The 72,089-nt window shown below is 44.8% G+C and overlaps 1 protein-coding gene across 3 annotated transcripts; it reads right to left on the reverse strand.

The window, feature by feature from the left end:
• Nucleotides 1-6,359: 6,359 nt before the first annotated feature.
• On the reverse strand, nucleotides 6,360-31,218 carry NAP1L1 (nucleosome assembly protein 1 like 1). 3 transcript variants are annotated; one of them, XM_073651818.1, is made up of 16 exons: nucleotides 31,041-31,217; nucleotides 23,980-24,015; nucleotides 20,104-20,189; nucleotides 18,861-18,963; nucleotides 16,231-16,372; nucleotides 16,070-16,150; nucleotides 14,240-14,368; nucleotides 14,077-14,148; nucleotides 13,090-13,229; nucleotides 12,656-12,801; nucleotides 11,858-11,877; nucleotides 10,604-10,726; nucleotides 10,457-10,489; nucleotides 9,822-9,872; nucleotides 9,560-9,589; nucleotides 6,360-7,034 (listed from the first exon to the last, which is right to left on the reverse strand). In XM_073651818.1, the coding sequence occupies exons 2-15, from the start codon at nucleotides 23,994-23,996 to the stop codon at nucleotides 9,584-9,586; spliced, it is 1,149 nt and encodes a 382-aa protein (XP_073507919.1). In that variant the 5' UTR covers nucleotides 23,997-24,015; nucleotides 31,041-31,217; the 3' UTR covers nucleotides 6,360-7,034; nucleotides 9,560-9,583. The 3 variants fall into 3 exon arrangements, with proteins under 3 accessions (XP_073507919.1, XP_073507918.1, XP_073507917.1); XM_073651817.1 differs by lacking the exon at nucleotides 9,560-9,589 and having other exon boundaries at nucleotides 14,240-14,365; nucleotides 31,041-31,218; XM_073651816.1 differs by lacking the exon at nucleotides 9,560-9,589.
• Between the last annotated feature and the right edge of the window lie 40,871 nt (nucleotides 31,219-72,089).

Here is a 72,089-nt window from a genome sequence, read left to right on the forward strand (position 1 = left end):
ACCATGTACAGCGTGTGCTCGAGTGACATGCTCGAGTCCCTGCTCCGCATGTTTCACGGTTATTAGACACCCAAAAAAAAACATGCGGGGATCGCTCGTGCGTGGCAGGCAATCCCCGTAAAGTTTTTTGGCCGCGAAGCATATGGGGCAGAGACTCGAGCATGTCACTCAAATACCCACGATACTCAATGCATACCAGAGCACCCGATGCAAACTCAAGTAGCGAGCACTTGCTCTCAACACTAGTCGCCATATCGTCATCTTTTTTTCTTACTTTTGAAAAAAATCCCAACCCCAGCCCTAACCCTAGCACAACCCTAGCCCCAGCACAACCCTAGCCCCAGCACAACCCTAGCCCCAGCACAACCCTAGCCCCAGCACAACCCTAGCCCAATCCTAACCCAAGAGTTTATTTTTGACGCCGTTCCTTGTGCGGTATAAGTGATTAGACGACTTTATTCTTCGGGTCGGTGTGATTACAGCAATGCCAGAATCATATGGGGTTTTTATGACTGACATCTGTCCTACCTACACTAAAAGACGCATTTTTTGTAAAATCTAGTTTTTGCATCGCCATATTTTGAGAGCTATAATTTTTCCAGATTTTGGCAGACAGTAATGTGACGGCTCATTTTTTGCGGGATGACTTGACGTTGTTATTGGTGGCATTTTCAGGCACGTGACATTTTTTGATCGCTTTCTATTCCGATTTTTGGGAGGCAGAATAAACAAAAACCAACAATTCAGGAATTGTTTTTTTTTTTTTTTTTTTTTTTATTCTGTTCCGTGTGTGGTAAAATTGATGAGGTAGCTTTATTCTTCGGGTCAGTACGTTTACAGCGGTACCACATTTGTATCATTTTTCTATGTTTTGGCGCTTATACACAATAAAAGCTATTTTATAGAAAAAAATATTTTTTAGCATCGCTTTATTCTGAGAGCTATAACTTTTTTATTTTTCGGTTGATGGCGCTGTATGGCGGCTTGTTTTTTGCGGGACGAGATGACGTTTTCAGCGGTATCATTTTTATTTATATGCGTCTTTTTGATCGCGTGTTATTCCACTTTTTGTTTGGCGGTATGGTGATAAAGCAGTTTTTTGCTTCGTTTTTTTATTTTTTTTTTTTTACCGTGTTCACTGAAGGGGTTAACTAGTGGGACAGTTTTATAGGTCAGGCTGTTCTGGACGCGGCGATACCAAATATGTGTACTTTTATTGTTTTTTTTTATAATAATATTTATTGATGGGTACATTATATTTTTATTTTGGTGTATTATTTTTTTTATTTTTTTATAATATTTTTGCACTTTTTTTTTTTTTTTTTTTTCCACTTTCACACAGTTTATACACTTTATTACTTTGTCCCACTCTGGGACTTTCACTTTTTTTTTTCTGATCGCCTGCATGGCACAGGAATGAAGCACCATCCCTATGCCATGAAGGCTGTCAGAAGTGCACAGTGTGAAGATTGCTTGGAGATGCACTGCACATGCCCAAGCAATCTTCCTGCTCTCTGGTGACCAGGATGTTGTCATGACGACATCGGGTCGTCATGGCAACACCCGGGAAGCCTTTGCAGACTGCGCTGGAAGCCGGAAGAGGAGGTGAGTATCGCCGATCACCTCCCCTTGTCCCCGCAATGCCGCGATCGACTTCGATCGCAGCATCGCGGGGGTTAATGTGCTGGGAGCGGTGCAGGACCGCTCCCTGCACATAGTACCGGGTGTCAGCTGTGACAATCAGCTGACACCCGGTGGCGATCGCGCCCGCACAGCCTGTGTGCGCGCGCGATCGCCATGACGTACTAATACGGGTCTGGCTCTTAAGTCCCAGGGCACAGACGCGTATTAGTACGTCAGATGTTATTAAGGGGTTAAACCAGGTTGTTATGGTTATAAAAAAAATATATAATAAAATTAATATATTTTATGATATTATCCTGCAATTTTCACACTGGCCACAATATTGGACTCCTACATAGGTATAGGGTTCAAGCCAATCTTTTGCAGCTTAGATTTATCTGAGCATGCTCCAATCTGGACAAAGGTCATTGTGAGGTGAAGGGTAGGTGACCTCTGACAGCACCTGTAGTCATTTAAACATACAGACCTGGTTTAAACAATAAGCCACATTCCCTTTAAAAGAACCTGTGCAAATCCATTCACTGTGAACTCTACTTTGTGGTAAAGCTAGAATCCTTTACTTTAATAGGGGTTAAAATCAGGACCAACATTTATAAGATCAGTAGTTCATGTAAGAAGGTCAATAGTTTAATAGAACTGAAAATATTTGTCAGTCCTTTTCTTGTATGAACACTCCCCCCCCCCCACCCCACATTTTTCTGCTCAAACTACTTTGCTTTAAAAATTGTAAGAAATCTTTGAAATAAGACAACAGCAAATTTTAAACAGACATGGCTCCCATTGCAGTGCAGTAGTGGTGACTGCTAGTCTGCATGTGCCCATCACAGTCAACCCAGAAGGCTGCAGGAGCTTTTAGGCCAAACTTGCATGTAAGGAACATACTTACTGGTGTAGTTATTTTATAAGCTCTATACTTGTTATAAAAGGTTCTGACCATCATGGTGTATTTCTGCATTCCTTTGTCCCTTTTCTTTCCTCTATCACATGTATACCATGCAGTCTGATTAAAATGTGGCTACCTGGCGGACACTGTTCAATTATTTGGTGATAGGATGTACGATCATGTATTACTCATCTCAAGCGACCAGTAGATCAAGAAGCTGTACAAATTCATAGTACTGGCTAGGTTCTGGTGCAACTGTACTGTAACACGTACTTTGGCCACCTTATTACAGCCAAGCTAGGGAGAGACAAGTTAAAGATAAAACTTAAGCCAGATCTTTCACAATGGTGACCCTGAAATCCTAAAAGTGAGGCACTTCTGCTCTAGTATGCAGGAATCCAAAAGATTAATACCCAAGAGGTCTGAAGCATCTCTGGGTAAGGTACACCTATTAATACTTTGTTGGTAGCTGAGTAATAGAAAGTCGCTCTGCACATTTATTACTCATACTTTCATTAACTCTCAGGCAATGCATCTTGGCAAGGGTGCAAGTGTAAATTATGCAATGCAAAGCTATATATTATTTTAGATTTTTCTCAGGGTGAAGAGTGACAGCATTGCAGTTACCCTCTAAAGATTAATAAAACAGTTCTCAAATATGAAAATCATAAAATGATAGTCGAGTACTGCAGCATCCATGAAAACGCTTAAAGGGAATTTGTCACCGAAGAGCAGCATAATGTAGGGGGCAGAGACCTTGATTGTAGCGATGATCAAGATATTTTTTCCACAAACGCGCAGATACAGCCACACACTTTTTTTTTTGGGGGGGGGGTTGTAAACTTACGGAGAACATACATGAAGTCAATGTATGCACTTTATAAGACCCTTGTGGCGATTGTTCTGTTTGTCCGTTTTTCTCATCTGGTAAATTTTCACCAATCTGACTGACAACCATCAATACCTTCTGAGGGATTTTATCAACTGTAGGTCCACTAACATTGTATACGCATTGACTTGTCCCTGCCCGAAGGTTTATGTTGGTCAAACATCGCAGGAACTCCGCAGACGGGTACAGCAACATGTTTCCAACATTCATCTTGCTGAACAGGACTTGAAGAAGGGCAGGGCCATCTCTTCGGTGGCCCTGCACTTCCTCCAATGCCATTCTGGTAGCCAATAAATTGCGAGTTATGGGCCTCCAGAAAATGAGGCCCAATCCACGCAATTTGGATCACACCAAGGATCTATTGAGATCTGAATCTAGGTGTATCTTTGTTCTTGACCCAGTGGCCCCTAGGGGCATAAATGAGGATTTCTCATTCACTGGTTACTTGGCTTAAACTCCCATGGTGTCCTTGCAATTGGAATCCTGTCTTAGATTGAGGGCTCCCTGGTCTATTTTTCTTCCCCCTCCTTTTCATCTTTTCTCGTGTGGCTGGCTTGTGCATTTCTGGTATCTCATAATAAAATAATTCAAATGTTGGAAATTGACTCAAGTGGCAAGCTTTGTGTTTATATCTGTATTTGCACCCATATACATTGCCATTAGGCTCTATCAGCCACCTTTGTAGTGGCTTTCAAATTGTACATGTTTGTTGATTGTTTTGTTTGTTTGTGGGTGGTTTGTCCAGTAAGTCTTGTTTGTATTGTGTCATTGTTACATTATGCACATTTGGTGACTTTCTGACTCCAATCACATTTTACTCTTAGCCTGGCCAGGTATTTACTTTAATCAATGCTAGCTCTTTCTTTTTCCTTCCATACCTGTAAATTTTTTTGTAGCGGACGCGCTACTTCCAGGGGTATTTTGTGTTCCATCCTCCCCTGGAACGCAAGCTTCTTCTCTATTGTGACCGCGCCAAGGGACTATATCCCTCACGATCTTTGAGGGGGCGGTTCTCAAACCGGATATGACCCTTTATCGAGTTCCAGCTGTGTTCCACCATAGCGTCTGGGTGGAACGCATTAGAGTCAGGAAGTGACCATCTGACTTGCCATGACGCTGGAGAGACTTAGTGAGAGCATGGATCTTCACCTGAAGGGAGCCATACTAAATTGGACAGACTATTTAATGTACACGTGTCCACTGACAACATACCCCTGACGAAGCTGCGGTCCAGCAGCGTAACGCGTAGGGTCTCTGGTGCCAACAGGTAATTATACCATTTTATTTATCCCTTGACCACTTAGGAGTGCCCATTCTGCCACACATGATTGAACTTGTAATTCCACGTCACATACGACGTGGGGTGACACGCTTTTGTAAATACTGACATTGTACGGTCCTCTAGTGCTAGCAGGTTACTACTCCCACTCAGTCCTTGATTTATTATGATTTATGGTCTGACCACTTGGAGTGCCTGGTTCATCACCCATGTTTGGTCTAGTTGTGCTGTGCTACTCTTAACCAGGGTGACATAGCTTGGTCAAAATCAATGTTGTATTATGAGATATTAAAAATGATACATACTATACCTGGGGATTTATTGCTTTGGAACATTATTGTTCTTCCCCCATGAACATGGTAATGCCTTGTCTGTTTTTAAATGTTTTTATTTTTTCTTGTGTTGTCAGTGTGTAATCATGTAATAAAGATTTTTTCATTTTTCTAATATTGGGTGTGCATGGTTGTATATCCTGAGTCTTTTTTCTTCTAAACTATATTATACAATTATATCAGGGTACTGTAGCACCCCATTACATTTACAATTCTATAGCAGTGCCCACCTTCTTGCAAAGGATATTCACTTTATAAGACCACAGACTGTTCAAATCCAGCAATAGGTGACACCATCAGAAAGAATATTAAAAGGATCCCAGCCCTTGTGTACCCAACAGATTGGCGATTTGTGAGCCAGCCAACAATGCATTTGACGACTTCTATAAAGAAACTGAACCACTTTGGTCTGTCTGTAGTAATTAATTTTATTGTACATAGTGTCAGTCAGAACCAGCAAAAATCGAAAGCAAGGTAGCAAAATATCTTTCAAGGGTACCTGTGGCTATAAGTAACTTTTCAACATAAGGTGTCCCATGTGTACATGAGGAACACCACCATTTTTGGCCATGTTGTGACTTGGAGCATGTAGCAGTTAAAACTGCAAATTACAGATCTATCCTGCAGGCTCAGCAATTGACTAGGAGCTGGAGGGCTATGGGGAGAAGAATTGCAGTGATTTCTCCCACAGACAGGTAAGGGGGGGGGGGGGGAATGCTTGATCTTCATTAACAGAAATAAGCTGCATCTACATGGAAGACATTATGCAGCAAAGCTGAGCTGTCTTGATCAGAGTCAAGCTCTGATGCAGGGTAAAACTTATTACACAGTTCTGCATGATGTTTTTCTCTTTGACCCTTCCCTGCTTGCTCACTTATCTTCAATATAGAGTATAATGCTCACAGTGGATAACTTCAGATGGAGGGGGAAGTGAAGGATGTAGTATCTGATAAAGCTACTTTATCTGATAAGATACCAGTGATAAGAAACTTTATAATGTACCAATTCTATTGTAAATGGAAAATAAGCTATTAAAACAAACAATTTATAGCTCCAATGTTACATAAACCCTTTACAAATCACCTTTTAATTCTTCCCACCATTGTGCCTCCTTGGTTATTTTGATCCTGAACAGCAGTACTACCTACCTCAGTAATTTTCCCAGTGCACAGAATGTGTACCCATGTCATTTTCAGGCAGAAACATTTGTGCTGCTGTGTAAAGTGCACAGAAAAGCATCTGCAGACAGTCAAGTCCAGGTTTCCAAGCAACATTAGTCTGTATGGAGCCCATGTGGCAAACACCAATTGTATGTAAAATACACAACACAACTTTCTGAAAATACTAGGTTTTATTCACACCCCATTGGTAAACAATAACCTTGTTATGTTGACCATCAGATTGGTTTATAGATCACAGTCACGTAATACAAAAACCCATAGCATAACAAGCAGATATGATCAATGGACATGGCTTGATTGCAAATTCATATCAAGGATAAGTTATTGAATGTTCCATTTCCAAGGAAAGAACTGTAATTCTAGAACAAGGTCATGAAGGCACAGCTATTGCAAGCTACTTACACCTGTTTGAACTACTGGGCTGAGAAAATACTTTGGTTCCTTAAGAGTTTTATCTAAACAGACTGGTCTGACGGCAGCTGTGATGAATCAGAACTGCAGAGATCTACATGGCAGAGACTTCACAAGAACCAAGACTATGAAGCAGTGAAGAACATGCTTTAAAGGGATTTCAGCATCCTATTACATACTTGGCAGGAAAGTACACTTAATACTAAGTCCAAAGATCTTACCATTTAAACAGATTTTTAGAGGTTTCAATTTTATATATTTTTTTAACAAAAATTGTTGACTTTATTCTACCAAGATACAAAACATAAGGCTGTAAGTAACTAAGAGTTGTTTAACTTATTACAGTGCAGGTAATCCTCAAGGCCACGTATATGCCGCTTCATTGCTGCTTGCACTCAGCTGGGTTTTGATCTTTCTGTAAAGAGAAAGGATACATATGTTCTTATACAAGATCATAATAAAGATGCCACCCAACACATCATACACCCTAAATGTGCACCTCTGAACAAAAAGAATCTGTCATGTATCAAACTTCCAGCATAGTTCACATTCTCATCATTGCCCTGAAAGACTTTCACAGATTAGCACTGGATGAAACTCTAGACATGTTAACATATACTGAGGAGCAACTGTCAGGTTTAATAAATCAAGAAGCAAATCTTCTATGGAAACCAGGTCAAAAGTTGACAATTGAGGTTCAGATACACATTTTTTCCAGGTTATATTGCCCTGTAAATCAACCAAGTAGCTTTAAAGGCTGCGTGTGAACTACGGAAAATGCACCAACGTATATCCCCCCCCCTCCCTCCCAATTAGATCAATCATTTTCCTGTTGATTCATTCAGCAATGCTCCTGTATAGACACTGCATACAGACTCATTATGGCACCCCTGATGTTCAGCGCTAGACAAATGCAGATTCTATTGCGCTAATGCTTGCATATGGCTGCTGCAGTGATTCCTGTTATTGTGCCAGAGTATCTAAGCATGGGTGATCGCTGGTACTGCACATGCACATCCCAAAAGGGGTGGGGGAAAGCCTATATCTAGACTGCAGATTTACTTATTTTTTTAAGGTTTTCCAACTGAGAAAGTTTAGCTTGAGAATGTCACTTAATTATGAGAAAACCACTTTCAAATGGTTGTCTCAAGACTACCACTAAAAGAACATCTTGCTAATGAAAAACAAAGTATTTAGGAATTGGTTTGCTTTGTCGAGGAAGATAAACACTATAGAATTGAAATAGCTGTCATCTTGTCAGGTGGGTTACACATCTGTGAAACACCATTCTCGCATCAGAAGACCCAGCACAAATGTGAAGTTCTCACACCTGAACAAGCCACTTCATATGCAAGTGAGAATGGTCAGCGTGTCACAAATGCATGAAACTGGCCCCACATCAACAGAAAACAGCCCTCCTAGGTTAGGACCAGTGCCTGCGAGCATGTGTAATAGAAGCTTTCTGTCCACCCTCAAGTAGATGTGGATCTTTCAGTGTATGTGCCGATTCGTACCAGCCTGCAGCCCCGACGCTGTGGAATATCAGCCAACTTCCACTCATTATCATTTGTTTTTACATGCAGACTTTCCTCATAGATGGCAAGTCTATGGGGAAAGTCTACATGCGGACCCACAAGAGAAATTGACATGCTGCGGGTCTGAAAGACGCACCGTATGTCAGCTTCCACAGGAGCACAGATGCATAGTGGAAATGGGTTTTCTAGAAATCCATCCACTATGCTGTGACATCTGGCCGCTGCGGGTTTGATGCTGCATAAGCAAATAAGCATCAACCCCGCAGCGGCTCAGGATCGTGGGCACATATCCTAAGAGGTAATCAGCTCGGGATGATTTTTCAAAGTACAGGTGCTTGGTACACAAAGGTCTGGCCAAACAATTCAGTGCACCTTCCCACCTAGTTTTTCATCTATGACTTTTTTTGATGAACTAAAGCCAGAACTGTCAATATATATGAGTGTAGAAGTTTAGGAGTGGAAGGAGGGAGAACATAGCGCACCCATACTTAAATTGAGTAGTTCTGTGCTGACAGATTCCCTTTAAATCTAATACAGGAAATACCAGCAGTGCTGAGGTATAAGGCTGCTCACAACACCTGATCCAATATTGGGGATACCAGAGGTGTTGTGGGAAGAGGCTGCTCACACTCCTGTCCAGGTCTGACAGAACACATGGTATAAGCATTTCCAGGTCACAGCAGTGGAGCCTGCTCCTGCACATGTTCTAAGGCTCCTGTCCTAATGCCATTTCCTTTTTAATTCCCAAAGAATGTACATATTTTACACAGACGAAATGTTATTTAGGGGTCCCAACCCTTTGGTATACCATCACACAGCCTCTGAAAAGTGCTGGTTGAAAGCCAAGTCCTCCAAGGAACAATGAGGCAGTTATACACTGAGAAGTGACAGATTCACTTTGAGCAGGAAAGGATCGGTCTTTTATACAACAGGGCTGGTCAAATGCAGATCACTAAACACATTTAATTAACAATCACCCGTGCCATCAAATATGAGTGAGAAGGTGAAGTCATACTGGTCAGGTGTCCAGCAACCATTGGAGAGACCTAGTAGGCGATGAAACTTTTACAGAAATACACATGCTTCCAGGGTTTATTAAACTAACTGCAGCTAGGTCAATCCTATTTTAAGAGACAATGAAAAAATTGGCCACAGTGAGAAACTCTGCTCTATAATATTGAAACCAATGGCCTTTTTTGTAATGCAACAATTATGTGAGGTAGCCCCTACATACAACACAGATGACCAGCACAAATTGTGGGTTATGGATTTTTATATTTTTTTTTAAATAGTGCATATTTCTAACAGATAGCTATGCAGTTTACCAGTTATTAGTGTATGCACGTGAACCAAAGCCACACACACACCATTAGTGAATTAATACTCAGTGTCAAGAGTTACATACCCAAGGTAAGAATTCTGGCACCATTTAAACCTAGTAAGGAAAAATGTCAAGGGTAGACACAGAAGTGGAAAGTTTTTCACCGAAAACTCAGGCATCTGCATGTTAGTCTAAACAAATGCATGCTATATTGTAGAGTTTATAAAATAGCATTAGAGCAGTTGGGACATCTAGTTCAATCCATACACAAAAATGAAGGTTTGAAGAGGGGATGGAGGGCAGGAGTACCCAAAACCAACCACCCATTAGAACAGCCGCCACTCACCTTGGGTTCATAATCTGGGTCGTTTTCTTCATCTGCTTCCTCTTCGCCTTCCTGCAAGAACAGTAATTGCAATTAACCACCAATTTAAAGATGGAAGGGGACATCTATATGAAGTGTGCTGCCCAAATTTCTTTTAAATTCAGAAAGAACACATCTATTATGTCCTACTCTGAGCAGACCACCACATGCGACATGCTGAGTTTCACAAATCGCAATCTAAACGATCCAGAATTTTAACAGATATCTGAATAGAGCCAATGAAAATCAATAAAACAGTGTGCTGTCCAATAAAAGTAGGTGTGTGAATGCAGCCTAAAACTACTGAGTGAACAGTCTCTGTAAACATCAGATGAATGTCCATCCATCCAAGTAACAGGGTCCATACAAAATAGCTGCTGGCAACAACTGTCCTGCCCTGAGTGCAACAGTCTCTCAATACTGGAGAAGTTTGTGCTATACATGGAATTTATGACATTAGTTAAAGGTTACAGGTCAAGACATGGGCTGTAACTAGATGGAAAGTAACAGATTTGCCTTGAAAAGTGTGAAACAAAAGTACTGTAGTGTGATCAATATGAGGTATTAACTGCTGAAAATATTTAGTCACATCTAAAAAGTGTATTTGGAATAATTACCTCATCATCCGCTTCTTCACCTTCCTCATCATACTGAATAAAAAGAAAAAAAAATGTAATCGATGTTTAAGATCTCAAGCTGGCATTGCAATCACTTTGTAGAAAAAGTCTCTGCTTAACCTTTCCATCAAAACACACTGAACTTACATCATCGTCATCATCTTCAATAGCTTCACCAGTAAAGTAAAGAACGGATCGAGGAATTATACGCTCACGCAGAAAGTGTCCTATTTCAAAGTCTGCCGTAAGAATGGCTTCAGCGTCATCATCCTAGCAAAACATGGCACAAAAAAAAAAAAAAAAAAAAAGAAAAAAGTTAAATACACATTTACATATGAATATCTTTCAGCAGTGCAAGTGGAAGCCATTAAAAAGGGGCTGTCAGCACAATCATTGGTCAAAACCAAGCACAGGCACTCTGTACATCATGGCCCGGCTAAACATTTAACTACGCCTTCCCACCTGGTGGTTTCCTATCTCCTCTACACAACCCCTTATTTCTCTATACAATGCAAAGAGTCAAAACTACAAATAAAATTTACATATGCATAATATGTTGACTTCATTATATAGCATGCATAAAACAGAATTGGCCAATCAATAAACAAATATTGATATATTCCAGCAATAGTTTTGTTGACCAGCCAATTCTTTATTATTCACGTCAGTTACATCTCATCCATATTGTAAATCATGTAATCGGGGCAGATGCATATCTGCAGTGTATCTGTCTGCGTCTCTATGATGAGGAACATACTTGTGCTTCGGGGTGGCCTGTGGTCAGGTCTTTTCTTGCTGATCTCACTGAGAGCACCAGGATAAGACCCTGCCTATAGTCACGCCGGTTCACTTAATATCTGTGATCCAATAGCTTATCCCAGAGAAATCCAAGTTTTTCTTATGTCAATGACAGGACATTGTGCAGGACAATGGGCTGGACACCTATGTAGGAGAACCTTTCGCCTCCAAAGCTTCATATCAGTGCAATATGTAATTGCTGCTCTTCTGATCTCACTGCAGAGCTGTGTGCGATTATTCCTGACATCTGTAGGTTCCATCTCACAGGCAGACAGGGTTGTAATACAGCAGAGCTGCAGGTGGTAAAGTGTTTGGTTTGAGACAAGGTTCAGTTCTACTGTTGTGTTACATGTCCCACACTGATAACGCCCCATTTTGGTTTAAAATAAGCACTGGAGGAAGCTCTATGTACAGCCCAACAGTTCATTTACATTTAAGAAAAACGTGGATTTCTCTGGAACAAGACATTGGATCACAGATATCAAGGTATCCCATGATCTGCATGCCCATATAGACACTTAACAGAGTTGATCGTACCGACAGATTCCCTTTAAAAAGCTTCATCTATTATAGTCAATAAAAGGTAGAGTTGCTATTACTTACCAATTCTCCATTTTCTGGTACTAAAGGGGTAGAGGGAGAAAAAAAATAAAATTTAGAAACATTTTCTTAAAATCTAGCAATGCAAAATTACAGAAATATATAGTTTTATCCCAGAAAGTTGTACTTTTCTAAAAATCTACAACTCCCTGTAATGTGCCTTTTCATTTACCATTCTCATGAAATAATCTGAAGTCAGGAGTGGAGTCATCCTTTATGATGCACTCCTGACACTAGGTTCAAAAAACATTCAAAACCTTTAACAGTACATTGTAATTACAAGACCAGCCAGAAAACACCACCATGTGAAATAAAAACAAAATAAACTAAATATGCAAATTATATTAGTATAAACTAAGCACATAGCTTTGTGGGGAGAGGAGTCAAAGTCAAATATAGGGGAATCCAAGTATGGACCACAATGCAGACTCCCCACAGGTCTTCTGACAGGAACTTGGCCTCCTATATTCCCATGAGACTTGAGTTTGGCTTAGGTTCACAGCAGATCTCAAGACCACTGACCAATAAGCCAGTATCATAAATCCATGTTTAACAGTTTTCTATAAACTTGCTAGGATTCTGTTTCACAGATCAAGCAGCAGTCATGTAACTGCTCATATGCAATCGCCATACCCATCAGCTTTTCCACTTCTCTAATTGCTGCATGCGACACTGTCCACCTTTAAATGCCTGTTCTTAGATTCCTAATGTAACCATCCCATAAAATTACATTTTAAAACTAAACGTAGGATATTGTAAGTTGCAATCAGAATGACGTAGTAATCTGACAAACTGGTTTACCTTCAGGAGGACAGAAGAAATTGAAAAAGGAGTCATTGGGAACAGTTTTTGTGACAGTCCTTACTGTTCCACGGCCCTTGTGTTTTTGTTTCTTCTTTATGGTTTTTAAAGTAACATTTTTGCCCTTTTTCCAGTCAATCTGGCAACTGCATATAAAAAATAGAAATTCCATATTACATTTTAAATTAACATTTGAGCAAAACTAATATGTCCAGATAATATGTCCATCAAGAATGGCTATATTCTCTCAATTACAAATTATACAGACATGTTCAAAAAGCGTGGTCAAGACTGGCAAGTGATCAGTGCACATGAGATGCACTGAACCTTAATGAGTGTTAGGCAAAGTTCGGGAAAAAAATAAAAACACGCATATGAAGAGATTGTCTTTAATGTTTGTGATGCAGTAACCAAAACCATTTAAAGTCACTTACCCTGTACAGCCCATGATTTCTGGTCCATCGAAAGAAAATGGATCAGACTCATCAGGTTCTGATCTCATTTTGTACGTCTTTGTCAAAACTTCATTAGCGAAGAACTCATTTGGCTCATAATGGAATTCTAAAGTGAAGCTCTGTTACAGAAAAAAAAAGATAATAGATGAATACCAATTATAATTGTAGGGAATCTGGAGATAAATGGCCAAGTAGCCTGCGTTTCCCCAATTGCAGGGCAGTGCTTCTAAGACTACATCCCCACAGAGCATTCACTGCAGACTTCCTACAGTTAAACCTATAGTATTTACCACAGAAAACATGTCAACATTTCCATTCCAACAAGTTTTGCACATTCATTCACAGCATAATTTAACATGCTGAGGATCTTAAATCCACAGTTTGTCAATTCTCGCTGGAGAATTGCAGACTTGTAAAAGTCTCATGCACTATGCTGTAAGATGCAGACATTTCCTCATGTGAATAGGCAAAGGAGTTTATTTTTTGCTTGCTACATGGGAACATAGTCTAAGACAGCCTAACCTCACCAATGAGGCACAACCTAATTGCTGAGGCTCTTTCATAGATCAAACTGTGCACAATCCCTTCTGGGGCAGCAGCTGTCTAATTTAAAGGGAATCTGTCACTAGGTTTTTGCTACCTCATCTGAGAGCAAAACCTATTTTAGACCCATAATTTAGTGGTGGCACTTTCAAAAGATGCATATAATCCCAAAAGAGAAGCAATTAAGCCCAATATTGTATAATAAACACCTTTATTGAAGAAACATTTAAAACGAGTTTAAAACCTGTGCAGTAATGAAAATGAAAAAAAACTGGCAAAATGCATAAAATCTATTCGGGAAATATTGACCCGTAAAGTGCAAGTGCAGTAGATATGCTTAAGTGTCCGAATATCCCAATCAGCCAGACACACTCTTTACTACAAGGAGACATGAATCCATTATAAAAAGCAGAAAATTCTTACCATTGGTTGACCAACATCTGAAAACTTTACTTTAATGTCTTTTAAGTGTTTCAGTATTGGTTCGTCGTGCTCCTGTAATGGGTTTAGACAATACAAAAGAATCAGAAAATAGATCTGTAACTTTTACAACTAAACATTAAAAACAAAAATTTAGCAGCCTTACCTGAACCATGTCACTAAGGAGATCGACATTTTTAAATACAGTTAACCAGAATTCAGGAATTCCTTTAGGGTCCTCCTTTTCTTCATCTTTCTTCTCCTCTTCAACCTTCGCCTTCTCTTTCAACTCCTCCTAGTGCAAAGTTTATAATAAAACAACCAAACACAGCAAGGGCATATTCATTGCAATCTATATAGTCTTGTAATTCCTTTCTGTGGTTTGAGACTTCCCTTTTCACTAGTCTGTCATAAAAAATGCTTTCACAACTTCAAGCTAGAGCATTCTATTAAATCTTGTCTGTATAGGCATGCCAGGACCCATAGAAGCATTGGAGTAACAAAACGGCTGTAGTCTTTCACACTCCCCGCTAGCGCCTGCACACCACTTTTAAGTCTTCCAATTGAAGGAATAACAGACTGTTTTTACAGATTGGCGAGTGCTTATACTAATGGAGCAGAGCACCACTAGATTCCAGTGAGCCACATGGTGTTTATCAAAAAGATGCTTAGAAACCAGTAACTGTTTAATGCCAAATCACCTTTACACAGTTCTTGGTATAGATATGTTCACATTGGCTGTGTACACAGACTCTCCACTAAATCCACTTCACATCAAAGTACCATTAATCTACATTATATTTTATAATATCCTAGTAATGCAGATTTGATATTGTATTGACATCAGGTCTATTTTGCAAATTTATATTGGGCTCCACCCATCAAAGCAATATTTTAGCACCAGATACATTTATTGTGGCAATAACCTTAGAGTATTCCCATCTCCAAGATCGTATCCCAATATGTAGTAGGTGTAATATTAGCAAATACCTCCAATTATAAACGTAGTATAGTATTTTTGATTCGCCATGTCTTACCTCATGTGCAGGCATAGCAGGACCTTCGGTATCCATGGTTACGACCACTGATATAGTGACAGTTACCTAGCTGCTAGTGGTTGTAACCATGAATACCTAAGGTCCTGCGATGCCTGCACATGAGGTAAGTGTCATAGCAAATCAAAAATACTATTCTACAAGTCTAATTGGAGACATTTGCTAATATGTCACCTACTACATATTGGGATAGGATCTTGGAGATGAGAATACCCCTTTAAATTAGCAAGATAAGTCTCTGAATGTTCTGAATACATTTATTCTATACACACACACTGAGTAAAGGTAAAAATTACAGGGCTCCAGATACTCAAGTGGAGAATTTCCTTGAACCAAATAACCTATGTAGATGAGGAACATTTACTCTGACCACAAATCTGCAGTTTTTTGTACAAAGGGTTCTAAGGCCTCTAGGCTGACCTTTACATATATCACCAACAGGGGGAGTAGTGTATAGAAACCAACTGTAATTAAAGGGTTTGCCTCAATTTTTTTTTTTCCATGAGAACACCACTGTTGGCTCCCTGGTTGTCGTGGGCAGTGTACTCCTAAAGATTGACAGTTCAGACTAGCAGCAGTGGTCCAAACTGCAGCATGAAGCGCTGGGTAACACTGGTCAGAACCAACAATCCAGTCCGCTTCAGTCCAGCTTGAGCAGGCTGTAAAGGAAAGCCGCTAGCGGCACGTGCGCCTTACCTAGGTAAGGAATGCGAATGGTCACCTGTGCAATGCATTGTACACTACAAAACTAAAAATTCTCTATTTATAATAAAACAAAACAGCAGTTACTTGTTTTTGCTATTTTTACCAAATAAGAAAACCCTTTAATAGCAGGCATTACCCTCTTCCTTGGATAAAATTCTGTATTTTATAGAGGCTCTATGTGTCAGTACCATTAGATTCTGAGTGATTAAAGAACATATGCAAATAAAGTTACTCACTGAAATCTCTTCCTCTTCATCTACTTTCCATTCACACTCTTCTTCCGTAGGTTCATAAATGGCATTTATGATTTCACTTCTCTATTAGGAGGGGAAAAAAAAATCCCATAAGAATCAATTGCACATAAAAGCCCATTATAAACTGCACACCCTTAAGTTACCTTGTCAAAAAGTGGCTGATATAGATCGGCATATTTCCTCTCCAGGGCATGGACCTCTTCATAGAACTTCGCTTCAATTTGTGCACATTTAACTTGAAGGTTTTTAAGCGCATTCACTCGTCTTTTTACTATTTTAGGTAGACTAAAATAAAGAAACGCTGGTTAAAGAAGTTTGCAGGGTATAGCAAGAAGTATACAGCTTGCCGAAAGGGGTTGTTCCATAATCATGTGATAAGATATCCAGCACACAACAGTACCTAATGCAATCGAAGTTGGCTCTGATCACATCCGTTTAAATTCTTAAATGCCATTGTGAAGAGTGATGGCAGCATTTAAAAGCAAAGATGGCAACTGGCACATCCGACACCACCAAAACCCTGTGTGATGCGATCATGGGCCTTCTGACATAGAACACGCTATATGGTAGAATGAATGGCATCATTCAAAACTAACTCATTCTGTAAAAACACCATGGTCCTTAGAAATAAACCTATCAGTTTTTCTTTAAACTTTGGGCAGCACAAATCAGAGCCTGGCTGCACTATTGTAGGTTTTTACCTGAAAAGCTCTGGCATCAGAAAAGACAGCTTAAGGGTATGTGTACACATTAAGTATTTGGTGCAGAAATTCCTTTCATCTTAGCGAAAAAAATATAAAAACGAAACACCGTAAGATGCGCATTTTTTTTTACATGTGCTTTTGTTGCAGATTTTTCCCCATTCATTAGTATGTTAAATATGCAGCAAAAACGTTGAAACTGATATGCTGCATATTTAATCTGCAAGTCAAAGTAAGCAATGTGTGCACGAGACTTCAGGATTCTCCCTTTGCTTGCATCAGGAAACCCTTCTGGTTTCGTGACAAAAAAAAAAATGTGCAACTTGTGCACACAACCTACGGATCCACGTGGGAGAGATTGGAGGAGTCAGATATGGCTTTTCCTTGCCCCATGTGAATGACAAGTCTATGCTGTATTTGTACATTGATAGAAACCTGTAAATTGCCTGAAGCCGGGCTCATCTCATGGATGCAGCTTTAAACTGGGATTTCTTTGAAATCCTCTGGCATATCAAAGAAAAACATATCTGGCTGCAAGCATGCAGCTAGGCTCTGATTCACCCTACCCACTGCTGAGGGAGCAGGAATCCAGGGGCAGGTTCCCTTTAAGGGTTTGTACCAAGTATAAATGTTATACCCAACTCTATTGATAGGGCATAAATTACACTTTTACACTAATTTTGGTGCCAATCTCTGAACGGTTTTCTATTAAGAATATGACTTTGGTTTTGCAAGATTGGCTCTAGTTTGAGATATTTAATAGTTACAATAGAACTCTGGATTCACAAAAACACAACACTTTTATAGCATTGTAAGCCTACAAGTTGAAATAAGATTATATTGGATATTTCTTTACACACTGTTAGAGTCAAAAGACAGATAAGGCTATTGCATTTGTTATCACACATACGTCGCATTGGGAGAATGCACTGTTCATGGATGAATCTTACAAACTAGAACCAATTCTGCAAAAGTAATGGGATTTTTTAAATTTCACATCTTCAAAATACATTAAAAAAACCTTGGCACCTAAAGAAAATAATTTCGTGGACCTGTGTTATTGATTACTGGGAGGGTCAGACCACTGGAACCCCACAAATCCTGAGAACAGGGCTCTGCGGTGTCCCATCTGAATACAGTTAGAGAATGAACAAAACAGTGGTGCACATTTTCTGAGACAAACAGAAATTGTCAAATGACGCAGCATCAGAAAAAAATGGAGCAAGCTCTCCAGACCTAGTTTACATCAGTTTGGGTTCTCACAGTCTAATCCAGGGAATTAGTAAATTGTCTTACACTTTGTAATTTTAGCGGAGGACTTTTCTTTCACCAAAATTTGTGTGGAGCTGGACACAAGATGCAATAGTGGCTGCAGAGGGCTAAAACTTCACCTTCCCATTGCAAAGATATTAGCAAAGTATTTGACACCTAAGGAGTTAACTTATTTTAAGACCTAGTGGGTGTTAAGACAGTTTTCACACACTAGTACCTGCTGTCAGTGAAAACACTTGGACTTAAACATTTGCTCATTAGGTGCCAATACCGTGATTACTAGCATCTCTGCAATGGAGGGGTGAATAAAAAAAATATATATACCCATCTTATTCTATTCAGCAACCACTATTATATTGAATGTCCAGTTCAACAGGAAAGATGTGGTGAAAGGCTCGCTGGTAAAATCACAAAGCAAATTACTGTTCAGTCTCAAGAAGCGATATTTAGGGCTTGCTGCCTGCAGAGACTGAAGCTCTGTCTCCTAGGAAAGGACAGCAGCACCTACAAGTTCTTTGCCTTGATGCAAAGTAGCTTGGAAGCTCTGAAGCTAGCCATATAGCCGAATCCAGCCAGCTCAAGTGCCCCTACATTACTCCGATTCTGCAGAGGCAAAGCCGTCTCTGCTTACAACAGAGCAGAGTTCTGGCTAGAGGCACACCCTTACTGCTGGCCTGAACTGACAATTATGAGTGCATGGTCCCCCGGGGACAAAGGATCAGCGCGCTCATGAACAGCAAGCTGAGGAAAAGGTTCAAGTCACTTCAAATCTTCTGTACTTTCACAGCTTGTAGGCTTACCTTTCAATGTATCCTGTAGGAGTACCTACAAGGTCATCTAACCTTTCTTGTAGCGCAGCTAGAATCTGAGGATTCTGCATCATTTGTGCAGTCAATTGCCTGGCTGAAATAAAATGCAAAAAAGGGATTTTACATAAAACCTAAACACATCTTGTAACAACCAAGTCTCTAAAATCTGAACATAATCATTGCAGTCAACTGTCCATTTGGAAAAAGACAGACAGAACTGTCAATCCAAACTGCGGTTACTGGCCACACCCAATGAGGGGAGGGGGAATTCACAGATCTTTAAACCGCATGTACAAAAATACCTGGATCTGTGCTTAGTTAGGAATGCAGATAAAATGGCCTGGTCTTGAACTGGTTAAAAGTAACTTTCCATGCAAAAGTCTTAGTGTATGTTCACACGGTGTTTTTTTTCAGCAGCTAAGTCTGCTGCAAATCTTCTCTGGCAGGAAAACAGCTGCGTTAAAAAAAAAAAAAGCAGGTTTTCCTGAGTACCCCCCCCCCCCCACTGTCCTTCTGTCCATTTAGGCATGTACATAAAGTTTTGTAGAAAAAAAAAAAAAAAAAAAAGCCATCAAGAACGCTGCAAATATGCTGAAAGAAGTGACATACTCTATTTTCCAAATACACAAGCAAGGCAGAAAATAGCAAATAAAAAGCAACATGTGTGAACAGCGAATTCTGGTTTCTCAGACTTTGCCAGTACTGCAAGACGCAGCTGAAAATTTGCATAAAAATATGCAGCAAAACACAAACGTGAGTGAACATATCCTTAGGGTGTGTGCAGACGATCTGGAGCAGCTGCAGACTTATGTAGCATCAAACTTGCAGCAGCCAGATGTTACAGCCTAGTGGATGGGTTTTGTACAAATCCCATGTCCACTGTGCGTCTGTGCACCCGCGGAAACTGACATGTGGCGCGTCTTTCCAGACCGCAGCATGTCAATTTCTCCTGTGGGTCCGCAAGCGGACTTTCACCATAGACCTAATCTCTAAGGGGGAAAGTCTGCAAGTATATAAAAAAAAAAAAATGCTCATTTGCATAGCCACACGCAGCTCCTCCGCAGTGTCTGGGCTGCAGGCTGGGAGATACTTCTGCACATACCCTTAGGATTGAGAGTATTGCTGAAAAAGTTAGGTTCATGGCTGCCAAACCCATATGAGCAGGTGATCCATTTAGCCATTTAGCGTTAAATGACAGTTCTGTTGGTTTGAACTAATCAAGCTCAGTCAATACCTTTGATGCTAGGATCTTCTGCCGTCTCCTCCTCTTCAACTTCTTCCACATCTTCCATCTCTTGCTGGTCAAACTCTTGGTCTTTGCTGAACAAAACAAATTAACAAAATCTTAAAATGGAAGTTAGGGTATGAGCACACGTTAAGTATTTGGTGCAGAAATTTCTGCATCTCTTGGCAGGACCAACGTAGTGTTAAACAGGTGCTTTTCCTCCACTCATTAGTAGGGGTGAAATTTGCAGCAAAAACGCTGACATAAATGACATGCAGCAGATTTAAATCTGCAAGTCAAAAAGAAGCAGCGTGTGCATAAGACTTCAAGATTCTCATTCACTTTGCTGGCATCAGGAAACCCTTCACGTTTTGTGACAAATCTGCGGTGTGTGCATAGGCCCTTAGGCTGTGTGCCCACGATGCGTTTAAGCAATTCCGCTGCAGAAACGCATGTTAGAAGGCCTGCCATGTCCCCCAATGATAATCCGCATGTGCTGTGCACATGCTGCGGAAATTTCCGCTGCGGATCATTGCAGCACTACCAATTTTGCGGAAGCGCTGCGTTTTCGCCACCATTGACTTGCATTGGAACACATGTAATCCGCATCACTGGATCTGTACATGCGGATTCCATGCGATTCAATGTGCGGATAGGACCCGGGTACCATAGTACCTGTATAAAAAAAAATAAAAAATAAACATACTTACCTTCTGATGCCGACAAGCCAGGACGGATCGAATAAAGACACCGGGGGCCATCAGAAGGCAAGTATGATATTTACTTTGATTTTTTTACCATTCTTTTACGGTCACACTAAATAAATCCATGCCGTTTGCATGGATTTATATAGTGTGACCGAGTTGTCAAGCACTTTCCAAGTGATGCTAAAATCGCTTGGAAAGACCTTGGCATGAGGAAGTGCATGTGAAGAACGCTTCACATCCACATGTCCCTGGCAGGAAAATGCATGTACAATCCGCATGTACAATCCGCATGCGTTTTTTCTGCCAGGGAGATGCAGAAACGCTCAGGAAAAAATATGGAGCATTTCTGCATTGTGGGCACACAGCCTAAATCGGGTTAATCACTTTGGAACACCTACTTTCAAATTAGAAAATCACTGTGTAAATAATGCTCATTACATGGGTGCAATGGTCTGACCCAATAGGGTCAAGATGAACATAGGAAGAATTAAGTAACACTAGGGTAAGAAGTTACCAGCTCAGATCTAGCAAGATGTGCCACTTCTGTACCCAATAATTTATTTTCACTCCAGGGCTGTAGAGTCGGTAAGCCAAACCTCCGACTCCCTCATACATGGTTCATGTTTAAGTTTAAGGCTGCGTGCCCACTATGCGTTTTTACCACGGAATTTCCGCAGCGAAAATGCTTAACGCTTGGTAATACGTGCCCCATGTCCCCCAATGATCATCTGCACGTGCTGGGCACATGCTGCGGAAATTTCCGCTGCGGATTATCATTGTGGAAAAATACACAGCATGTCCATTAATTTTGCTGACACGCAGCGTAATCGCCGCCATTGACTTGCATTGGACCGCGCGACATCCGCTTGTACAGATGCAGTGATCACACGGTTCAATGTGCGGATGGTACCCAGGTCTGGAGTAGAGAAGACTCTCCCAGACCTAGGTAACCTAGAAACTGTAAAAAAAAAAAAAAATAAAAAAAAAAATTATATATTATATATGATTATACTTCCCTTCCGATGTCCTCCCGGTGTTTTCTGCCCTCCATCTGGTCTGCTGTATGGGTCGCGGTGTTGTGAAGGACCTGCCATGACGTCATTGAGTCATGTGACCTGACACATGACGTCACCGCAGGTCCTTCACACCAGCGCAAGCCGCCCAAGACACCGGACGCAGCAGAGAAAACACCAGGAGGACATCAGAAGGCAAGTATAATCTTTTTTTAACCATTCTTATTCTTTTTTTTTTTTAACTAACTTGGCCACACTACTATAAATCCATGCCGGTTGCATGGATTTATATAGTGTGAACAAGTTGTCAAGCACTTTTCCAAGTGATTCTAAAATCGCTTGGAAAAGCGCTTGATAACCCGCATGCAGAAATGCATGCAAAAGCGCTTGACAAACGCTTCTAAATGCGTTTTCCCGCCAGGGAGAAGTGGAAAAAATATGCAGCATTTCTGCACTGTGGGCACATAGCCTAAGTGATATATTTACTGCAGTAAAATGGTAACATCAGGCTTTTAAGCATTATGATAGAACAAAATATTTATTGGACTAAAACTTAAAAAAAAAAAAAAACTTTACAAATCTTTACAGTTTATTATACACTATGCAGTAAGTCGAAAAAAAAAAATCAACAAAAACATACTGAACAATTGTGCAGGCTATGAATTTGTTCTGAGAAATAGTACTGCCTCCATCAGATCTTCATAGATAAAATAATTACGGTCAGATATGAGGTTAAGCCTAGAGAACAACCCTTATACACCAACTTAGGTTGGTGGCAAAGCAGTAACCACATGGGCAACGTTTCTAAATTTCAGGGTATAAAGGAATTGCCTCGCGCACGGTCAGTTTTGATGAACGATTGAGAGCAAGTGAAAAATTTTGTAATTCGACAATTGCCCCTTTTCCAGCAAGTCTCTTCAAGATGGAATCAATTTTAGGGGTTCTGGCAGCAATAGCCAATTTCCTCACTTTGCTAATCAGAGTTGCGTGTTCCTCTTGCAGTCTATCTTATTGCCAGCTGCAGCGTGTGCACAACACAGTGCGTGTGATGAATAGGAGAGCGGTGTGAAGCAGGTTCAAGAAGTTCTAATTGCAAAGAATCATTTTGCTGTTCATCTGTAGCAATATCTGTTTGTTCCTCCATTATGGGAACAGGACTGTGGCCTTCCATCTCCAACATACTGAATCTGAAATGTTCTTCTAGCTGCTGTTAAATTAAACTGATGAATGAGAATAATGAAGTGTACTTCTGTTTGAAGCATTATCAGTTATAATACCAAGACCCTGTTCTTAATCCTGCTTTCCTGCTCACTCCAGCAGTTCTGAGATGAGTGCAGGCATTCCTTCCCTATTTGTTTTGCTGATCTGTAGAGGAGCTTCACTACTTATGCACAAACTGCAGCACAGATTCATCTCAGATAAAAGTCTAGACCCTTAGATCAGAAATAGGACATTTCATAACTTTCCCAGATTCTTCTGAAAAAATATTCCCCACACACTTGAACTACTGTACCTACATGTTAAGAGTCGAAATAGAAAATGGGCCTATCGACGCGAACTCCACAGCCCTGGTCAGTACAAAATGGACCAGATCCTAAAATAAATGGAGTTCAGTAGTTCAATGCAGTATGTGCTGTACATTTTTTCATAAGAATTTGAGAAAATTATGAAGTGTCCTACAGAAGTCTGTTGTATTCTTAATCTAAGGGTCACCGCAATGATATGGGGAAGGAGGGGGGGGTGTAAACATCTGTGCATTGTCACTGTTTAGACTACTTCTGTTGTCAGACTAGAGGTATCAGTGGCTTAAAGGGAATCGGTCAGGTTGTTGCCATGTAATCTGAGAGCAGCACAATGTAGGGGCAGATTGCACCAAACACTAGGTTCAGGCTGTTTGAGAAAATCCTTGTTTTTGCTACTGTATATGTAAAACCCAGCCCATACCCCTGATTGGCAGCTGACAGATACCCTTTAGGGGTACATAATAGGCACCAGAACAACCCATTCCCATAAGAGTGAATGATACTAGAGGTTGTCCCTTACTTGGGATTAGACCATTGCCCATAAAGTAACATTTTGACAACCTCTTTAAAACTAACCAAATCAGATTAAATAAGCATATTAAGTACATATAGAAAAAAGGAAATATGATGGCAAATACTTACTTGTCTATGTTGGCCATTCTTCTCAGATTTTAACACCTAATAAAGGAGAAAATCAAATAGTTAATTTGTGACAAAGCAGTGTCAAAGACAAAACATCTTCCTACACAAGTCAGTTTAGGACCTTAGAAAACCTTTTCACACATAAGAGCTCTACGAGTCCTGTTTATATGGGGCTGTTCACAAGTGGTGGAATCAACTATTCTTCCCTGCAAACGCTGATTTGTCAGTCACCACCACTGTGGGTGCAATAGAAGGAAAATATAGGGCTGAGCAGAAGTGCTCCCAGACTAGTCCAGACACACAAGTGGTGAGATTGCACCAAGTTGCCGATTAGGAGCCCAGTAAAGCGCTCCTATTATATGGCTAAATCCCCTTGATTGATGTCACTTTTCATAGGTAAAAGGGACATTAGCCTTATATTATAGTAGCCATTCAATCAGGCCCGACCCACCAGTAGTACAAAAGCCATCCATCTTTCTGCCCTTTAATGACACAGGAATTATTTTTTGCAGTTACATTTCCTTCCTGTGTTCTAAGAAGCATAAGGCCATGTGCCCACGATCAGGCTATAGCAGCATATTATCGCTGCTTCCAAAATGCTGGGTCTGATCACAGCTAAGTCTACATGTGCTCATTGAACAATGCGGAGTTACCGCACCCTATACATTTTATTAGGGAAACTTCTGTTGCAGAGACTAGCGTCACTACAACAAAAACTGAATTGGCCAATTTATGCGCTAAGATTTCTCATTTATATTTTTACAGCAGCTATGCTATTCATATTTACATACTCCGTATTACAGTGTGCTACATTATTTGTTCATTGTATATGGAGGTAGCTCCTCTTAGTAGGCACCTGTTCACACCTATTTCTTGAAGTGGAAGTGCCGTAATTTTCTTTGTTACTACAACAGAAACTGACATGCTACAGCTCAAAGCTGCGCCACAAGAGAGTTTACACAGCGTCAAATAGAAGCACAGTGGGCATGAGATTTCTATAAATCCACTGCGCTTCTTTTTTCTCCTGTCAACATAGCCATGTCAGTTTGTGGAACAAGTTACTGTTTTGAGCGAATTCATTTTCCCATATAATATACTGAAACTACAAGTAAAGAAATCCAAGCAAGGTGAAATAAAGCCATTGTTTCTTGGGTTTTGTTTTTGCAGCATTAACTAAGGTCTAATCTCCAGTACAATTGTGCAGCTACAAAGCCTTTTTATTTTAGTGGTTAAAAAAAGTTTGATAGTTGTACAAGATAGATATACAATATACCTGTCAGCATTGTCTAAGACCTGTAACTTATTTAGTCCATGGAGCAGGAGCTGAGGGTTTGTGTTTTGCATACTGAGCTGGTGTTTATCGTATTTTTGGGGGCGGAGGGGAGTGGGAAGTGATGGTGACTGAGAAGCTGCAATTGTGGGATTATTTTATTTTTTACTCACTTATATAGCACCATTAATTCCACAGCGCTTTACAGACATTATCGGCACTGATCCCCATTGGGGCTCACAATCTACATTCCCTAACAGTATGTCTTTGGAGTGTGGGAGGAAACCCAAGCAAACATGGGGAGAACATGCAAACTCCTTGCAGATGTTGTCCTTGGGGGGGGGGGGGGCAGGGATTTAAACCCAGGCCCCAGTGCTGCAAGGCTGCAGTGCTAGCCACTGAGCCACCGTGCTGCCCTTATCTTTTTTGACATTTTATGATTTGTTTCAACAATTTCATATGTTCAGCGATTGGACTTTTCGGTATCCAAAAATACATTTTATTTATTTATTTTTTTAAAAGGAGGCAACTTGAGTTCTGGGGAAAAAAAAAAAAAAAAAAAAAAAAAAAAAAAAACTTAAATTACATAAACATTTTTATCTTGTTTTTGGCCCCCCTTTGGGGACCTGAACCAGCAATCAATTATGCCACAAAATTGCAGCAGATGGAGAACTGATTTCTCTAATTGAGCTCAGTCTGTGCAGAGCTTCTCAGGAGGACCAAGATGGCAGTCACATCCAGATGCCAGGGTAACCCTGATTGACAGCAGCATACAAGTGATTACACTGCAGCAACAGGCTAGCTAACAGCTGGCATCTGATATGAAGCAAGCTCAACTCCTGAGCCCGCTCCATACATTTCTTATTGACCTGATAAAAAACGAACATCAAAAAGGGAGTTGAGGGATTTTCCGAGATAATTTGCTTTGAAAGCTACGGATACTGGCAGAATGCTAAAGGTTATCTACGGTTTGACTTGTGCTCCAGTGATAGGAGAGGTACGTCACATCACTGTGGCCCTTCTTGTGGTCAAGTGCACTCTGCTCTCCTCACTCCACAGCTGCGACATCACAAGTGCCATCAGAACCATTGAAGCGGATCAGATTTGCCTGCGCATTTGCTAGATGTGCAGCTGGTGCATGCACCAGAGCGACTATCCCCCCCACCCAGCTAACACCTGCACACTGATCCAATTTTCACGCTGGTGGCAAGTCCTGTAAGCCATGGAGGTAAACGACATGTTGATGGCAGGAAGGACAGGGAGAAGCTTCCAGAAAAAAATTGTTGTATATGTGTGAAAACACTTGAATGAGCACTGTGATCATATCCATTACGTTCCTGTTCATACGCCAAAGCAGACAGGGGTGCAGAAAAGATTGTGAGCCTGTTGTGTACACCATCGTTAAGGGAAAACTACAAGATCTCTTCATATTCTTAGAAATAGATATCAGGCAGGCTGAAGTTCATCTTCAACCAAATTTCAGTTCTCTCACAATCTTTAGTGGTCAACTGAGATCAGTTAGTAAATATTGGGCAAAAAAAAAAAAATCATAGCCTATGATCCTATAACTACCAAGTGATCATTAACCAGTCACTTTCTGCTGATGTTGGAGCCTCAACCATGGTTATTTAACCAGGTACATCCATCATGTCAATCAACTGGATGGGTCCCACTGACATCAAAAGGCAACATGTAAAGCCAGTTTCAGACAAGTCTTTCATCAGGAATATTTGTCACAGACATAACATTATAAGACTACACTTTGCTCCATGTGTTCTTGTGCGTTAATGGCGCTACTCTACCGCATCATTAGGTTGTTGGTGCATTGAGAATTTGATATATCCCCTACCCCATCAGAGAGAAACCATGGTTCAACATGACATCCCGCAGCCATGACTGCATGGTGATTACTACACAGGTCCCCAGGAGCAAGTCAGTAAGGTCTAGTTGCACCAAAGTGCTGGAAATGAATAATGGTTGTGTTTGTTTTGTTACGTACAGTGCTGGCCAAAAGTATTGGCACCCCTGCAATTCTGTCAGATAATACTCAGTTTCTTCCTGAAAATGATTGCAATCACAAATTTTGGTATTATTCTCTTCATTTAATTTGCTTGCAAGGAAAAAACACAAAAGAGAATGAAGCAAAAATCAAGTCATTGATCATTTCACACAAAACTCCAAAAAAGGGTCGGACAAAAGTATTGGCACCCTCAGCCTAATACTTGGTTGCACAACCTTTAGGCAAAATAACTGCGAACAACCGCTTCCGGTAACCATTAATGAGTTTCTTACAATGCTCTGCTGGAATTGTAGACCATTCTTCTTTGGCAAACTGCTCCAGGTCCCTGATATTTGAAGGGTGCCTTCTCCAAACTGCCATTTTGAGATCTCTCCACAGGTGTTCTATGGGATTCAGGTCTGGACTCATTGCTGGCCACCTTAGAAGTCTCCAGTGCTTTCTCTCAAACCATTTTATAGTGCTTTTGGAAGTGTGTTTTGGGTCATTGTCCTGCTGGAAGACCCATGACCTCTGAGGGAGACCCAGCTTTCTCACACTGGACCCTACATTATGCTGCAAAATTTGTTGGTAGTCTTCAGACTTCATAATGCCATGCACACGGTCAAGCAGTCCAGTGCCAGAGGCAGCAAAGCAACCCCAAAACATCAGGGAACCACCGCCATGTTTGACTGTAGGGACCGTGTTCTTTTCTTTGAATGCCTCTTTTTTCCTGTACACTCTATGTTGATGCTTTTTTCCAAAAAGCTCTACTTTTGTCTCATCTGACCAGAGAACATTCTTCCAAAACGTTTTAGGCTCTCAGGTAACTTTGGGCAAACTCCAGCCTGGCTTTTTTATGTCTCGGGGTAAGTAGGGTCTTCCTGGGTATCCTACCATATAGTCCAGATGCCGACGGATAGTACGGGTTGACACTGTTGTACCCCCGGACTGCAGGGCAGCTTGAACTTGCTTGGATGTTAGTCGAGGTTCTTTATCCACCATCCGCACAATCTTGCGTTGAAATCTCTCATCAATTTTTCTTTTCCGTCCACATCTAGGGAGGTTAGCCACAGTGCCATGGGCTTTAAACTTCTTGATGACACTGCGCACGGAAGACACAGGAACATTCAAGTCTTTGGAGATGGACTTGTAGCCTTGAGATTGCTCATGCTTCCTCACAATTTGGTTTCTCAAGTCCTCAGACAGTTCTTTGGTCTTCTTTCTTTTCTCCATGCTCAATGTGGTACACACAAGGACACAGGACAGAGGTTGAGTCAACTTTAATCCATGTTAACTGGCTGCAAGTGTGATTTAGTTATTGCCAACACCTGTTAGGTGCCACAGGTAAGTTACAGGTGCTGTTAATTCCACGAATTAGAGAAGCATCACATGATTTTTCAAACAGTGCCAATACTTTTGTCCACCCCCTTTTTTAGGTTTGGTGTGGAATTAGATCCAATTTGGCTTTAGGACAATTCTTTTTGTGTTTTTTCATTGAAGACAAATTAAATGAAGAGAATAATACCAAAGAATTTGTGATTGCAATCATTTTCAGGAAGAAACTGAGTATTATCTGACAGAATTGCAGGGGTGCCAATACTTTTGGCCAGCACTGTAAAAGGCTATGTGTCCACAATGCAGAAATGCTGAGGATTTTTCTTGAGCGTTTCTGCATCTTTTTTCACATGCGGGTTGTTAAGCGCTTTTAGCATCACTTGGAAAGAGCTATATAAATCCATGCAACCGGCATGGATTTATATAGTGTGACCAAGTTAATAGTTAAAAAAAAAAAAAAAAATACATTACACTCCTTTGATGGCCCCTGGGTTTCCTTGTCCGGTTTGTTGGGCGGCTCGCAGTTGTCTAAAAGGACCTTCCATGATGTCATTTAGTCATGTGACAGATCAAGCGACCGCCGACGTCAGTGGTCGCGTGACCTGTCACATGACTAAATGATGTCATGGAAGGTCCTTTTAGACCATTGTGAGCCGTACAGGAGACCGGCGACATCGGAAGGCGAGTATAAATGTCTATTTTTTTACAGGTTCTATGGTACGCGGGTCCGGAGGCAAGTCTCCTCTTCTCCAGACCCGGGTACCATCCGCACATTGAACTGCATGATAACCGCATGTGGACATGAAGTGATGCGGATATTAAGCTATTCAATGCAAGTCAATGGCGGCAAAAACGCCGCGATTCCGCAACATAATTAGTAGTGCTGCGGATTTTTCCGCAATGATAATCTGCAGCATGTGCACAGCACATCATAGCAGACCTACCAAGCATTCAAAGGCTTCTGTGGCAGAATTGCAGCTGCGGAAACACTTAAAAACGCATAGTGGGTACACAGCCTGAGGGTAAGTGCACACGTGTTTTGCTGCGTATTTGATGCAGGTTTTTATGTAGATTTTCAGCTGTGTCTAGCAATACCAGCAAAGTCTGAGAAACCAGAATTCACTGTTCCTACATGTTGCTTTTTGTTTGCTGCGTATTTTCAGTGATTAGAAAAACGCTGAAAGTAGTGACATGTCACTCAGCATTTTTCCAGCCATAGGAAGTAATGGGGGGGGGGGGGGGGGGACACTACAAGTATGCAGCCAAAAAAAAAAAAAAAAATAAATATGCACCTGAGTATTTTGCTGGGTGTTTGCAGCATTTTTGATGGCAACATAGAATGGGAGTCTTTTTTCACAGAACTTTGTGCATTACTAAACAGACAGAAGGACAGTGAAAACACTGCAAATACGCAACAAAAAACGCAGCTAATCTCCTGCCAGAGAAAAGTTATCAGCAGATTTCGTGCAGAAAAAAAAACAACGTGTGTGCACATACCCTTATCTGGCAGGGATGACATTGCATTTATTATTCACATAGCTGCTGCAGACAGTTACTAGTCTCAGCTGTTGAGGTCAGTGATTGGCTGCCGCTGTCTCAAGTGAGGTATGGGGTGTAATTGCTAGAGGGGGATTTGTGAGCCACCACAGGGGCCGAATAGGTAATAGCCACTTTATTACACATCCTACTGCTAACTTAATCCCTTTAAAGTAGTTGTGAAACAGTGGTGTCACTGGGCACAGCCATTGGAATTGGGAAACTGCTGCATGATCCAACCCCTCTGGAATCAGCTCTACCCTACAGAGATGTCAGCTGGGCACTGCCCCATTTAGCAGGAAATGGTCATGCAGCTATCACAGCAAGCGGGACACAGCGAAGCCAACTATGGTGAAAAGGCAACGACAGCAGCTGTGGTCTGTACGAGGGGGCCGGCAGGGCCCCGGCCACCACCGCCCGCAGCCGGCAGGGCCCCGGCCACCACCGCACCAGTAGTGTGCGCCATCCGGGTGAGAGGCCCTGACACCACGTGGTGGCGCCTCTCCAGGTCACTGCTGGTTCCGGCAGAGAAGCCGGCCGTTCCCTGCGCAGTGGCCGCCCGGCATCGGCTCCTGGGTGCGACCAGTCCAGTGACACGTGGAGCTGACCGCGGCTTCCCCGACATCGCAGCTGAGTGCGCGGCATCACCCCGCCAGGCCTCCCCCGGCCTCTGCCCCGCAGCCTCACATGCAGCAGCCTGGAAGAGCCAGTCACTGAAGGCCATTGTGCTCCCCGCACCGGGCGCGCCCTCAGACACATTGTGTCTCCCCCAGCATGGCGGGGCCGGCAGCCATGACATCGCCCATGTATCCGTGCGCAGCAGGCATACCGGCCCGAGCATCCAGCGCCTGCACACGCGGCACCTCTCCTCACACAGAAGCCCACACGCGGCACCTCAGGACCCCTGCTCCAAGCGCTTACCGGGGTGACAGAGCGAAAAGTCCGCTGCCGCCTCGCAGTGTCACAGACAGGAGAAGGAGGAGGGAGCGCCCCTCTAGGATGGCGGCAAAATAAGAAGAGGAGCAGAGATCCCGCCGCCCGCGCTCATATACAACGGGAGGCGTCAGCACGTACTCCCCCCCCCCTCTGTCTCCATGGCAACGTGCGCCGGCCGCCTCGGTTCGCGCTCCTTTCTGGAGGGCGTGTCCTACTGTCAGCGATGGCCGGAGCGCTAACCCCTTGTGTGCCGCTGAAAGAGTCTCCACACAACGCGTGGACCTGTCGTCTGAGCCTCCAGGCCTTCAATATGGCCGCTCCCATTGCCCCAGCTCTGGTGAGAGCATTCTCCTGGGTGTCCAGCACAGGGAGTACAGGCAGGACCAGGGCCGGCTCCAGGTTTTTCTGGGCCCCGGGAGAAAGAGTCTCAGTGGGCCCCTTTAACACAATCCACGGTTCATGAAGCACAGATACTTCAGAGAAATATATATATAGTACAAGGCCAAAGATTTCACTTCTTACATTACATGAGCGATATCTATTGTAAAGTCTACAATAGCTCAGAAACCGGCGAATCGCTCCACACAGTATACTGGCACCCATAAAATGCTCCATACAGGATACTGGCCCCCATAAAATGCTCCATACTGGATACTGGCCCCCATATAACACTCCATACAGACTACTGGCCCCCATAAAATGCTCCATACAGAATACTGGCCCCCATAAAATGCTCCATACAGGAGACTGGTCCCCATAAAATGCTCCATACAGGAGACTGGCCCCCATAAAACGCTCCATACAGAATACTGGCCCCCATATAATGCTCCATACAGGATACAGACCCCCATAAAACGCTCCATACAGAATACTGGCCCCCATATAATGCTCCATACAGGATACTGACCCACATAAAATGCTCTATACAGAATACTGGCCCCTATATAAAGCTCCATACAGGATACTGACCCCCATAAAACGCTCCATACAAAATACTGGCCCCATATAACGCTCCATACAGGATCCTGTCCCCCATATAATGCTCCATACGGAATACTGGCCCCCATATAACGCTCCATACAGAATACTGGCCCCCATATAACGCTCCATACCGAATACTGGCCCCCATAAAATGCTCCATAGAGGATACTGGTCCCCATAAAATGCTCCATACTGGAGACTGGTCTCCATAAAATGCTCCATACAGGAGACTGGCCCCCATATAATGCTCCATACAGAATACTGGCCCCCATAAAATGCTCCATACAGGAGACTGGCCCCCATAAAACGCTCCATACAGAATACTGGCCCCCATATAATGCTCCATACAGGATACTGACCCCCATAAAACGCTCCATACAGAATACTGGCCCCCATATAATGCTCCATACAGGATACTGACCTACATAAAATGCTCTATACAGAATACTGGCCCCCATATAAAGCTCCATACAGGATACTGACCCCCATAAAACGCTCCATACAAAATACTGGCCCCATATAACGCTCCATACAGGATCCTGTCCCCCATATAATGCTCCATACGGAATACTGGCCCCCATATAACGCTCCATACAGAATACTGGCCCCCATATAACGCTCCATACAGAATACTGACCCCCATAAAACGCTCCATACAGAATACTGGCCCCATATAACGCTCCATACAGGATCCTGTCCCCCATATAATGCTCCATACAGAATACTGGCCCCCATATAACGCTCCATACAGAATACTGGCCCCCATATAACACTCCATACAGAATCCTGGCCCCCATATAACGCTCCATACAGGATACTGGCCCCCATATAATGCTCCATACAGGATACTGGCCCCCATATAACGCTCCATACAGAATACTGGCCCCCATATAACGCTCCATACAGAATACTGGCCCCCATATAACGCTCCATACAGAATACTGGCCCCCACATAACGCTCCATACAGGATACTGGCCCCCATATAACGCTCCATACAGAATACTGGTCCCCATATAACGCTCCATACAGAATACTGGCCCCAATATAACGCTCCATACAGAATACTGGCTCCCATATAACACTCCATACAGAATACTGGCCCCCATATAACACTCCATACAGGATACTGGCCCCCATGTAACGCTCCATACAGGACACTGGTCCCCTTATAACGCTCCATACAGGATACCGGCCCCCATATAACACTCCATACAGAATACTGGCCCCCATATAACGCTCCATACAGAATATTGGCCCCCATAGAACACTCCATACAGAATACTGGCCCCCATATAACACTCCATACAGAATACTGGCTTCCATATAACGCTCCATACAGAATACTGGCCCCCATATAACGCTTCATACAGGATACTGGTCACTTTATAATGCTCCATACAGGATACCGGCCCCCATATAATGCTCCATACGGAATACTGGCCCCCATATAACGCTCCATACAGAATACTGGCCCCCATATAACGCTCCATACAGGACACTGGTCCCCTTATAACGCTCCATACAGGATACTGGTCCCCTTATAACGCTCCATACAGGATACTGGCCCCCATATAATGATCCATGCAGGCAGTTTCCCCCACATAATGCCCCATGCAGGCTGTTCCCCCCCTTATAATGCCCCATGCAGGATGTCACCCCCCATATAATGGCCCATGCAGGATATCACTTCTCCCCCCCATATAATGCCCCATGCAGGATATCATTTCTCCTCCCATATAATGCCCCATGCAGGATGTCACCCCCCATATAATGATCCATGCAGGATGTCACCCCCCCATATAATGCCGCATGCTGGATGTCACTTCTACCCCCCATATAATGCCCTATGCAGGATGTCACCCCCCCATATAATGCCCCATGCAGGATGTCACTCCCCCCCCCCCATATAATGCCCTATGCAGGATGTCCTTTTCTCCCATATAATGCCCCATGCTGGATGTCCCTTTACCCCCCATATAATGCCCCATGCAGGATGTCCCCCCCTCCCATATAATGCCTCATGCAGGATGTCCCTTTCCCCCCCATATAATGCCCCATGCAGGATGTCCCCCCCCATATAATGTCCCATGCAAGATGTCCCTTTCCCCCCCATATAATGCCCCATGCAGGATGTCTCCTCTCCTCCCCCATATAATGCCCCATGCAGAATGTCCCTTTCCCCCCCATATAATGCCTCATGCAGGATGTCCCTTTCCCCCCCATATAATGCCCCATGCAGGATGTCCCCCCCCATATAATGCCCCATGCAGGATGTCCCTTTCCCCCCATATAATGCCCCATGCAGGATGTCGTCCCCCCCCATATAATGCCCCATGCAGGATGTCCCTTTTCCCCCCATATAATGCCCCATGCAAGATGTCCCTCCCCCCCATATATTGCCCCGTGCAGGATGTCCCTTTCCCCCACCATATAATGCCCCATGCAGGATATCACCCACCTCTCTTTAAAATACCCCATGCAGGATTTCACCCCCCCTCTTTATAATGCCCCATGCAGGATGTCACCCCCCATAAATACCCCATGCAGGATGTCCCCCCATATAATACCCCATGCAGGATGTCACCCCCCCATATAATGCCCCATGCAGGATGTCACCCCCCCATATAATGCCCCATGCTGGATGTCACTTCTACCCCCCATATAATGCCCCATGCAGGATGTCACCCCCCCATATAATGCCCCATGCAGGATGTCACTCCCCCCCCCCCATATAATGCCCTATGCAGGATGTCCTTTTCTCCCATATAATGCCCCATGCTGGATGTCCCTTTACCCCCCATATAATGCCCCATGCAGGATGCCCCTTTCCCCCCCATATAATGCCCCATGCAGGATGTCCCCCCCATATAATGTCCCATGCAAGATGTCCCTTTCCCCCCATATAATGCCCCATGCAGGATGTCTCCTCTCCTCCCCCATATAATGCCCCATGCAGAATGTCCCTTCCCCCCCCATATAATGCATCATGCAGGATGTCCCTTTCCCCCCCATATAATGCCCCATGCAGGATGTCCCCCCCCCATATAATGCCCCATGCAGGATGTCCCTTTCCCCCCATATAATGCCCCATGCAGGATGTCCCCCCCCATATAATGCCCCATGCAGGATGTCCCTTTCCCCCCCATATAATGCCCCATGCAAGATGTCCCTCCCCCCCATATATTGCCCCGTGCAGGATGTCCCTTTCCCCCACCATATAATGCCCCATGCAGGATATCACCCACCTCTCTTTAAAATACCCCATGCAGGATTTCACCCCCCCTCTTTATAATGCCCCATGCAGGATGTCACCCCCCATAAATACCCCATGCAGGATGTCCCCCCCATATAATACCCCATGCAGGATGTCACCCCCCATATAATGCCCCATTCAGGATGTCACCCCCCCATATAATGCCCCATGCCTCCATACAAGAAAAAAAAAAATCAAATACCTCACTCCTCCTCACCTGCTGCCGCTGCTCAGGTCCGGACTCCAGCGTTGCCGGCGTCGTCCCGCTCAGCGCTGCCTGTGATGGCTCAGGGGAGGGCGCGGTGGAAAGATGTCACCGCACCCTCTGACCTGAGACGTCACAGGGAGTGCACAGCAGGAAGACAGCAGATCTGCGGAGGCACGGGGAGAGGTAAGTATCCGGCTGCCGGGGCCCTGAGCAAGCGGGGTAGAAGGGCGGGCGCTGGCACCGCTCTCCTCCATCCATAGCCCAGCGGGGTGCCCGGCACTGCTCAGGGCCCCGGCACTTGCCCGGGTGCTGACACAGGCACTGGGCAGGATACAGCAGACTGGCCTTGTCTCAGTAGTCACAGTCCTCATAATCCCACCTCAGGACAGACCACCGCACACACCCCACAGTAAGCGCTGCCTCCAATTTTATTTTCATCTGAGAATTGAATCTGCAAGGATTTTATTGCTGTAAATTCTCAGCAGCACGTGTACTGGTTACACAGGAGGATGTGCTGCCGAGGACAATGGTGTAAGAGAGCCTAAAATTCACCAACAAGCGTGCTGCAGGGCTCTAGGGCGATGGCCAGTCAGGACGGCCGATAGTTGGGAATGAGTTCCTTCAAACGCTTGTTCCTCGATCACTGGGGAGCACAATGTTCTCTGTGTTACGTCAGACACTTGTTTTTGACTAACGTTTGGCTTCTGAATCCCAAAGTGACCCCACTTTTTCTCTATCACAACTTTTTAATCTACAGGATACCCTCCTTTGACAAATCACAGTTGTCATCAAACCCATATATTACTCCGTTTGCCACTGAATCAGGGCATCGTGAAGAGCCGGGTAAAGCACCAGAATTGGCGCATCAAATGTGTGCCATCTAATGTGGCTGCTGGATTCTATTTTTTTGGCTGGGGACGGGCCATTAACCATGAACTGTCCTAGCCTCATAACAGAAGCCCGCCGCTCTCTGCTCGGTTTTAAAATATAGGGGGTACCCCACGCCATTTTTTTATTTAATTATTTATTTAATGCGCACTATTCACAGACGGCGGGTGCTGACTACACCTGTCATCAGCGTATACCATAGGTATACCAAATTGCATCTTATCACGTGCTCCCTTCGTCCACATCCATAAACTCTCAACACACTGCTTGCACATTTTGTGATGGGCCCAAGACTTATCTTGATCACCAAGTTTACTTTTAAATATGCAAAATAAGCTTTCTTAACAAATGTGCTGATATTCGTCAGGGCTATTTAGACACAACAAGAATTAGGAGAGACAGACATGATCTGAAAAAAGGAAGTAAGTGAGTAAATAACAAAAGAAATTCTGCTAACCCCATGCATACAATTTTTTGGAATACATTTCTCTATATAGAGTGGCACACAACTTTTCACCACACTATGTGTAACTGAATAGCCTAGACAAAAACAGCCTGTTGTCGGTCGCCAAGGTCGTCCTTGTCGGTAGCCCTTTCAAGAAGAGCTAGTTTAGATTGCGATAAATCATCTCTAAATCTGTCTGCCATTTTTGGTTCAATTAAATAAATACGATGCATCAGAGAAAGACAGCCAGTGTCTGAGTGTACAATTCTTGTCTGCCCTCAGAGCCCAAGCAACATGTATTTTATTACACCCCCAGAAGTAAGGGTATGCCATACCTAATACAGAAAGCATTTTAATTGGAAATAACAATGTCGTAAATTATGGAAATGATGCAGATGTCCTTGAACTAAACTAGCTCTGCCCAATTAACTATACTTTAAAAAAACAGAGGAAAGTGTAACAGAAAGACAGCTGTATATAACATACAATGCTGTGTTATCGCTTTTATGAATAACACTTCTAAAGCTAATTTTAAAATATTAAATTATCAAATATATACAGTGAAGGAAATAAGTATTTGATCCCTTGCTGTTTTTGTAAGTTTGCCCACTGACAAAGACATGAACAGTCTATAATTTTAAGGGTAGGTTAATTTTAACATTGAGAGATATAATATCCCCAAAAAATCAAGAAAATCACATTGTATAAATTAGATAAATTTATTTGCATTTTGCAGTGAGAAATAAGTATTTGATCCCTCTGGCAAACAACACTTAATACTTGGTGGAAAAACTCTTGTTGGCAAGCACAGCAGCCAGACGATTTTTGTAGTTGATGATGAGGTTTGCGCACATGTCAGGAGGAATTTTGGTCCACTCCTCTTTGCAGATCATCTCTAAATCATTAAGATTTTGAGGCTGTCGCTTGGCAACTCGGAGCTTCAACTCCCTCCATAAGTTTTCTATGGGATTAAGGTCTGGAGACTGGCTATGCCACTCCATGACCTTAATGTGCTTCTTTTTAAGCCACTCATTTGTTGCCTTGGCTGTATGTTTTGGGTCATTGTCTTGCTGGAAGACCCAGCCACGACCCATTTTTAATGTCCTGGCGGAGGGAAGGAGGTTGTCACTCAGGATTTTACGGTACATGGCTCCATCCATTCTCCCATTGATGCGGTGAATTAGTCCTGTGCCCTTAGCAGAGAAACACCGCCAAAACATAATGTTTCCACCTCCATGCTTGACAGTGGGGACGTTGTTCTTAGGGTCATAGGCAGTATTTCTCTTCCTCCAAACACGGTGAGTTGAGTTGAGTTAATGCCAAAGAACTCAATTTTTGTCTCATCTGACCACAGCACCTTCTCCCAATAACTCACAGAATCATCCAGGTGTTTATTGGCAAACTTCAGACGGACCTGCACATGTGCCTTCTTGAGCAGGGGGACCATGCGGGCACTGCAGGATTTTAAACCTTTAAGGCGTAATGTGATACCAATGGTTTTCTTGGTGACTGTGGTCCCAGCTGCCTTGAGATCATGAATAACTTCCCCCCGTGTAGTTTTAGGCTGATCTCTCACCTTCCTCATGATCAAGGATACCCCACGAGGTGAGATTTTGCATGGTGCCCCAGAGCGATGTCGATTGACAGTCATTTTGTATTTCTTCCATTATCTTACTGTAACGGGTCTGGGAGGCGGAACCTCTGAGCTACTATACAAGGGGGCGGTCCTTGTAAGGGAGCGGGTGGCGACCAGGGTAGACGGGCAGGCAGTCACAGCAGGTGACTGGGACAGTCTCTGAATGAACGGGCAGGAGGTCACGGCAAGTGACCGGGGCAGTCTCTGGATGAACGGGCAGGAGGTCACAGCAAGTGACCGGGGCAGTCTCTGGATGAACGGGCAGGAGGTCACGGCAAGTGACCGGGGCAGTCTCTGGGTAAAGGATTGGTACGACCTGTGGCGGCAGATGATAGACGTGAGCTCCCAGGTGAGCAGGCGAGAGTCTCTGGATAATCGGGTGGTCACAGCATGTGACGGCGGAGCCTCCAGGAAGACCAACAGACAGGTAGCAGATGAGCGCTCCCAGGTGAGCGGGCAGGAGTCTCTGGACAGGCGGGTGGTCACAGCACGTGACGGCAGAGCCTCCTGGTAGGCTAGCAGACAGGCAGCAGATGAGCGCTCCCAGGTGAGCGGGCAAGCTGGTCCTTAGACAGACTGACAGGAGTTGGAAGGCAGACCGTCGGACCTCAGGCAAGCAGGCAGGTAGAAGATGTGCGCTCCCAGGTGAGCGGGCAGGCTGGTCCTTAGACAGACTGACAGAAGTTGGAAGGCAGACCGTCGGACCTCAGGCTAGCAGGCAGGTAGCAGGATAACAGGCAGGAATTAGACAGCAGACTGGCAGGAATCTGGCAGGTAACTGGCAACGGGACCTGAGGGCTGAAACAGAGTAGTGAACAGTGCTACAACATTGCTCGGGCACCTCCATTTTGGAGGAGGTGCCTTTTATATGGGAGGTCTTCCGGCAATTGGCCGGGGACTCCTTAGGACGGCGCGCGCGGTCCCTTTAAGAGAGGGGGAGCGCGCGCGCCCTAAGCACACTGCCGGGGAAGGAGCGCGTGCCGGAAGCAGCGGGGAGAGAAGCGCTGGAGGACGCCGCGCCAGGAGCGGGGAGGTGAGAGGGACGGCGTCTCTGCCTAGAACGGGGCAGAGACGCCGATGCTACAGTACCCCCCCTTTAGGCCCCCTCTTTTTTTGGTCAGAAAGAAATTTCTCAAGGAGAAGCGGGGCATTGATGTTCTCCCTGGTTCTCAAGTTCTCTCCTCAGGACCAAACCCCTTCCAATCTACCAGAAAAAAGGTTTTTCCTCTTACCCTCTTGGAGGCCAGAATACTCTCTACCTCAAAGATGTCATCAGCGGAAACCGGAGCAGGAGGGGCACCTGGATTTTTGGAAAAAAAGTTAAAGACAACGGGTTTGAGGAGAGATACGTGGAAGGAGTTGGGGATCCGTAGGGTGGCCGGGAGTTTTAATTTGTAGGCCACAGGGTTAATTTGCCTGAGGACTTCGAAGGGGCCGATGAATCGAGGACCCAACTTGTAGGAGGGTACTTTGAGCCGCACATGTTTGGATGAGAGCCAAACCTTGTCTCCCGGACGGAATTGGGGCGGATCCAGATGTCTCTTATCAGCATATCTCTTCATCCGCTCAGAGGAGAGAAGAAGAGCGGACCTGGTGCTCTCCCAAATAGTAGAAAATTCGCTGACAAGAGACTCCGCAGCAGGGTTGTCCACAGAAACGGAGACAGGAAGTGGAATCCGGGGATGTTGGCCACCGACTATAAAGAACGGGGATTTGGAAGAGGACTCGCTCTCATGGTTGTTATAAGAGAACTCGGCCCATGGTAGGAGATCCACCCAGTCCGAGTGGTGAGCATCAACGAAGTGCCGGAGGTAGCTGGACAAGATCTGATTGATCCGCTCCACTTGACCATTGGACTGAGGGTGGTAAGCGGAGGAGAAATCCAGGGTAATGTCCAGCAGCTTACATGTGGCTCTCCAGAAGCGAGAGGTGAACTGAACCCCACGATCCGACACGATGTGGAGGGGCAGACCATGGAGACGGAAGATGTGGCGGATAAAGTCTTTAGCCAGCTCGGGTGCAGACGGAAGACCAGGCAGGGGAATGAAGTGGGCCATCTTAGAAAAACGGTCAGCGACAACCCAAATGACAGTACAACCGGCAGAAACTGGAAGGTCGGTGATAAAGTCCATAGCGATGTGTTGCCAAGGAGCAGCAGGTACGGGAAGGGGCAGGAGATGGCCGGCAGGTAGATGTCGGGGAACTTTGTTACGGGCACAGGATGAACAGGCCGCGACGAAGTCTACCACGTCCTTACGCAGGGTAGGCCACCAGTAATGCCGGGTAATAAGTTGGAAGGTCTTCTTTTGGCCAGCATGGCCAGCTAGTTTAGAAGAATGTCCCCAGCGAAGAACCCTCTCCCGATCTGGCACAGCTACGAACGTCTTACCGGGTGGAAGACGAGTCAGATCCAAGGGGGCCACATTCATCACCTTGGAGGAGTCGATGATGTGCGTAGGTTCCTCCTCTTGATCGGAGGACAGGAAGGACCGGGACAAGGCATCAGCTTTGACGTTCTTGTCCGCCGGACGGAAATGAAGAATGAAGTCGAAGCGGGCAAAAAACAACGACCACCGGGCCTGGCGAGGATTGAGTCTCTGGGCATTTTGGAGATATGCCAGGTTTTTGTGATCCGTGTAGATAATTACCGGGTAGAGAGCCCCTTCAAGCAGATAGCGCCACTCTCCCAGTGCCAATTTGATGGCTAGCAATTCCCGGTCTCCAATGGAGTAGTTGCGCTCCGACGAGGAGAAGATTTTGGAGAAGAAGCCGCACGTTACCATTCTCCCGGTAGAAGACTTCTGGGTGAGCACCGCTCCGGCTCCGGAGGAGGAGGCATCAACCTCCAGGTAGAATTGTTTATTACAGTCCGGATGGTGCAGGACGGGAGCAGAGGCGAAGGCTTTCTTTAGGGAAAGGAAGGCCTCCTCGGCTTCAGGCGACCATGTCCTGGAGTTAGCCCCCTTACGGGTAAGTGCAGATATGGGAGCAGTCCGAGACGAGAAGTGTGGGATGAAAAGACGATAATAATTAGCGAAGCCCAGGAATCGCTGTATCGCCTTCAAACCTTCAGGACGAGGCCATTTTAGAACGGAAGAGAGCTTCTTGGGATCCATTTGCAGACCTGTTTGGGAGATGACATAGCCCAAGAACGGAAGGGAGGTCTGATCGAAGAGGCACTTCTCGTATTTGGCGTAAAGGTGGTTCTGCCGAAGCCTAAGCAGGACCTGACGAACATCCCTCCGGTGTGTGGGGAGATCCGGAGAGAAGACCAAGATATCGTCCAGGTATACCACTACGCAGGAGTACAGGAGGTCACGGAAGATGTCGTTGACTAGTTCCTGAAAGACCGCGGGAGCATTACAGAGACCGAAGGGCATCACAAGGTACTCGTAGTGACCGTCCCAGGTATTGAATGCCGTCTTCCACTCGTCTCCTTGACGGATACGGACCAGATTATACGCTCCTCGTAGATCCAGCTTGGAGAAGATCCTGGCGCCCTTGAGACGGTCAAACAATTTGGAGATGAGTGGCAGGGGATATTTGTTTTTTACCGTGATGAGATTGAGTCCTCTGTAGTCAATACAGGGACGTAGCGAGCCGTCTTTCTTTTTGACAAAGAAGAATCCTGCTCCAGCCGGGGAGGTAGATTTTCGGATAAATCCCCTAGCCAGATTCTCTTCAATGTACTCAGACATGGCTCGGGTCTCGGCTGCAGACAACGGGTAGATACGCCCACGGGGAGGAGTGGTGCCAGGTACCAGGTCGATCGGGCAATCGTATGGCCTATGGGGTGGCAACGTCTCAGCTTCCTTCTTACCGAAGACGTCCGCATAGGGCCAGTAGGGAGCCGGGAGACCAGGTAAGTTAGCTGGAGTAGGCTGAGGGCGAAGTGGACGGACCGGGACCAGGCAGGTCCTATGGCAGTCAGGACCCCATCGGAGTACTTCACCGGACCGCCAGTTCAATACGGGTTCATGTGTCTGGAGCCAAGGTAGACCTAGCAACAGGGAGTGAGAAAGTCCGGACAGCACATGGAATGAGATCTCCTCAGAGTGCAGCATTCCCACCTGCAGGGTTATGGGTTCGGTGACGAGCAGGATGGTCTCCGAGAGAAGTCTTCCATCCACGGAGGCGACTGACAATGGTTCAGCCAGGGACTTGGTGGGAATATGGTATCTCTCTACCAGAGACTGGGAGATGAGGTTTCCAGCAGCTCCAGAATCCAGATGGGCGAGTTCAAAGAGACGGTTTTCTCCCCAAGCAATAGAGACCGGTAAGGTCAGAGACGGAGAGGGCTTACTTTTGTCTAGGACGACCTCTCCGAGTGGTCCTAGACACTGGCGTTTCCCGGCTTTTCCGGGCAGGAACGGATGAAGTGCTTCATACTGCCACAATAGAAACAGCTTCCCTCGGCTCGGCGAGATTCTTGGCGAGAACCGACCATCTTGGTCTGATCGACCTGCATAGACTCAGGAGAGTGTAGCTGAGGAGAGACGGAGGGAGTGACGGGTTTCTGAAAAGTAGGAGCTAGACGTGGAAACCTCCTCTCACGGGTGACCTCTTTGGCACGCTCCTGGAACCGCAGGTCAATCCGGGTGGCAAGAGTTATTAGGTCATCGAGAGTGGTAGGAATGTCCCGACCGGCAAGTTCATCTTTAATACGGCCGGACAGACCCTCCCAGAAGACGGAAACCAGAGCGTCATTATCCCAGGCCAGCTCCGAGGCAAGGGTACGGAACCGTATGGCATATTGGCCCACGGTGAGACTTCCCTGACGGAGGCGTAGCAGAGATGATGCGGATGAGGTCTTCCGTCCGGGTTCGTCGAAGACTTTCCGGAAAGCCGTGAGAAAGGCAGGCAAGTCGGACACCAGGGGGTCTCCTCTCTCCCATAGAGGATTTAGCCAGGCCAGGGCCTCTCCGGTGAGATGGGACATGATGAAGGCAATTTTGGCCCGGTCGGAGTTAAACTGGTGAGACAGGAGTTCAAAGTGCAGGGTGCACTGATTTATGAAGCCCCGAGCCTGGGCGGAGTCGCCTCCGAAACGAGGAGGTGCAGAAAGCCGGGGTCCGGGGTAGGATACCATGTTATTAGTGGGCAGTGGAGCTGCCGGATTGCGAGTCATGGCACTGGCGGTGGTTGCAGGCAGAGCAGTCAGAGTGTCCAGGCGAGAATTGACATTCCGCAGGTGAGCCAGGATGGACTCCTGTTGGGACCTCTGACGGGACAGTTCATGACACAGGTCCGAGAGCGAGGGAGCTTGGGTGCCACCGGGTTCCATGGCCCGAGCAAACTGTAACGGGTCTGGGAGGCGGAACCTCTGAGCTACTATACAAGGGGGCGGTCCTTGTAAGGGAGCGGGTGGCGACCAGGGTAGACGGGCAGGCAGTCACAGCAGGTGACTGGGACAGTCTCTGAATGAACGGGCAGGAGGTCATGGCAAGTGACCGGGGCAGTCTCTGGATGAACGGGCAGGAGGTCACAGCAAGTGACCGGGGCAGTCTCTGGATGAACGGGCAGGAGGTCACGGCAAGTGACCGGGGCAGTCTCTGGGTAAAGGATTGGTACGACCTGTGGCGGCAGATGATAGACGTGAGCTCCCAGGTGAGCAGGCGAGAGTCTCTGGATAATCGGGTGGTCACAGCATGTGACAGCGGAGCCTCCAGGAAGACCAACAGACAGGTAGCAGATGAGCGCTCCCAGGTGAGCGGGCAGGAGTCTCTGGACAGGCGGGTGGTCACAGCACGTGACGGCAGAGCCTCCTGGTAGGCTAGCAGACAGGCAGCAGATGAGCGCTCCCAGGTGAGCGGGCAAGCTGGTCCTTAGACAGACTGACAGGAGTTGGAAGGCAGACCGTCGGACCTCAGGCAAGCAGGCAGGTAGAAGATGTGCGCTCCCAGGTGAGCGGGCAGGCTGGTCCTTAGACAGACTGACAGAAGTTGGAAGGCAGACCGTCGGACCTCAGGCTAGCAGGCAGGTAGCAGGATAACAGGCAGGAATTAGACAGCAGACTGGCAGGAATCTGGCAGGTAACTGGCAACGGGACCTGAGGGCTGAAGCAGAGTAGTGAACAGTGCTACAACATTGCTCGGGCACCTCCATTTTGGAGGAGGTGCCTTTTATATGGGAGGTCTTCCGGCAATTGGCCGGGGACTCCTTAGGACGGCGCGCGCGGTCCCTTTAAGAGAGGGGGAGCGCGCGCGCCCTAAGCACACTGCCGGGGAAGGAGCGCGTGCCGGAAGCAGCGGGGAGAGAAGCGCTGGAGGACGCCGCGCCAGGAGCGGGGAGGTGAGAGGGACGGCGTCTCTGCCTAGAACGGGGCAGAGACGCCGATGCTACACTTACTATTGCACCAACAGTTGTCTCCTTCTCACCCAGCGTCTTACTTATGGTTTTGTAGCCCATTCCAGCTTTGTGTAGGTTTATGATCTTGTCCCTGACATCCTTAGAAAGCTCTTTGGTCTAACCCATGTTGTAGAGGTTAGAGTCTGACTGATTAATTGAGTCTGTGGACAGGAGTCTTTTATACAGGTGACTATGTAAGACAGCTGTCTTTAATGCATGTAAAGAGTTGATTAGGAGTGTCTAACTGGTCTGTAGGAACCAGAACCCATAATGGTTTGTAGGGGATCAAATACTTATTTCTCACTGCAAAATGCAAATACATTTATCTAATTTATACAATGTGATTTTCTTTATTTTTTTGGATATTCTATCTCTCAAAGTTAAAATTAACCTACCCTTAAAATAATAGACTGTTCATGTCTTTGTCAGTGGGCAAACTTACAAAAACAGCAAGGGATCAAATAATTATTTCCTTCACTGTATATGTAGATTTAATTGTCTAAAATAATAATCAAAGTATAAATATTTACCACAACATCCTCCACCCCTTCCCACTAGAAGGCGATTTGCTCTCGGCTAAAAGGAGAACTCTAATTCTACCCTCGATCCAGCCTAGAGTAATGGCATTAAGATAAGCTGTAGAGAAAAAACTTGACGTGTGTAAGATGGCCACCAGACAGGTCCTCGAGGGGAGATATGTGTCATCGAGGTGGTTAGCCTTGGTGATGTAAGCCCAGAAAAGCAGGCTCAAGCACGTATAGTAGGGTATAGCAAGGGCCAGGATTAGGAGCAGTCAAAGAGATGGGTGGCACTGGCTGCTCCTATATCTCCACCTCTGGGTGTGGTACGTCCTATATAAGGCAGATCAGCTGCCTCATTGTGTGTCTGTGAGTGGAAGTGTAATGACCTCCAATGTCATTCTGTATCTGCCAGAGACTCAGAGTTGGACGATAACCTGAGAGGGCGAGTTCATGCTAGTAAATGGACTGTTTGTTTTTGGTTTGCCGTTATGCCGAAGGAAAGGTCGTTTGTTTTCTCTTATGAAGGGAAATGAAGTTTATGAAGTCTCATAAACGTTCCTATTTGCACTAAGAAGCTTCCTGCCTGTGTGGACCTGGCGACTACCAAAGAGCTGACCAACTAACTAACCACAGTTTTGAAATCAGAATGCCTATCTTTATCTAAATCAGCAGAAAAATTGAACTTAACAAAAATTATGCTCAAAATTGTTCCGCAGTGATTGGCTTGTTTTAACAGGCCATAGGTGTACAGTACAGACCAAAAGTTTGGACACACCTCATTTAAAGATTTTTCTGTATTTTCATGACTATGAAAATTGTACATTCACACTGAAGGCATCAAAACTATGAATTAACACATGTGGAATTATATACTTAACAAAAAAGTGTGAAACAACTGAAAATATGTCTTATATTCTAGGTTCTTCAAAGTTGGCTACCTTTTGCTTTGATGACTGCTTTGCACACTCTTGGCATTCTCTTGATGAGCTTCAAGAGGTAGTCACCGGAAATGGTCTTCCAACAATCTTGAAGGAGTTCCCAGAGATTCTTAGCACTTGTTGGCCCTTTTGCCTTCACTCTGCAGTCCAGCTCACCCCAAACCATCTCGATTGGGTTCAGGTCTGGTGACTGTGGAGGCCTGGTCATCTGGCGTAGCACCCCATCACTCTCTTTCTTGGTCAAATAGCCCTTACACAGCCTGGAGGTGTGTTTGGGGTCATTGTCCTGTTGAAAAATAAATGATGGTCCAACTAAACGCAAACCGGATGGAATAGCACACCGCTGCAAGATGCTGTGGTAGCCATGCTGGTTCAGTATGCCTTCAATTTTGAATAAATCCCCAACAGTGTCACCAGCAAAGCACCCCCACACCATCACACCTCCTCCTCCATGCTTCACGGTGGGAACCAGGCATGTAGAGTCCATCCATTCACCTTTTCTGCGTCGCACAAAGACACAGTAGTTGGAACCATAGATCTCAAATTTGGACTCATCAGACCAAAGCACATGTCCATTCCTTGTGTTCTTTAGCCCAAACAAGTCTCTTCTGCTTGTTGCCTGTCCTTAGCAGTGGTTTCCTAGCAGCTATTTTACCATGAAGGCCTGCTGCACAAAGTCTCCTTTTAACAGTTGTTGTAGAGATGTGTCTGCTGCTAGAACTCTGTGTGGCATTGACCTGGTGTAACATACCTGGCGGCGTCCTTGCATGGTGGTTCATCTCCCACTGTGCAAGAGGGCGCACTTGATCTCCTGTCCAGAATGTCTCTCTGGCTTCCCTCCATGCTGTCTGTTTGTGTCTGTTTCTGCTGCTTAAGGGCGGCGCCCGATCACTTCCTGCCTTTTGTACCTGCTGTGGGTCACACCCCTTGTGCGTCCTCAGCCTATTGCTGTCTGTCACTTGGTATATAGCTCAGCAGCTCCCTTCTATCCCTGCCTGAGCATAGTGTTTCCTTCAGTGTGTGCTTGCACTCTGAAGGTGCCAGGTCCCGTTCTTTGTTTCCTTGTCTGCCTTTCCTGGAGGCTGTATTTCCAGGCCTGTCTGAACTGAGTCCTGTATGTCTTCTGCTTTGCGGTATCAGCTCCCGTGTCTGAACTGAGTCCTGTATGTCTCCTGCTTTGCGGTATCAGCTCCCGTGTCTGAACTGAGTCCTGTATGTCTCCTGCTTTTCGGTATTAGTTCCCGTGTCTGAACTGAGTCCTTTCTGTGTTCTCTTGTCTGTCCTGTCTGAACACGCTCCTAGCCTGTTCCTCCTGCCTTCTAGGGGCCGATTACCTAGACCCGTTCCTGTATCTTGTCTGACCTGTCTGAACACGCTCCTAGCCTGTTCCTCTCGCCTTCTAGTGGCCGATTTCCTAGACCCGCTCCTGTGTCTGGTCTGTCCTGTCTGAACACGCTCCTTGCCTGTTCGCTCCGCCTTCTAGTGGCCGATTTCCTAGACCCGCTCCTGTGTCTGGTCTGTCCTGTCTGAACACGCTCCTTGCCTGTTCGTTCCGCCTCTCTGGGGGCCGTATTCCCAGACCCGCTCCTGTATCCCTCTGCAGTGTCGGTCTCCTCCGTACACTCAGTTCCAGTCTGAACTCTCTCCTGTCCTTTACCTGTTCTGCCTGTATTGTTCCTTAGTCCCGGTGTGTACTGGGTCCTATCCCGCCTGTGTTCCTACCTGCTAGTGCCTCCCTGTCTGCACTCTAGCTGTGCTTGCCTTTACCCCCCTGCCTGCATACCCGCCTGCCTGCATACCAGTCGTGCCTGCCTATACCCACCAGTCTGTGTGCCAGCCTACCAGCCTGTTCCTGTATTCCCCTGTGTGGGTCAACAGCCGTGTCCGGGGTCTGTCCTGGAGTAGCACCTGGTCCCTCTGCTCGGTTCCTCCTTGGTGCACTGGCGTCGTATGCCGTCGTGCGACCCTGGTCGGATCGGGTGAATACCTAGTCACGCCCCTCCAGGCATTCACTGTCCGGCACGGTCCAGTGGAATCACTACCAATCACACGCACACGCCGCTTAGCCCGGGCGTGTGCATAACAGCATGCTCAGGCCATGGTTCCCGTTGAGCCCCACGGCCTTCGCTCTTTGAGAAGTTTTTCCAGCGAATACATGCATTAAAATAAATAAATACATTTTTTTCCCCCTTTAGCTGAGTTCCAGGCGAATTACGCACCCGTCCAGATGGATCTATCAGCTCTCGTTCCTGCGGATCCGCCACGTTACTATGGGGATCCAAGACAGTGTCGTGCATTTGTGGAGCAATGCATGCTACACTTTAAGGCCTACCCTCTCTATTTTCCTTCCGATTGGGCTAAAGTGGCCTTTATGATTGACTACCTAGCGGGTGATGCCTTGAAATGGGTCACCCCCCTATGGGAAGCATGGGATCCTGTCATCCTTGACCTGCAGGCCTTCCTGGTGGCCTTTCGTATGGTCTTCGAGGACCCTAACTCTGAAGCCCCTGCTGAAGCTTCACTTCCCAATATCCCGGAGCAGCCCCGACGGGTAATGTGTGTGGGTAGCGCAATAGTCCTCCAGCCCAATGAGACTACTGCCCACCCAGAATCCTCACAGGGTGACTACGCTTTCCGGAATACTTCTCTCAACCTCAAGAGGCAGTCCAGACGTGCTAGACTTAGAGGCAAGCCGTCACGCCAGGGTCTGTCCTCCCTGAGACCTCCTGACCCCAACCTTGAAGTCCCTACTGAAGCTTCATCTCCCTGTATCCCGGAGAAACCCCAATGGGTAATGTGCGTGGGTAGTGCACCAGTTCTCCTGGCTGAAGAGACTTCTGCCCATCCAGACTCCACACAGGAGAACTTCCTGCACCCGGCATCAGATGCTTCTCTCTCTTTAACCGGTGTGCATGTCCAAGGATGCTCCAAAGCTGTGGTTACCTCAGAGTCTGTGCACCTCTACTACCTGGCGGAGGATCCCCTGTTGCCTCCTGAACCCTCCGGGATACCACTCGATGACAAATGGAGAGAGACTTCTCTACACCCGGTACACAATACTTTGTCCGCTTCGTCCTGTGAGCCTGACAATGGGTACCCCAAAGTGGTAGTTACCTCCGAGTCTCTACACCCCTCCGACCAGGCGGAGGATCTCCAGTTGTCTCCTGAACCCTTCGGGGTGCTACCTGGTAGCGAAAGGACAGAGACTCTCCTATACTCTGTACCTGATACCTCGCTCGCTTCGTCCAGTGAGTCCAACCTAGTGTACTCCGAAGCAGAGGTTACTCCTGAGTCTCTACACCCCTCCGACCAGGCGGAGGACCTCCAGTTGTGTTCAGAATCCTTCGGGGTGCCACCTGGTGGTGAATGGACAGAGACTTTCCTATACTCTGTACCTGATACCTCGCTCGCTTCGTCCAGTGAGTCCGACCTAGTGTACTCCGAAGCAGAGGTTACTCCCGAGTCTCTACACCCCTCCGACCAGGCGGAGGACCTCCAGTTGTGTTCAGAACCCTTCGGGGTGCCACCTGGTGGTGAATGGACAGAGACTTTCCTATACTCGGTACCCGATACCTCGCCTGCTTCCTCCAGTGAGTCTGACCTAGTGTACTCTGAAGCAGTTGTTTTCTCTGAGCCTCTGCACTCTTCTGACCCGGCGGAGGACCTCCAGTTGTTTCCTGAATCCTCCGGGATACCACCAGATAACAAAGAGACAGTGACTTTTCCTCATTATGTACCTGATAACCCGTCTATTTTTTCCTGTGAGCTTGACAAGATGTACCTCGAAGCAGAGATTACCCTCAAGTCTCTGTCCCCCTCCAACCCAGTGAACGACTGGTCCTCGAATTCCCTGCGGAAGATTCTGGCAGGCCTGAAGAAGAGGGGGCGTAAGGGGGGAGGTACTGTAACATACCTGGCGGCGTCCTTGCATGGTGGTTCATCTCCCACTGTGCAAGAGGGCGCACTTGATCTCCTGTCCAGAATGTCTCTCTGGCTTCCCTCCATGCTGTCTGTTTGTGTCTGTTTCTGCTGCTTAAGGGCGGCGCCCGATCACTTCCTGCCTTTTGTACCTGCTGTGGGTCACACCCCTTGTGCGTCCTCAGCCTATTGCTGTCTGTCACTTGGTATATAGCTCAGCAGCTCCCTTCTATCCCTGCCTGAGCATAGTGTTTCCTTCAGTGTGTGCTTGCACTCTGAAGGTGCCAGGTCCCGTTCTTTGTTTCCTTGTCTGCCTTTCCTGGAGGCTGTATTTCCAGGCCTGTCTGAACTGAGTCCTGTATGTCTTCTGCTTTGCGGTATCAGCTCCCGTGTCTGAACTGAGTCCTGTATGTCTCCTGCTTTGCGGTATCAGCTCCCGTGTCTGAACTGAGTCCTGTATGTCTCCTGCTTTTCGGTATTAGTTCCCGTGTCTGAACTGAGTCCTTTCTGTGTTCTCTTGTCTGTCCTGTCTGAACACGCTCCTAGCCTGTTCCTCCTGCCTTCTAGGGGCCGATTACCTAGACCCGTTCCTGTATCTTGTCTGACCTGTCTGAACACGCTCCTAGCCTGTTCCTCTCGCCTTCTAGTGGCCGATTTCCTAGACCCGCTCCTGTGTCTGGTCTGTCCTGTCTGAACACGCTCCTTGCCTGTTCGCTCCGCCTTCTAGTGGCCGATTTCCTAGACCCGCTCCTGTGTCTGGTCTGTCCTGTCTGAACACGCTCCTTGCCTGTTCGTTCCGCCTCTCTGGGGGCCGTATTCCCAGACCCGCTCCTGTATCCCTCTGCAGTGTCGGTCTCCTCCGTACACTCAGTTCCAGTCTGAACTCTCTCCTGTCCTTTACCTGTTCTGCCTGTATTGTTCCTTAGTCCCGGTGTGTACTGGGTCCTATCCCGCCTGTGTTCCTACCTGCTAGTGCCTCCCTGTCTGCACTCTAGCTGTGCTTGCCTTTACCCCCCTGCCTGCATACCCGCCTGCCTGCATACCAGTCGTGCCTGCCTATACCCACCAGTCTGTGTGCCAGCCTACCAGCCTGTTCCTGTATTCCCCTGTGTGGGTCAACAGCCGTGTCCGGGGTCTGTCCTGGAGTAGCACCTGGTCCCTCTGCTCGGTTCCTCCTTGGTGCACTGGCGTCGTATGCCGTCGTGCGACCCTGGTCGGATCGGGTGAATACCTAGTCACGCCCCTCCAGGCATTCACTCTCCGGCACGGTCCAGTGGAATCACTACCAATCACACGCACACGCCGCTTAGCCCGGGCGTGTGCATAACACCTGGTCTCTAATCTGAGCTTCTGTTAACCTGCAATTTCTGAGGCTGGTGACTCGGATAAACTTATCCTCAGAAGCAGAGGTGACTCTTGGTCTTCCTTTCCTGGGGCGGTCCACATGTGGGCCAGTTTTTTTGTAGCGCTTGGCTTTTGCAACTGCACTTGGGGACACTTTGAAAGTTTGCCCAATTTTTCGGACTGACTGACCTTCATTTCTTAAAGTAATGATGGCCACTCGTTTTCTTTACTTAGCTGCTTTTTTCTTGCCATAATACGAATTCTAACAGTCTATTCAGTAGGACTATCAGTTGTGCATCCACCTGACTTCTGCACAACACAACTGATGGTCCCAAGCCCATTTATAAGGCAAGAAATCCCACTTATTAAACCTGACAGGGCACACCTGTGAAGTGAAAACCATTTCCGGTGACAACCTCTTGAAGCTCATCAAGAGAATGCCAAGAGTGTGCAAAGCAGTCATCAAAGCAAAAGGTGGCTACTTTGAAGAACCTAGAATATAAGACATATTTGCAGTTGTTTCACACTTTTTTGTTAAGTATATAGTTCCACATGTGTTAATTCATAGTTTTGATGCCTTCAGTGTGAATGTACAATTTTCAAAGTCATGAAAATACAGAAAAATCTTTAAATGAGAAGGTGTGTCCAAACTTTTGGTCTGTACTGTATGTGCACATGGAGTTATATCAGGCTGTCAATAGAGTTGGGCGGATCGATTTGCAGGACTGCAGTCCATCGGCCAGGTCAGAAGGATCCCAGGAGGTTAGAGATTCAAGAGCCTTGCAACCAGCGGCCATAGACTACTGTCCTAACCGATGGATCACAAATCAATCCGCCCAACGCTAGAGGCCAAAAATGATGAGTTTTTCAATGTGAAACTGTTTCAGGAAATGCTCGTTCTTTGAGGAGTTTATACTTTCCTGAAGTGTCTTATAATGAGTTTTTATATAGCTTTTTTATTTACTGAAGCATCTTTTTGTGGCCTTTTGATTTGACGTGTAAGATTCGGAGTGGCTTCCAGGAGTTCACCTCAAAAAAGTAAGGCTAGGTACAGTCTGCTTTTGGGTCCACTGTCAGGCACTTGCGCTGAGGAGGTATCTCTCCACAGTGGGCACAGTCAGAATGGGTGTCAAGGCATCCCTCCATCATGTGGACCCATTATAAATAAACATATTCAACATGGTGCATATTTCTTTGCAGTGGCACTCTATATAGGGAAGTACAGTTTGATGCACTTTACAGGTAAACAGTATGCAGTTGCATGTCAAACACACAGAGGCTGCTAGAACACACTTTTGGCCTCTGGTGAATGGGGCACTGTGGGAACATTACAGTATATGTTTGTAAAAGCTCCCAACGTATGATGTAAGCTAAGGCCCCAATTCAACAAGACAAGTGTTTTTCACGCTGGTCTTGATGAGGGGTCACGCTGGAGTCTAACACTCCTGATTCATTAAGAGAGACGCCTCCTAATTAATCCGGCACATCTGAGAAATGGAGTGCACCTTGCCAAAAATCATACTTCAGTCGGGAACTTGAGTAAGATTTGTGGTGTAATTGTCACGCGGTGGTTGCCACACCCCTGTCCTGTCCCAGCTCCACCCACTGTGTCGGAGCTGGGTGAAAATGGCGTGAGAATGCCAAAAGGCTCAAAATTTTACTGCATTCCGTCATTGCACTAAATTTTGTAACTTTTCAAGGCTTTTAACTTCACAATTCTGGCGGAAAAGCCTTGATGAATTGGGCCTGATGGAGTGGAAAATAAACAAAAACTAAAACTTTTTGAAAAGTTTTGAGTTGGATTTGAAAAGTTTTTGCTCCAAAAACAAACTCTTAACCCTTAAGGGTGTGTTCACACTGAGTTTTTCTAGGAGTTGGCAGAAATGCCAAAATCCTCCTCAAAAACTTGCACTTTCCACTCAGCTTCTCCTGAAAAAAAAACTCAACAAAGAAACTCGGTGTGAACACACCCTAAAGCGATTTTCAAAGACGGTTTTTGGATGGGATCTACCCGAAAATAAACTTTTGGTCCCATTCATCAAGACCAGCGGTGTTCACGCCGATCTCGATGAGGGAGCATGCCGGAGTCAAATTCTCCTTTTTCATGAAGAGGTCTTTGCTCTTCATGAATATGGAGCATCTGACGAGCCGCATCATCTCTGTGCGCTACACCAGAAATCTCACCCCAGTACCAGGCACTGGCATGAGATGTCTGGTGTAGGGAATGCTACAGCTCATCATGAATTAGACGAACTGTGGTGTTACGCCCCTGTCCCACCCCATCTTTGCCCATTTTGTTGGAGTTGGGAGAAACTGGCTTGAAAACTTCAAAAGTTGCAAAATTTTGCCGCAACTCTGAGTTACGTCTAAATTTTGTGACTTTTCAAAGCTTTTATCTCATCCCAGCCTTTCTTTTCCTGAAGTGGTTTTGGAAGTGTTTTTTTGCAGCCTTATGATTAGACAGTGCCTAGTTTGCAGGAGATCTGCTTCAAAGAAGTGACATGGGCTTTTTTTTTCCCTACCAGGTGAACAACAAAAGTGGATTTCCCATAGAAATCAATAGGAACAGTTTTCCAAGCATTTTTAAAAAGGATTTTGGAGAGGATTTGCTCAGAAAAACTCCTCAATAAACTTTGTGTGAATATTGCCTTAATTGCTACTTGAAGTGTATGGTCTTGGAGCTACTACCTAGAATTCTTCTTTACATCATCTACATTCATGGCTGAAAGTATTGGCACCCTTGAAATTGTTCCAGAAAATTAAGTATTTCTCCCAGAAAATTATTGTAATTACACGTTTTGTTATACACATGTTTATTTCCTTTGTGTGTGTTGGACCAACACAAAAAACAGAGAAAAAAAGGAAAATTTGTGATAGTTTCTCACAATACCCCAAAAATGGGGAGGACAAAATTGTTGGCATCCTCAACTTAATATTTGGTTGCACACCCTTTGGAATAAATAACTGCAATCAATCGCTTTCTATAACCATCAACAAGCTTCCTTCCACCTCTCAACTGGAATTTTGGAGCACTATTCTTTTGCAAACTGCTCGAGGTCTCATATTTGAAGGGTGCCTTCTCCTAAGAGCAATATTAATATCTCTCCACAGGTGTTCAATGGGATTTAGATCTGGTTTCATTGCTGGCCATTTCAGAACTCTCCAGTGCTTAGTTTCCATGCATTTCTGGGTGCTTCTTGAAGTATATTTGGGGTCATTGTCCTGCTGGAAAACCCAAAACCTAGAATTCAAATCCAGCTTTCTGACACTGGGCACTACATTGCGATCCTTTGGTAATCTTCAGGTTTCATGATGCCTTGCACACAGTCAAGGCACCCAGTGCCAGAGGCAGTAAAATAGCCCCAAAACATCTTTGAACCGCCACCACATTTGACTGTAGGTACTGTATTCTTTTCCTTGTAGGCCTCATTCCGTTTTTGTAAAACAGTAGAATGATGTGCTTTACCAAACATCTCTATCTTGGTCTCATAGGTCCACAAGACGCTTTCCCAGAAGGATTTTGGCTTACACACGTACCATTTTGGCAAACTGCAGTCTAGCTTTTTTATGTCTCTGTGTCAGAAGTGGGGTCCTCCTGGGTCTTCATAGCGTTTCATTTCATTCAAATGTCGACGGATAGGTCGTGCTTACACTGATACACCCTGAGCCTGCAGGACAGCTTGAACTTCTTTGGAATTGATTGGGGCTGCTTATCCACCATCCAGACTATCCTGCGTTGCAACTTTTCATCATTTTTTCTCTGCCGTTCAAGTTCAGGGAAATTAGTTACAGTGCAATGTCTTGTACACTTCTTGATTATGTTGCGCATCGTGGACAAAGGAACATCAATATCTCTAGAGATGGACTTGTAACCTTGAGATTGTTGATATTTTTCAAAAATTTTGGTTCTCAAGTCCTCAGACAGTTCTCTTCTCCTCTCTCTGTTCTCCATGCTTAGTGTGGCACACACGACACACAATGCACAGATTGAGTCAACTTTTCCCGTTTTTATCTGGTTTCAGGTGTGATTTTCATATTACCCAAATCTGTTACTTGCCACAGGTGAGTTTGAACGAGCATCACATGCTTGAAACAAACTTGTTTACCCACAATTTTGGAAAGGTGCCAACAATTTTGTCCAGCCCATTTTTGGGGCTTTGTGTGAAATTATGCCCAATTTGCCTTTTTTTCTCATTTTTTTGTGTTATTTTAATACACACAAATAATCATGTGCATAACAAAACATGTGTAATTGCAATAATTTTCTAGGAAAAATACTTCATTTTCTGGAACAATTTCAAAGCTGCCAACACTTTCGGCCATGGCTGTATATGGGAATTTTTTTAAAAAAGTTCTCTTTCAGCGACTCTGCATTATAGCCATTTTTCACTTTTCTTTCTCCTCACCTTCCAAAAGCCATACTTTTTTTATTTTTCTATCGACATAGTCCACATTTGCTAAACTTCATGGACTGCCCTCCAGGAGGTATTTTCTCGCAGCCTCTTTTCAGGTCTCACCTATGTCCGCCCTCTTAGGCCACGGCCCCACTATCAGTATTTGGTCAGTATTCGGTCAGTATTTTTTCTTAGGAGTGGGAGCCAAAACCAGGAGTGGGTGATAAATGCTGAATTGGTGCACTGGTTTCTATAAGGCCACAGCCCTACTATCAGTACTTAGTCAGTAATTTTTCTCAGGAGTGGGAGACAAAACCTGGTGAGGAACAATCAGAGAAAAGGTATAATAGAAACAAGTCACCAATTCTGCATTTATCACCGACTCCTGGTTTTGTCTCCCACTCCTGAGAAAAAAATACTGATATTGGGGCCGTGGCCTTATACCTTTCCTCTGATTGTTCCTCACCTGGTTTCAGCTCTCACTCCTGAGAAAAAATACTGACCAAATACTGACAGTGGAGCCATGGCCTTAATATGCGTCCGGAGTTTGGGCTTTCACAATTACAACCCCTGGCAAAAATTATGGAATCACCGGGCTCGGAGGATGTTCATTCAGTTGTTTAATGTTGTTGAAAAAAAGCAGATCACAGACATGGCACTGAACTAAAGTAATTTCAAATGGCAACTTTATGGCTTTAAGAAACACTAAAAGAAATCAAGAAAAAAAATGTGGTACTCAGTAAGGGTAATTTTTTTTCAGACCAAGCAGAGGGAAAAAAATTATGGAATCACTCAATGAGGAAAAAATGATGGAATCATGAAAAACAAACACACAAAAGAACACTCCAATACATCACTAGTATTTTGTTGCACTACCTCTGGCTTTAATAACAGCTTGCAGTCTCTGAGGCATAGACTTAATGAGTGACAAACAGTACTCTTCATCAATCTGGCTCCAACTTTCTCTGATTGCTGTTGCCAGATCAGCTTTCCAGGTTGGAGCCTTGTCATGGACCATTTTCTTCAACTTCCACCAAAGATTTTCAATTGGATTGAGATCCAGACTATTTGCAGGCCATGACATTGACCTTATGTGTCTTCTTTCAAGGAATGTTTTCACCGTTTTTTCTCTATGGCAGGATGCACTATCATCTTGAAAAAATGATGTAATTATCCCTAAACATCCTTTCAATTGATGGGATAAGAAAACTGTCCAAAATATCAATGTAAACTTGGGCATTTATTGAAGATGTAATGACAGCCATCTCCCCAGTGCCTTTACCTGACATGCAGCCCCATATCATCAATGACTGTGGAAATTTGCATGTTCTCTTCATGCAGTCATCTTTATAAATCTCATTGGAACCGCACCAAACAAAAGTTCCAGCATCATCACCTTGCCCAATGCAGATTCGCGATTCATTACTGAATATGACTTTCATCCAGTCATCCACAGTCCAGGAATGCTTTTCCTCAGCCCATTGTAACCTTGTTTTTTTCTGTTTAGGTGTTAATGGTGGCTTTTGTTTAGCTTTTCTGTATGTAAATCCCATTTCCTTTAGGCGGTTTCTTACAGTTCGGTCACAGACATTGACTCCAGTTTCCTCCCATTTTTTTCCTCATTTGTTTTGTTGTGCATTTCCTGTTTTGGAGACATATTGCTTTAAGTTTCCGGTCTTGACGCTTTGATGTCTTCCTTGGTCTACCAGTATGTTTGCCTTTAACAACCTTCCCATGTTGTTTGTATTTGGACCAGATTTTAGACACAGTTGACTGTGAACAACCAACATCTTTTGCAACATTGCGTGATGATTTACCTTCTTTTAAGAGTTTGATAATCCTCTCCTTTGTTTCAATTGACATCTCTTGTGTTGGAGCCATGATTCATGTCAGTCCACTTGGTGCAACAGCTCTCCAAGGTGTGATCACTCCTTTTTAGATGCAGACTAACGAGCAGATCTAATTTGATGCAGGTGTTAGTTTTGGAAATGAAAATTTACAGGGTGATTCCATAATTTTTTCCTCAGAATTGAGTGATTCCATAATTTTTTCCCTCTGCTTGGTCTGAAAAAAATTACCCTTATTGAGTACCACATTTTTTTTCTTGATTTCTTTTAGTGTTTCTTAAAGCCATAAAGTTGCCATTTGAAATGTCTTTAGTTTTGTGCCATGTCTGTGATCTGCTTTTTTTCAACAACATTAAACAACTGAATGAACATTCTCTGAACCCGGTGATTCCATAATTTTCGCCAGGGGTTGTAGATGGTGCATGCCAGCACCAGGCACCATAAACATTTTTGAAGTGTTTCAGGGGGATTAGGTATGGGCCTGTGAAATTTGCCAACTTATCCGGGAATCCGGGAGATCACACCTTTTTTCAGGCGCCTCCTAAATATTTTAGGAGCATTGAAAAGTATGTCATAGCTGTACCAAATAATGTACTGGTCAACAGTAAAAAAAAAGAATTAAACAAAAACAGCATAAGCAACTTGAAATGGCTCACAGACCTAACTCCATAAGTCATGAGGTATGTGACAAAGTCATGGGCAAAGTATTGGAGGGACGATATGTAGCACTGAGATTGCTAGCTCCAGTACTTAAACATAGGGAAAAGGTTCTAGCATACAAAGGAATAAGGGGTTAATCAGCCATCTTTAGTGATCCGGGAGATCACACCTTTTTTCAGGAGCCTCCTGAATATTTTAGGGGCTTTGAAAAGTATGTCATAGCTATACCAAATAATGTACTGGACAACAGTAAAAAAAAAATTAAACAAAAACAGCATAAGCAACTTGAAATGGCTCACATATCTAACTCCATAAGTCATAAGGTATTTGACAAAGTCACTAGCAAAGTATTGGAGGGGAGATATGTAGCACTGAGATTGCTAGCTCCAGTAATTAAACATAGGGAAAAGGTTCCAGCATACAAAGGAATAAGGGGTTAATCAGCCATCTTTAGTGCTAGGATGATTGAACACTTGTTGAGAGGGAGGAGGTCAGTTTCACGCAAGGTGTAGGAAAGACTAAGTGCAACACAAAAGAGAAGGGGTAAAAGGGGGCCCAGACTCTAGGGAAAAGCAGTAGTGGAGACCTCCTAGTCTGACCTTATATCACCCTGTCTCCCCTAACGTCCCTATTGTTAGAACTCTCCTGTTGGTTTTTTTCTAGTTTGCTGGTCACATGACCTTTTTTGCCTATTTAATCCGGCTCCGCCCTCCTGGCCTTACTGGACTTCATTGTAATTTCTACTCTTGAGCTAGCTTGGTGCTCTGTTACCTTTCTCTGTTAGTTTTGCTAGGTCTTCTGACCTCTATGTTCAATGTTGTGTGTTTGTCTTTTACTGCTACAATTTCTGCTAGGAGGTGTCCAACTTTATCCCAGTCCCTAGTTCTTGTAGGGATCCCTCCCTTGCATCTATAGGTCTTCGTACAGACTAGCTGAGGACTTTAGCGGGTCTGATCGCAGGATCAGGTTCCCCGTTACATCGTAGGGATCCAGTTTAGTTCTATTGTAGGGACAGATCTCCTGTCTTTCCTTAGTGCTTGTAGCAGATCATAACAGTAAGTCCAGCCTAAAAAATTTCTCTAAGGAAAGACCTCCAGTTTCCATCATGGTCTCGGTTCAAGATTTGGCTCAACGCTTGCAGGGACTCTCTCTGGAGGTGGCCGAGCTCCAACAACACGTGAGTAGCTGTTCTGGAGCACATTTTGTGGAGCCAAAGGTACGTCTGCCTGATCTATTTTTTGGTGAACAACAAGATTTTTTTTCTTTTAAAAATGCTTGTTTATTGTATTTTCGTTTAAGACCCAGATCCTCTGGTGATGAATCACAGCGCAAAGATCCTCAGGGATGGGCCTTTGCTCTCCAACCTAGTGATCCGTGCTTTAGATCAATGGATAGTTTTTTTTCTGCTTTGGGTTTGTTGTACGATGATCCTGATCATGTCTCATCTGCTGAGTCTGAATTGAGACGTCTGAGGCAGGGATCAGGTAATGTGGAAAAATATTGTTCTCACTTCCGTCGGTGGTCTGCCCAGGTGGGGTGGAACGATTCAGCTTTGAAAAGTTTGTTTCTTTCAGGGCTAGGTGAAAGGGTTAAGGATTTGCTGATTGCTTATCCCACACCTGGAAACTTGCAGGAGGCAATGCAATTAGCTATACGGGTGGACAGGAGACTGCGTGCAATGGTTAATGAGAGTAAATCCTCTGCCATGTTAGCTCCAAGTCTTGAGAGGGTCTGTGCTGACAAAAGAGAGCCGATGGAGATTGGGGCGATGGCACCCCGCTCTCAGGAAAAAGACTGCAGGCTTTCTGGAGGTTTGTGCTTTTATTGCGGAAATTCTGGTCATTTCATTAAGAACTGTGTGCTTCGTATGAACAAAGAAAAAAAAATGGTCAGTCATGCACGTATAGCCTGTTTAAATATTAAGGGAGTATTCATATCTGCTACTACCGCTGCTCAGGAAGAATTAATTGAATTTCGGGTATTTGTGGATTGTGGTTCTACTCTGAATGTGATTGATGGGGGATTCTTGGAAAAACTTAAATTAAAACCTAAACCTTTCTCATCCCCTATTGCTGTGGTTTCTGTTGATGGCTCTCCCTTGAAGAGTGGTACTCACAAGGTCTGTGAATTTCCCCTCACTATTAATGGTATTCATCAAGAGAATTTGGATTTGGTAGTATTAAATAATTTGCCTTCTCCAGTAATTTTGGGGTTGCCCTGGTTAAAATTGCACAATCCTGTACTGGATTGGTCTACCAATGAAATTAAGTCCTGGAGCCCTAAATGTTATGACAAGTGTTGTAACGGACGTATTGCTGCGGTGGAAAAAGGGGAATTACCTGTACCTATTCAGGATTTTTGGAGAGTTTTTTCTGAGGAGGAGTCACAAATTTTGCCTCCCCATAGAGACTATGATTGTACCATTGAATTTGTCCCTGGAGCGACTCTTCCTAAAAGTCGTTTATTTAATCTTACTATTCCTGAGAGAAAGGCTTTGGAGGAATACATACAGACAAGCTTGGCCGCCGGTCACATTAGGCCTTCCAAGTCTCCTGTGGCTGTTGGATTTTTTTTTGTAAAAAAAAAAGATGGCGGTTTACGTCCTTGTCTGGACTTTCGTGAGATTAATAAAATTACTGTACGCAATCCTTACCCACTGCCATTGATTCCAGATTTGTTTAACCAGTTAGTGGGGCCCAAGTGGTTCTCTAAAATTGATCTCCGTGGGTATACAATTTTTTGCGCATGAAGGAGAGTGATGAATGGAAGACTGCTTTTAACACTCCTGTGGGTCATTTTGAGAATCTGGTTACGCCTTTTGGTCTTACCAATGCTCCAGCATTTTTTCAGAATCTTATTAATGACATCCTTAGACCTTTGATCGGCAAAAATGTGGTTGTGTATTTGGATGACATTCTGATTTATTCGCCTGATCTGGAGTCTCATTGGCGGAGCGTACGTGAGGTTTTACAGTTATTAATGGACAATACGCTTTTTGCTAAGCTAGAGAAATGTGAGTTCGCTGTACAGAGAATTAGTTTTTTGGGTTACATTATCTCCAGTGAAGGTTTTGAGATGGACCCGGTTAAAGTTCAAGCTGTGCAGGAATGGCGTAGGCCTATTGGTTTGAAATCGATACAGAGGTTTTTGGGTTTCGCCAATTATTACAGAAAATTCATAAAAAAAAATTCTATTATTGTCAAACCGCTGACCGATCTCACCAGGAAAGGTGCTAATGTGGTTCAGTGGACTTCTGAGGCCATTGAAGCTTTTGTGTTTCTAAAGGAAAGGTTCAGCTCTGCCCCCATCCTTATGCAGCCTGATGTGACTGAGCCGCTTTTGGTTGAGGTTGATGCTTCTTCTGTGGGGGTCGGTGCGGCGTTGTCTCAGGAAAGCAAGGATGGAGTACATCCCTGTGCCTTTTTTTCAAAAAAATTTTCTGAGACTGAACTTAATTACGATATTGGTAATCGGGAATTGCTGGCTATTAAACTCGCATTTGAACACTGGCGTCATCTCTTGGAAGGTGCTGAATTTCCCATTCAGGTTTTCACTGATCATAAAAATCTGATCTATCTTGATGCTGCCAAGCGCTTGAATGCCCGTCAGGCTAGGTGGGCACTTTTTTTCTCACGGTTTAATTTTTCCGTTACTTACATCCCGGGTACCAAGAATGTTAAAGCGGATGCTTTGTCTCGCAGCTTTTCTCCCATGGTCGGTGCTGAGGAGGAGGAGGAGAGCATTTTACAAGAAGGTGTTGTGATTGCTGCTTTGGACTCCGTTTTGGAGGATGAGATTCTTAAAGCTCAGGAGAATGCCTCATCTAACACTCCCCATGGGTTGTTTGTGCCTAGGACCTTTAGGAGAGATTTGTTTGTTGAGTGTCATGAGTCTCGGTTGGCAGGTCATCCAGGAATTTCTGAGACCAAGAGACTTGTGGGTCGCAGTTTTTGGTGGCCTGGATGGCAGAAGGAAGTCATTAAGTGGGTGCGTCAATGTACTGTGTGTGCTAGATCTAAGTCTTCGCATGCTCCTGCTGCGGGGTTGCTTTGCCCTCTGGAGGTTCCTAGTGCACCTTGGACACATCTGGCTATGGACTTTATTACTGACCTTCCCCCCTCTGAAGGTTTCACGGTCATCTGGGTGGTCGTGGACCGTTTTAGCAAGATGTGTCACTTGGTTCCCTTCATCAAACTGCCTTGCGCTAAGACACTCGCTAAGGCCTTTGTCAAGGAAATTGTCAGACTACATGGCGTTCCTACTGACATTGTTTCTGATAGGGGACTTCAGTTAGTGGCTCATTTTTGGCGTGCCTTTTGTGACAGGTTGGGAGTTCATTTGTCGTTTTCATCCGGATATCATCCTGAGTCTAATGGCCAGACAGAAAGAAAGAACCAGGATGTTGAGCAGTTCTTGGGTTGCTTTGTGGCAGACAATCAAGAGGGGTGGTCTGAGTTTCTGTCACTTGCTGAATTTGCTCTTAACAACCATACATCCTCTTCTGCTGGGTGTTCGCCTTTTTTTTGTTGTTCTGGGAGACATCCTTCTTTTGGGTCATTCTCCAAATTGGTATCGGCTGTGCCTGAGGAGGAGAGTTTTTCCTGTGATTTGGAGAGAGTTTGGACGGATGTGCATGGTAATCTTCAGGAGGTTAACAAAAAATCTAAGATGTACTTTGATAGGAAACGGCAAGAGGTTTCATTTGCTATTGGTGACATGGTTTGGTTGTCCGCTAAGAATCTGCGATTGAGGATTCCTTCTAAAAAATTGGGTCCCAAGTTTGTAGGGCCCTTTAAGGTGCTTCAGATAGTTAACCAATTTGCTGTTAGGTTGGAGGTTCCTACCTCCTGGAAGATTAATCCGGTGTTTCATGTTTCTCTGTTGAGAAGAGCTGATGTGTCGGTTGGTGACGCCTCTGCCACTGTTCTTCCGGTGGTGGAGGATGGGGAATATGAAATTTCCCGCATCCTAAATTCTAGACGGTATAGAGGGAGTTTGCAGTATCTCGTCGCTTGGAAGGGTTTCGGACCCGAGGATAACTCATGGGTGAGGGCGGATGATGTTTCTGCTTCCAGACTTGTCAGAGCGTTTCACAGGAGGTTTCCTGATAAGCCCGGGCCTAGGGGATTCAGAGGATCCTCTTAGAAGAAGGGGTACTGTTAGAACTCTCCTGTTGGTTTTTTTCTAGTTTGCTGGTCACATGACCTTTTTTGCCTATTTAATCCGGCTCCGCCCTCCTGGCCTTGCTGGACTTCATTGTAATTTCTACTCTTGAGCTAGCTTGGTGCTCTGTTACCTTTCTCTGTTAGTTTTGCTAGGTCTTCTGACCTCTATGTTCTATGTTGTGTGTTTGTCTTTTACTGCTACAATTTCTGCTAGGAGATGTCCAACTTTATCCCAGTCCCTAGTTCTTGTAGGGATCCCTCCCTTGCAACTATAGGTCTTCGTACAGACTAGCTGAGGACTTTAGCGGGTCTGATCGCAGGATCAGGTTCCCCGTTACATCGTAGGGATCCAGTTTAGTTCTATTGTAGGGACAGATCTCCTGTCTTTCCTTAGTGCTTGTAGCAGATCATAACACCTATATTGGTTCCACACCAATCCCTGCACAGGAACCTCGGCCTGTCTTTCTCTGGCATTTGGCCCTGGCTAAGGAAGGGAGGGGATGAGCGCTAGTCAATCCCCACTGACAACTAAAGACAACAAGGGGAACAAACAATTGAAGATAGCTTAGCTTTAGTCGACTTCAGAGAATTGAACTCACGTCCTCTTAGCACCAGAAAGGAAGAAGTAATGCACTTGCTCCAAGCCTTCAACAAGGGGTAATGTGAATATCGCTAGCACCTCCCTCTAGCAAACAGCAGGTATTTATACACCCAGGCCAGGGTCTAAATTAGCAAGAGGAACGTAGCCGCTGGGTCCTAGAAAGACAGCTTATAAGAAGGTGTCTGTAATGCCCAACGAAGAGATCTCCTGCAACCAACTGCAGGGCGACTGTCACGTCTGACACACCCCTGACAGTACCACCCCCTCTACAAGTGGCCTCAGGACCGGGTTTCTCAGGATAAGAGGTTTGAATGAAATGAACGAACCAACCTGGGAGTGTTCACCTCTGATGCTAAAACCCACATCCTCTCCTCTGGGCCATAACTCTTTCAGTGCACCAAGTATTGTAGAGAATGACGTTGGAGATGAGAATCTACAATCCTCGAAATCTGGAACTCCAGATTACCATCAACCATTACTGGGGGCGATGGTAGTGGTGAGGGCTCAAGAGGTTCCACATACTTCTTGAGTAAGGACCTGTGGAACACATTGTGGACCTTAAGGGCCTGAGGAAGTTCAAGACGGAACGCTGCTGGGTTAATGACGGCGGTTATTTTATAAGGACCAATAAACTTAGGTCCCAGCTTCCAAGAAGGAACTTTCAATCTTATATTCTTGGTAGACAACAACACAAAGTCACTCACATTCAGGTCCGGACCTGGCAAGCGTTTTCTGTCAGCCATACGTTTATACCTGTCTCTCATGATCTTTAAATTACTCAGAACACCCCGCCATACCGAGGAGAGCGACAAAGCAAACCTTTCCTCCTCAGGAACTCCTAAAGCTCTTCCCCTACTAAAGGTACCAAACTGTGGGTGGTAACCATATGCACCGAAGAACGGTGACCTGTCAGTGGATTCTTGTCGATGATTATTAATGGCAAATTCTGCCAGCGGTAAGTAGGATGCCCAATCCTCCTGATTTTCGGAGACGAAACAGCTGAGGTAGGTCTCCAAATTCTGATTGACACGCTCGGTCTGTCCATTCAATTGAGGGTGAAAGGCAGAGGAAAAGGACAGCTTCACCCCCAGTCGAGAACAGAATGCCTTTCAGAACTTGGAAACAAATTGGGTCCCCCGATCTGACACCACATTTGAGGAAACCCTGTGAAGCTTCACAATCACATTTATTAACACCTGAGCAAGTGTCTTGGCATTTGGAAGTGCAGGTAATGTGACGAAGTGAACCATTTTACTGAACCTATCTACAACCACCAAAACCAACGTTTTGCCTGCAGAAACCGGCAGGTCAGTAATAAAATCCATGGACAAGTGTGTCCATGGCCTACTAGAGATAGGTAGCGGAAGAAGAGTACCAGACGGACAGGTATGCGAAACCTTAGAAATACTACAAGCAGATACGTGTTCAATCACATCCCGATGCAACCCCGGTCACCAAAAATGATGAGAGAGGAGGTCCGCGGTTGCCTTACCACCTGGATGACCAGCAAGCACAGAGTTATGATGTTCTTTAATAACCTTCCCGCGCAGATTAGATGGTACAAATAACCTTCCTGGAGGGCAGGAGGCAGGGGCGTCCCCCTGAGCCTCCAACACCTCACCCTCCAGTTCAGGATATAATGCTGAAATGACTACCCTATTCTGTAATATTGGGGCAGGATTCTCATGGTCACCGCCACCAGGGAAGCTCCGGGACAAAGCATCAGCCTTGACATTTTTGACCCCTGCACGAAAAGTGACAACAAAATTGAATCTAGTAAAAAACAGGGACCATCTGGCTTGCCTAGGGTTGAGACGTTTAGCTGCCTGGAGATATGCTGGTTCTTATGGTCAGTAATCTCCCCATTCAATGATCTCCATGGCTTGCCAATCTACCAACAGATTATGTTTCACCAGCCAGGGGAGAACCAAAACGATTGGGGTGGGAAGACTGTCCAGGACATAGCAAGGGATTATTTCACAATGAACCGACCCCACCCTCAATTTTACATTATGCACAATCTGAGTAAATGCTTTCTGTGCAAGTAGCGCCGAGTCAATGGCGAAGATGGAAATAGGTTTAGCTAAAGTACAGCAAGCAAGACCATGAGTTTTCACAAACTCAGCATCAACCATGCTGACTCCGGCTCCACTGTCAACAAACACAGAAATTCTCTCGGTTTTGCTCTCTAGCACCGCCACTGCTGTCAGGACAAACCGGGAACTGCAGGTTGGCAACAAATGTACCCCTTGCTTATCCAACTCCAGACTACCAAGAGTTAATCGAGTCTCATTTTGTTTAGGAATTGAAGGACAGGTCCCAATAAAATGTCCCTTGTTCCCACAAAAAAACATACACCTTTTTTCTTGCAAATTCTGCGGGGAAATGTATGATGTAAAAGCCCCCCTAACTGCATGGGTTCCTCCACCTCCCCCCGTACTGGTTCACCTCCAGACCGCTCCCCCGGCAGAGGTACATAACCCCGACAAGAAGGCCCCGGAGAACGTGGTCTCACCCGTCTATCCCGAAAGGCGTCTATCAAGACGTATGGCCAACGACATGGCAGCCTCTAAGGACTGAGGGGTTTCCTATACTGCCATGGCATCTTTCAACCTTTCAGTAAGACCCTCACAAAATTGGCTTCTAAGGCTGAGTCATTCCATTTAGAATCCGTTGCCCACCTACGGAATTCAGAACTGTACGTCTCCACTGACCGATTCCCCTGTTGAAGGCGACGTAGCCTAGACTCAGCCAAGGCGACTCGGTCAGGGTCATCATAGATGAGGACCAGAGCCCCGAAAAACCCCTCCACAGACTGGAAACAAACAATCCTGCGGTAAAGAAAACGCCCACGACTGAAGACTGAGGATCACAATCCCAACTCGTTGCTCCTCAGTACCAGAGGAGTAAGTACACAGTTTAAAATACGGTTTGCAGGCCTCCTTAAATACTAAAAAAACTTGTCCCTACCTCCTGAAAACCTATCCTGGAGGGCAATCTTGGGTTCAGACTGGACAGGCCTACCTGCAGAGACCCCCACATTAGTGACCTGTAGCTGCTGATGCTGTTGCTGAACCTCAAAGCGGAGGTCATTCACCTCCAGAGACAGACTGCAAGCTCTGCAACTGAACCCATACCAAGGGAGAAAAGAAAAAAAAAGTCCACCCCCAAAAAACACACCCAAAAACAAAGTGTCAGTTTTTTTTTTCTTTTCAAAATATGCACGGCCGGCGATAATGTCACGCAAGGCGTAGAAAAGACTAAGTGCAACACTAAAGGGAAGGGGGAAAAGGGGGCCCAGACTCTAGGAAAAGGGGGTAGTGGAGACCTCCTAGGCTGACCTTATATCACCCTGTCTCCCCTAACGTCCCTATATTGGTTCCGCACCAATCGCCGTACAGGAACCTCGCCATGTCTTTCTCTGGCGTTTGGCCCTGGTTAGGGAAAGGAGGGGATGAGCGCTAGTCCATCCCCACTGACAACTAAAGACAACAAGGGGGAACAAACAAGGGAAGATAGCTTAGCTTTAGTCGACTTCAGAGAGATGAACACACGTCCTCTTAGCACCAGAGAGGAAGAAGTAATGCACTTGGTCCAAGCCTTCAACAAGGGGTAATTTGAGTATCGCCAGCACCTCCTTCTAGCAAACAGCAGTTATTTATACACCCAGGCCAGGGTGTTAATTAGCAAGAGGAAGGTAGCCGCTGGGCCCTAGAGAGACAGCTTCTAAGAAGGTGTCTGTAATGCCAAATGCTGTAATGCCAAACGAAGAGATCTCCTGCAACCAACTGCAGGGCAACTGTCTGTCACTTCTGACACACCCATGACAGTCAGACGATAAAATTCACAGCCTTTAGAGTATTTGGTGTGGTGTGGGCCTGGAGGTAACAGCTCTGGAGCTGTTTGTTTCACACATGCTGTATGTATGAAAATTGCAGGTCTCCTGGACTGAATGCCTTTGCCTTTTTGACTGTTTCTCCAGCTTGAGAAAGGGGAGATAGCTTCCCAAAATGTTGTGTGCGTCTTGTCTTGCTGGGCAGTTGTCAGTGAAAGATCTGAAGGCTCGATGGTGTCTCTGTTGTGGTCAGTAGTTGCTGTATAGGAGTGAAGATTCCATTTAGCGTTTGCATAAAGGAAAGAAGAACTGAATGCAGATAGAAGTGACAATTTCCTGGTAGTGAGGCAGATAGGGCGTGAAGTGCATAGAAAGAGGACCTAAGGTCCATTGTGAGCAGTGCCACATTCGAGGGTGTCCCTAAAGTGAGAGGAGACTGAAGGAAAGAGATAGTGAAACCCGGAGCAGAAGTGACTAAGAGACAGAGTGATCTACTGGAGACGGATGCCTAGCAGAAAGGCCCAAAGTTTATAACTCTTGAAGGTAAAGGGCTTAGACAGGACTGAGTATGTGAGACGAGTAGAAAGTCCCAGACAGGAGTTCCGGAGCATCAGCACTACAGAAGACAAGAACTAGCCATACTGACACCTTGAGGGGAAAGAAGACGTGAAATCGCGGACTAGTAATGGACTCTTGCTAAACAGGACTGTAGTGTTGATCTGGATTGTAGTGAAGTAGTGAGAAACAGTGGATACAGAGGACAAGTAGAAAGAGTAAAGAGAAAAAGTTAATATAGAGAAAAGAAGGGAGGAAACTCTGTGGAAAATGCTTCGAGTTGTTAAGGAAACTTCATAAGCCTGTGTACCTGCTATCTCTTGTATATATTCCCTACCAAGTTCCCGTTCAGTAAAAAGTTTATTTTAGACTGGTGGTCTCTCTCATTTAACTATCCAACACCCGGTCCTGGCAAACCAGCAACATCGGTTCCATGCGGCCTGCATGGGCGTATTGCCCTCACATCACAAGTCCACACACTCAGCCAGGACCCCCACCTTCATATAACGTGCCGGGGCGCAACAGACGAGTACCTCGCCCACGGCTACCGGCCTGTGCCTTGTTACATTACCATAAGGACTAAGGTCTGTGAACTATTTCAAGTTGCTCAAATAAGCAACTACCAATATAAAAGTGATTGTCTTATTGAAGAAAAAAAAGGAAAACAGTAATTATAAAAAGAAAATAATCATGGGATATTCAGGTTGTTGGAGAATTGAAAATAAGGTTTGTCCATAGGGTTTCCCTCATGGTGTCGTTCATCTTACCCGATAAAAAATAGTGCAGCATAATTATTTCTAGGTAATATGAGAACATCTGCAACAGAGTCTACAACTCAGATGTGATCGTAGCTCTGGGTCTCATTCAGACATCCGAGTTTTTTATTAATGTCCTTGATCCAATTTTCGTACATTTTTGGTTTGTGTCAATTTCTACCATGAGTGTGCCATTCGATTTTCTCGTATGCAAAAAATTAATCCTAGTTTCTCATCCATTAAACAGTAAAAAATGGACAGCAGTCGGATGACAAACGGTTATCATCCAAATGATATCTTTTATTCACAGACCTTTATTTCACTTGAATGGGCACACTTGATCTGTGACCTGCATCAAAAACAAGCGTCTCCATTTTTTTGGGGGGAGGCCAGTCAGGAAAAAAAAAACAGCCATGTAAAAAGCCCCATTGACGATAATTGGTAAGTGTACTCTCTGTGATATAGAAGGATAAAACACAAGCTTGAAAAACAGAAATCAAAATGAGCCTTTAGGCTAAATGCACACACAGTGTTTTGCAGCATTTTGTTGATGTTTTTAATAGCTTTTTTGTCAAAATTGCTGTGTCCTGATGTAAGATAAAAGTCTTTATCAAATTGCACTAGATGCAAAAAATCCGCAGGTAAAAATGCTTATGCGTCTTTTGTGTGTTTCTACATGTAATCTATACATAACTGTATCAATACAGTTATGTATAGCCAAATATCAGTAAGTATCGAAAACAAAACAGCTTTATTTAAACCATAACATACCAAAAAGAGACAAAAAACGCAGCATTAAAAATTTGATAAATGTGCGCTAAAAATGCATGTTAAAAACCGCACTAATAAATGCAATGAAAAAAAATGAAAGTAACCTAATTTAGCTAATAGGTGCAGAAATACTGCAGAAAATCTACAATATCAAATATTCATGGTGAGAATGTGTCACATAAGTTTTGGGAAAGACTTAGTGCAGCACAAAGGGATGAGAGAAAGGGAGCCCAGACACTAGGGAAAGGGGGAAGTGGAGACCTCCTAGGCTGATCTAATATCACACTGTCTCCACTAACGTCGCTATATTGATTCTTCACCAATTGCCGCACGCGAACCTCGCCCTGTGTTTCCCTGGCGTTAGGCCCTGGCTAGTGAAGGGAGGGGGATGAGCGCTAGTCGATCCCCACTGACAACTAAAGACAACAAGGGGGAACAAAAAAGGGAAGATAGCTTAGCTTTAGTCGACTTCAGAGAGATGAACACCCGTCCTCATAGCTACAGAGAGGAAGAAGTAATGCACTTGCTCTGAGCCTTCACAAGGGGTAATGTGAGTATCGCCGGCACCTCCCTCTAGCAAACAGCAAGTATTTATACACCCAGGCCAGGGTGCTAATTAGCCAGAGGAAGGTAGCCACTGGGTCCTAGAGAGACAGCCTCTAAGAAGGTGTCTGTAATGCCAAACGTAGAGATCTCCTTCAACCAACTACAGGGCGACTGTCTGTCACTTCTGACACACCCGTGACAGAATGGTGCCTAAAGTGTCATGATGTAGGATTAGGACATTTCCTGAAACACGGCTTGTAAAGCCGACTGTATAAAAAATTGTCTGCTGGCTATTATCATCTCAATTGTCAACCTTATGACATACATTTTATATATTAGCAGTTATTAAAATTTACAACAATAAATACAGTTTCCTATGTTAAAGAGATGCAATGTATCCATATAAATCGGATGCTATATGGTTCATCCGTATGGGGTCCAATTTTATTTTTGCTACCATAGACTTGAAAAGGAGAGTCTCATCCCACATACCGAACAGATTAGTGTATTAGTGTATGCTGTGATTTTTTTCATGCACCAATTCAGATGTGAAAAATGCAGGTCTGAACAGCCTAATTGAATAACATTGGTCCTAGTGCTATCTGTGTGATGTCAGTTTTTTCATTTGCAGCACTTGGACGAAAAATATGCTGGTGTCATATTAGCCTAAGAGTCTCATGCATATGGCTGTATTACAGACATATAGTCCAGCAACCATAGAAATGTTTAGTAAAGCAAAAGAAATGCCCATACCAGATCCATTTTAATAACTGGAAGAACACTCAAAAGTCAATAAATATGCATAGAAGAACTGAGTGCCACCTTAGTTCAAAAAATAGAGTGAGAAATTTTCCATAAAATACATTTTTTTTATTATTACATATATTAAAAACATGAACACATGTATATACCAATACAGCAAGGAACACTCCAAAAAATCAACTGGTGTGTATGAAATAATTAACACATGAGCAACACAGACCTATGAAAGTGAAGACAATCCCTAATAAGCAATGAGGATATAAATATAATGACAGTCAAAATATAGACTGTAAATCTGTCAATATCCTATATTCCTACTGACCTCTGTAGTCACATATCTATGTAGAATCAAGAAAGAATTATTAACGAGGCCGTAATTCTGCTTAAAAATAAGATGCCCAAAAAGAAAAAAGAATAACTAACTGCATGTAGACACTACCAGGCTCAGCAAACAAAAAGAATCAAAGTAACATGGCAGTGATCACATCGCCTCCTGAAAAAGACAGGCGAAACGTAAGTTGGGGCTGTTGTTGGACGGGTTCTCATAGAGCTAAGTATGCAATGTTACTTTGATTCGTTTTGTTTGCTGGGTCTGGTAGTGTCTACATGCAGTTAGTTACTCTATTTTCTTTTTGGGCATCTTATTTTTTCTCCATCTTCTC

The sequence above is a fragment of the Phyllobates terribilis genome, unplaced genomic scaffold, assembly GCF_046119375.1.
Source record: "Phyllobates terribilis strain yellow unplaced genomic scaffold, ASM4611937v1 Scaffold_11__3_contigs__length_659146591, whole genome shotgun sequence".
Classification (NCBI taxonomy): Eukaryota; Metazoa; Chordata; class Amphibia; order Anura; family Dendrobatidae; genus Phyllobates; species Phyllobates terribilis.

Excerpts from the sequence above, each read along its gene's own strand:
- NAP1L1 (XM_073651816.1), bottom strand. Across the intron at positions 16,373-18,860 it reads CCTACAGGATACATTGAAAG|TCTACCTAAAATAGTAAAAA; the intron begins GTAAGCCTACAA and ends TCTTTATTTTAG. Across the intron at positions 14,149-14,239 it reads TCCTTAGTGACATGGTTCAG|GAGCACGACGAACCAATACT; the intron begins GTAAGGCTGCTA and ends AACCCATTACAG.